This window comes from Cherax quadricarinatus, unplaced genomic scaffold, assembly GCF_038502225.1.
Source record: "Cherax quadricarinatus isolate ZL_2023a unplaced genomic scaffold, ASM3850222v1 Contig1550, whole genome shotgun sequence".
In the NCBI taxonomy this organism is placed as follows: Eukaryota; Metazoa; Arthropoda; class Malacostraca; order Decapoda; family Parastacidae; genus Cherax; species Cherax quadricarinatus.
The window spans coordinates 13,776-77,500 of record NW_027196576.1 but is presented as its reverse complement, the minus strand read 5'-3'; the positions used below and the strand labels follow the sequence as shown (position 1 = coordinate 77,500).

General features: G+C 39.4%; 1 protein-coding gene across 1 annotated transcript; it reads left to right on the top strand.

Annotated features, from left to right (window-relative positions):
• The first annotated feature begins 3,532 nt into the window (after positions 1–3,532).
• LOC138851677 (UV excision repair protein RAD23 homolog B-like) lies at positions 3,533–51,870 on the top strand. Its single transcript, XM_070081040.1, has 4 exons — positions 3,533–3,651; positions 37,586–37,764; positions 47,691–47,839; positions 51,713–51,870. The coding sequence occupies exons 2-4, from the start codon at positions 37,654–37,656 to the stop codon at positions 51,828–51,830; spliced, it is 378 nt and encodes a 125-aa protein (XP_069937141.1). The 5' UTR covers positions 3,533–3,651; positions 37,586–37,653; the 3' UTR covers positions 51,831–51,870.
• The last annotated feature ends 11,855 nt before the right edge of the window (positions 51,871–63,725 follow it).

Below are 63,725 nucleotides of genomic sequence, written 5' to 3'. Positions count from 1 at the left end.
TAGGAATATTTTGAACTTTGCATTAAATTAGCCAAATTACCAATTTCCGATCACTTTATTTTGTAGTTGAAACAGTTGACTTGGTGATTTCTTGTGCTCAGTCAATAGAATAGAAGTAATACTAGTGAAATAGCTAATAATTTGGTTGACTGGAATAATGTAATTGGCCTAAAATGGGAGTCAAATTCGGCAAAATCGCCAATGCATAAATATCGCTGACACATCAAAATTCAAGAGAGCATAATTTTGTCAGTTTTCCATCAAATTTCGTACTTTTTGTTTTATTACCTTCAGAAAAAGATTCTCTACCATTTCATTAGAAAAAATAAGAAAATTATTTTTTGAAGATTAGTAGTATGTTATTGATGTCAGCTAGGCCTGTATACCTTGTACAGTAGGGCCCCACTTATTCGGCAGGTTAGGTTCCAGGCTAATGCTGGAAAGCAGACATCACTGGTAAGCAGAATGCCATTTTTCCACTTATAAATGCATATAAATGCCAGGTAACAAGTTTACACTAACATATATTAAGCTAACAGTAGAATTAGGCATTAAAAAACACAATAAAAAGTCAAATACATACAAAGTACATTCATTACTTACCTTAAAACATTTGTAGTCTTAATGTAGGGCAAGAGAAGAGTAGTACTTATTTGTAGGAAGTCAGGTGTAGGTAGCCCTGGCTCCCCATCCCAGACTTAACATACGATATTTAAAGTAGTCCAGAGTGATAAAATACACATACAGTACACTCATTACTTACCTTAAAATGTGTGTAGTCTTAATGTAGGGTGAGAGGTGAGAAGTATTTATTGGTATGAAATCAGGTGTAGGTAGCCCAGTAGATGTAGCTATGTAGTCCGCCTGGGCTACACCTACCTACATAGCTGAACGATATTTAATGTGGCCCAGAGCCATATTATTACCATCGACATACCTTGTTCACTGAGTTTAATCGTTTCAAACAACTACCTTTAGATGCCATCATTAGAGAAGGGAGAAGCAATGAGAAGAAGTCATGCCGAGAATTGTAAACAAAGCGGAATGTGTTAAGGGGAATGACTGGGCCAAATGCAGATTTATACACGTTTTCTCTGGTGCTGGACCAGAGTAAACGTAATGTTTTCCCTCTGCCTGGCTACCACACCTCATTTATGTGAAATTGATTGTACTGTGGGTGTATGTATCATGTTTATATGCTATGTAATGTGTTTATATAATTTTGAAGAAAATATCATAGATGGATTAATGAATAAGTCTATATTATGTAAAATAAGACATTTAACCCTTTCAGGGTTGGCAGGCCCTCTCCTAAACTTGTTCTCAGGGTTGGAAATTTTTTGAAGAAAAAAAAAAATTTTTCTTGTGAAATGATAGAGAATATTTTCCCGATCATAATGACAACAAAAGTATGAAATTTGATGGAAAACTTACGGAATTATGCTCTTGTGAAGTTAGCAGTCTCAACGATGTTTACACGTCGGTGATTTCGTCCACTTGGAGCCATATTTTCTGCCAATTCCAGTGTACCAGTCGACAAAAATCATAACTATTTTGCTAGAACTCCATTTTTTCTATCGAATGAGTACAAGAAACCACCCATTTACCGATTTCAACTGTCCAATAAAGTGGTCAGAAATTGGCAATTTTGCCTATTTCACACAAATTTCAAAAGATGCCAATTTCCAAATAGGATCCAGAATGAACAAGACAGACATACCTGGCACTAAAATAACATTTTTTCTGTTCATTAGTCATGTCCCTAGGCCTCTCTTACATTTATTTTGCTCTCCACTTTGAATTTTTATTCTCTCAAAAAAATGGAAGATTTACTGTTATACAGACTACTGCATTAATGTAGAAATGGTATAAATATCAGCAAACTTGTGAAAGAATATTAGACTCACCAGTCGACGTGTATTGGGCGCTTGGCATGATTTGTTTACTTTTGAACTTTGGCAAAAATCTAACATTTCTGCTATTTTGAGCTCAATTTCAAGGTACTTTTCAATGTGAAACCAATCAAAATCATCTCAGTTTCTGTAATATGTCTTCCATTCTATAAAATGAGACCAGGAAAACTAGAATACAATCATAAATAGCATACGAAAATACACTGCAAATTCACTGTTTTAAAGCAAAAACACGGTCGGAGTTTTTTTTTTCTCGTTATGCACTGTGTGCTTCAGGATTTTTTTTATACTGTGCACACTGACCACATAGACCCATTCCTTCATATGTAGGCCTACCAGCTTTCTCTCGCTAGATTTGAAGGAGCTAGAAATTATGCTTGCTAGTACGGCACCAACCCTGGCGTGCAAACCGTACTAGTACGGCACCAACCCTGAAAGGGTTAATGTGGCCAAGAGTGATTATTATTACATATTAGTATTATTACTATGGCGTTAAGACTAGAGGGTCACTCTTAGTGATTTTAATGTGTACCTGCATGCCAGCACAGTGTAAATTTATTTAGGTACGGGTACACCTAAGTACACCTACCATCCGACTTACGACCTGCTCAATTTACGACCACTCGACTTACGACCGTGTTTTTTATGCAAAATTTCTGGGAAATAAACAACTATTTGTGTTGTACACAGTGTTTATCCTAATCCTTACAGTATAAAATACAGTAATAACAACATAAAAAGTAAAGTAAAACATGAAATACCAAAATAAAACAATAAAATAAAGTCATTACAAAAATGTTTTGTTGATATTCAGTAGTAAAGTTCGACTTATGACCATTTCGACTTATGACCGGTTTCTTGGAACCGAACTCGGTCGTAAGTCGGATGGTAGGTAATTACAGTGGACCCCCGCTTAACGATCACCTCCCAATGCGACCAATTATGTAAGTGTATTTATGTAAGTGCGTTTGTACGTGTATGTTTGGGGGTCTGAAATGGACTAATCTACTTCACAATATTCCTTATGGGAACAAATTCGGTCAGTACTGGCACCTGAACATACTTCTGGAATGAAAAAATATCGTTAACCAGGGGTCCAATGTATTAGAGTACATATACGCAATAACTTTCAAACCCTTAAAATTTTGGAAAGTTTCCAGACATAATGGAGATGTGCTCATTGAGAATATAAACAAACAGGGTGGGGTGTGATGACTGTATTAGGAGCCATATAGCGAGTTTTGGTTATAATTTGAAATGTCCATATTAGTGGAACGCCGTAAAGTGAAACACCATAAAGCGGGGCCCTATTGTACATGTACAGTAGTACTTGTAGAAATAAATATTTTTATTATTATTTTCTGTTGCATTCTTTGTATGGCTCAGAGAACTGAAATTTATTATTACTGTTATAGTTTACTATTATTAGTATATTAGTATTGTTGTTGAGATAGACTTATGGCTTCAAGTCTGATGTATAACTCTTCTAACCAGGCATGGCTCAGCTGATTTTTGGAATTTTTTTTGTTTGTTCATCCATAATTATAAAATGGTTGCCTTAGATTTTTTTTAGACTTCCATTGAGTTTATTAGTTGAGTATTTTATAATTTCTCTCGAAGTTTTAATTCTAAAATCTTAAGCATTCTTTTTATCCTCAGGTGAGAGCTTTAAAAGAAAAAGTTGAGAAAGAAAAGGGCACAGATTACCCAGCTGTTGGCCAAAAACTTATTTATGCAGGTATGTATATAATATTGGTTCGGCATCATGAATGAAGGATGATTAATTAATCTGTATATATGATTTTCTGCCTCTTTTGTTACATTTTAATTAAACATGCAAATTATGGCTGCTTAATGTTTTTATACCCAAACCAAAGCACTTTACACTTATGGTGATTCTATATTGGGCCATCACCTATGAGAGCAGATTCTTATAGAGAATACACAAATAACCCGCACATAAAAGAGAGAAGCTTATGACGACGTTTCGGTCCAACTTGGACCATTTACAAAGTGTGATTTTGTAAATGGTCCAAGTCGGATCGAAACGTCGTCGTAAGCTTCTCTCTTTTATGTGCGGGTTATTTGTGTATCGTTCCAGTCACGGTATTGTGCCTTTTTGTTATTTACTTATAGAGAATATTAAAAGCATAAGGAATAAATCTGTTTTTGTAATTTTGGGTTATTAATGTTGGGTAACTATTGTAATTCAGACAATTTTGCTTGGCATGAAAGCTTATACATGATTGACTCTGCAGTGCTTACATTATTTACTATGCACAACAAATACACCTACCATCCGACTTACGACCTGCTCGACTTTCGACCACTCGACTTACAACCGTGTTTTTTATGCCAAATTTCTGGGAAATAAACAACTATTTGTGTTGTACAAAGTGTTTATCCTAAACCTTACAGTATAAAATACAGTACTAACAGCATAAAAAGTAAAGTAAAACGTGAAATACCAAAATAAAACAAAATAAAGTCATTACAAAAATGTTTTGTTGATATTCAGTAGTAAAGTTCGACTTACGACCATTTCGACTCACGACCGGTTTCTCGGAACCGAACTCGATTGTAAGTCGGATGGTTGGTGTATTTTAATAATAACATTTATTTTTTTTTGTATTTTTCAAGTTGGTTGATAGGTAGTACAGTGGACCCCCGGTTAACGATATTTTTTCACTCCAGAAGTATGTTCAGGTGCCAGTACTGACCGAATTTGTTCCCATAAGGAATATTGTGAAGTAGATTAGTCCATTTCAGACCCCCAAACATACACGTACAAACGCACTTACATAAATACACTTACATAATTGGTCGCATTCGGAGGTAATCGTTATGCGGGGGTCCACTGTATACTGTTCTGGCATAATTCATAAAATGTAGTGACAGAATTGCTGTTTTTTCTTAACAGAATATATTTTCATTTTGGTTTTATGTCACTTAAACCATAACTTTAATTTCCAATTCCTGTCACCATGCTTATCATTGAAAGTGACTAAATTGCCAAGTGTAAAAGGCTAGTTGCCCCACTTTCCTGTAAGTTACTAATAAAATAAGAGCAAGAAGGAAATGCAGTATTGAAGGTATGTATTTTAACGCATGAGGATGTTCGGTAAACTTGATAAAAACCTGCACTCGTAAGATGTCTTAAGAAACTGGTTCTGTATTTTCAAGTCTTAAAGAGACTTATATTTAATGAAGTTGCAACTAACTAACTTTATCTAGCACCTTGGTGCATTTTTTAAAAAAGGCTTCTAGAGATTATCACACCCTGTTCAACTGCCTCCCAGCATACACAAGGGGAATTACAAATAGACCCCTGTCTGTCTTCAAGAAGGCGCTAGACAGGCACGTAAAGTCAGTACCTGATCAGCCGGGCTGTGGTTCGTACACCGGTTTACGTGCGACTAGTAACAGCCTGCTTGATCAAACCCTGATTAGCCACGAGGCCTGGTCTCAGACCGGGTTGCGAGGGCATTGACCCCTGAAACCCTCTCCAGGTAAACCCTGAATCAGTTGTAATATCACAAGGTTTCCTTGTACATAATGTCTTGAAGGTGCATACACAAAAAGTACATTACAAAGTACAGTATGTATGTACAGTGGTTTATTGAATTACAGTGGTCTGGAATTATAATTTTGAATTTTGGTTTACACTCTTAAAGAAATTCAGTTTTGAGCTGTGATGAAAAATTTGAGATACGATTTGTGTATGATGATTGGCGCATGTGGGTGGGTTTCAGCCAATCAGCCATGTGGTATCTTGCCTCTTGGGTAACATTTGAGCCAATAAGAATATCATTGGAGGTAGTTTAGTAGCCAGTCAGCAATGGGAGATGAATATCTCTGGGGTAGTATCTCAGCCAGTAGCAGAGTTTGTATTACAGCTTGTCTCTTCTTCAGTTTGAAGTTACCATGTGTGTTGTCTGCACCAACTATATAACCAGCCCTTTATAATTGCATTTGTCTTTCAGTTACACCATAATTTGTATTACCTTCATCATGGTCCCTAAAGTGCACAGTAAGCAGGCAGTTTCTTTGAAGATCAAGCAAGAAATAAAAAAAAAAGTTAAAATTACTGCATTGGGGTTTTCTACAATTAACTATCTGTACTATTATCCAGCAAAAAGAAATAATTAAGAAATCTAAGACAAATCTAAGCTAGTGATAAAGGGCAGAGAAATTATCAGAGATAGACTATTGTTACTGTAAGAGAAAAACAGATGAAGGGGGATACAGTGCCTGCAAGTTATATCTGTGAGGATGCAGGTTCAAGGTATAGTAAAAGTTGCACTTCAGTGGGTCTTGGAACAAATTACCACAAAACAGTGTATTTTGGGGATTGAGTTATAATAGTTTTAAGGTACAATACGCCTTCTGGAATGGATTAATATTGTAATTCAAGGGACCACTGTTAATTAAGTGGCAAAATTACGTGATTTTAAAAAAATTTAGTATCAAGTAATACAAATTTTGAATTTAGGATACTATTATGGTAATTTGCATACACAGTGTTTGAACAGTAGCAAAGCAATTACTATATGCATTGGTAAAAAAGAAACTAGAGCAAATGTAGAAATTAATAATAATACAGTGGACCCTCGGTTATCGGCCGTAATCCATTCCAGAAGGTCGGCTGAAAACCGAAATAATATTTCCCATAAGAATTAATGTAAATACATACAATTAATCCATTCCAGACAAAAATATTTCCAAAAAAAAAAAAAAATTTTTTAACAAATATATAAATATTACTTACCTTTATCGAAGGCTAATGCTGGCTTCTGGAAGACAGGGAGGAGAAAAGAGGGAGGAGTTAGTATTTGGAAGGGGAATCCCTTTCCATAAAGACTTTAGGTAGCAAAGCTTTCTCTGGGGTTACTTCCCTTCTTTGTCTTTTAATGCCACTGGACCCCTGTCTCGCAAAATAACTGTCCAGAGTGCTCTGTTTCTGGCATCTCTAAGATTTCCCTGAAGTGGGACAGGGTTTTGTCACTAAACATGATGCAGATATGGCTTGTTTCACCTTTGTCAAGGCGGTACTTCTCGACAAAACTTTACACATCATTCCACTTTGCATAAATGTTCTTAATCAATGAAGAAGGCACCTCTTTCACTCCCTCTTCCTCCTCTGAAGCAAGTTCCTCAGCTGCAGTCTGTTGCTGTTCAAGTTGAAGCTCTTGCAGCTCTTCAGTGGTTAGCTCTTCCCTGTGGTCCTCCACCAACTCTTTCACATCCCTTCCACTCGCCTTCAACCCCAGGAACTTCCCCAGTACTACAATAGAGTCCACAGGGTCGGCAGGGCCAGGGTCAGTCTCAAACCCTTCAAAATCCCTCTCTTGGATACAATCTGGCCATCGTTTTCTTGTCCTGGAAGTCACTCCCTCCCAAGCCTTACCTTTTATAAAATTGAAGTCCCTAAACACTTGGTCTTCCAGGTCTGGAGGATGTGCAGGAGCAATGTCCAGTACCAAGAGGCACTTGAGTGGCAATTTCTTTTCCAGGAGGTATTTTTTCACACTTTGGCCAAACACATCATTAGCCCACTCTTTGAAAATTTGCCTTGTGACCCATGCCTTATGATTAGCTTTCCACATCACACACAATATATTCTTCATGACATAGTTTTTGTTGAACACTGGGATTTTCTGAGTGATACACGAGTAAAGGCTTCACTTTGCAGTCCCCACTAGCATTACCACACAACAAAAGAGTAAGCCTGTCTTCATTAGGCTTGTGTCCTGGCAGTGCCTTTTCCTCCTGGGTAGTGTAGGTCTTGTTTGGCATTTTCTTCCAAAACAGGCCTGTTTTGTTACAATTGAACACTTGTTGGGGTTTGAGTCCTTCAGCCTCTTTGTACTCCTGGAATTCCTGCACGAATTTTTCAGCCGCACATTTGTCAACTTGCAGCCTCACCATGCCTTACAACACTGTGTATGCCACTATGCTTCTTAAATCTATCAAACCATCCTTTGCTGGCCCTAAATTCACAAACTGCAGCACTTGTTCCAGGCATTTTCTTTGCAAGATCCTCATGCAACTGCCTTGCCTTCTCACAAATAATCGACTCAACACCGTCTCCCACTAATTCTTTTTTCTTAACCCTTTCAGGGTCCCCAGGCCCTCTGAGACTTGTTCTCAGGGTCGGCAAAATTTAAAAAAAAAAAAAAAAATTTTCTTATGAAATGATTTTTTTTTTTTTAAATCTTATAGGCTAAAAAAAATTTTACCATCAATACTTACTGAGATATGGAGGCGTGAAGTTGACAGAAAATGCCCAGTATATGGTAACATCGCTGACTGCCGTCACCCGGTATTACTTTTATTTTTTTATGTACTATTTTCTATTATTTTTAATTTTTTTTTTCCAAGTAATTTTTATGGCTTGTGAGACCAATATGAGCACTATTTTGTAAGTTATTTCTTTTTCTATTCTACACAATAATGGCATAAACACTGTTGTCACTGTTTTGTTTACAGAAAATATTTACACAAACAAACGATATGAAATGTTGTTTATTACTATTTTTCTATATTTTATATACACATATACAGTCACAGGGAATGTTTCTAGAAGTTCTGCAGCCTGTGGAACTCTTTGAAACATGGTGTCATGCACAGTGGTGTTTTACACTCCTCACACATAAAACTAGTGTCTCTGCATTATTGTGGGCATTTTTTTTGTATGTGCACAGGCGTAACACCTCTTCTGAACCTTTTTCTTGAAAGCAGTAGCAGGCAGTTTTACTAGGAAGTAATCACCATGCTTCAGACGAGAAGGTAGTTGTTGATAATTTAGTGGGCAGTCTATTGCAGGTGTTGTTCCTTGGCACTTGAATACTATTTGTCTTATGACAGACAAACAGAATTCACCATATGGTGGTTTGTTTCTGGTCCTCATCTTATACATATAAGCATTGAGCTTGGAATTGTCCAGAAGATGGAAAAAGAGTTTTATGTACCACTTATAACTCTTGCGAACACAATCATCAAACCCAATCTGCATGTCACATTTGTCCACTAAGCGCATGTTGAGGGTGTAATCAATCACAGCTGCAGGTTTTAGAATGGATTCATTGCTTTCTCTATGCTGCCTACCAGTGTTCGTCATTTCGTTAGAGTGGACTGATGACAAGTGTGACATCTCATTTGTCATGCCACTGAAATGCCATGATGTCATTGGCAGCAAACGCCTGCACCTCACCTCTACGAGTGCCAGCGTCAAACCTGGGCATATGTTTACGATTTGCATGCACTGTGCCACACACATCTTTCATGTTCACTTGCAAAAAATCACTGAGTGAGGGGCTTGTGTACCAGTTATCAGTATATAATACACCTACCATCCGACTTACGACCAAGCTTGGTTCCGACCAACCGATCGTAAGTCAAAATGGACGTAAGTCGAACCTTTGAAAATTGCCGACATACTGGGTAGGGCATAATGTCAAACCTTTCCTATATAAACTACCTACATAGTACTGTAATGTATTGTACAATCATTATTTCATTCTTTTTACCATAATTTACTTCTATTGTTATATTTTAATTATTTATGTACTGTATATAATATATACATGGTAGTGAACTGTGTTGTAAATTTTACATCACATACAGTATCATATGTTACTGTTATCTTTATGTATTGTCGACACAGTGGAATGGGAGAGTACCACTGGTAGTGTCATCCTGCCAGAATGTAGTATAACCTATACCCTAAGTAAAGAGAGACAACTCTGGAACATGTGTAATACCTATCCGGCTGGCTGGCCGGGTGGGTAGTTGGTTGGTTGGCTGGTTGGCTGACTGGTTGACTGAATGTGGCTGTCTCTCTCTCTCTCTGTATCTCTCTCTCTCTCTGTCTCTGTCTCTTTTTTTTTTACATGGTTTGACAAGGTTAAGGATCCCTAGTGTTATTGATAAGCTATTTACAGGTTAAGGATTCCTAACTTTATTGGCAAGCTAAGAGCTGTTACCTACATCAGCTCATTTGAAAGCATTTTTATTGTTATGAGACATACAAGTAGGGAACAGGATGAAGTTGGAGCCATCTGTGGGCCAGCATTTTCATTTGATCAACTGATTTTATCTCATTGATATCATTATGCTGTATGAATATGTTCCATACATGAGTCATCCTGGGTATATATGATCTCAGATGGAGTGATGTTCTGGAGAAGGGTACAGCCAGAGTGAAGTTCAACAAACCGGCAGATTCCCACCAAGACTGGGTGACCCAAAAAGAAAGACCTAAGTTTATCATTCTAAATTTAATAATGAATACAGGAGAAAGGGTTACTAGCCCCTTGTTCCCGGCATTTTAGTCGCCTCTTACAACACGCATGGCTTACGGAGGAAGAATTCTGTTCCACTTCCCCATGGAGATAAGAGGAAATAAACAAGAACAAGAACTAGAAAGAAAATAGAAGAAAACCCAGAGGGATGTGTATATATACATATATATATATGCTTGTACATGCATGTGTAGTGTGACCTAAGTGTAAGTAGAAGTAGCAAGACGTACCTGAAATCTTGCATGTTTATGAGACAGAAAAAAGGACACCAGCAATCCTACCATCATGTAAAACAATTACAGGCTTTCGTTTTACACTCACTTGGCAGGACGGTAGTACCTCCCTGGGCGGTTGCTGTCTACCAACCTACTACCTACAATATATATACATATATATATATATATATATATATATATATATATATATATATATATATATATATATATATATATATATATATATATATATATATATTTTATTTATTATCACACTGGCCGATTCCCACCAAGGCAGGGTGGCCCGAAAAAGAAAAACTTTCACCATCATTCACTCCATCACTGTCTTGCCAGAAGGGTGCTTTACACTACAGTTTTTAAACTGCAACATTAACACCCCTCCTTCAGAGTGCAGGCACTGTACTTCCCATCTCCAGGACTCAAGTCCGGCCTGCCGGTTTCCCTGAATCCCTTCATAAATGTTACTTTGCTCACACTCCAACAGCACGTCAAGTATTAAAAACCATTTGTCTCCATTCACTCCTATCAAACACGCTCACGCATGCCTGCTGGAAGTCCAAGCCCCTCGCACACAAAACCTCCTTTACCCCCTCCCTCCAACCCTTCCTAGGCCGACCCCTACCCCGCCTTCCTTCCACTACAGACTGATACACTCTTGAAGTTATTCTGTTTCGCTCCATTCTCTCTACATGTCCGAACCACCTCAACAACCCTTCCTCAGCCCTCTGGACAACAGTTTTGGTAATCCCGCACCTCCTCCTAACTTCCAAACTACGAATTCTCTGCATTATATTCACACCACACATTGCCCTCAGACATGACATCTCCACTGCCTCCAGCCTTCTCCTCGCTGCAACATTCATCACCCATGCTTCACACCCATATAAGAGCGTTGGTAAAACTATACTCTCATACATTCCCCTCTTTGCCTCCAAGGACAAAGTTCTTTGTCTCCACAGACTCCTAAGTGCACCACTCACTCTTTTTCCCTCATCAATTCTATGATTCACCTCATCTTTCATAGACCCATCCGCTGACACGTCCACTCCCAAATATCTGAATACGTTCACCTCCTCCATACTCTCTCCCTCCAATCTGATATTCAATCTTTCATCACCTAATCTTTTTGTTATCCTCATAACCTTACTCTTTCCTGTATTCACCTTTAATTTTCTTCTTTTGCACACCCTACCAAATTCATCCACCAATCTCTGCAGCTTCTCTTCAGAATCTCCCAAGAGCACAGTGTCATCAGCAAAGAGCAGCTGTGACAACTCCCACCCTGTGTGTGATTCTTTATCTTTTAACTCCACGCCTCTTGCCAAGACCCTCGCATTTACTTCTCTTACAACCCCATCTATAAATATATTAAACAACCACGGTGACATCACACATCCTTGTCTAAGGCCTACTTTTACTGGGAAAAAATTTCCCTCTTTCCTACATACTCTAACTTGAGCCTCACTATCCTCGTAAAAACTCTTCACTGCTTTCAGTAACCTACCTCCTACACCATACACTTGCAACATCTGCCACATTGCCCCCCTATCCACCCTGTCATACGCCTTTTCCAAATCCATAAATGCCACAAAGACCTCTTTAGCCTTATCTAAATACTGTTCACTTATATGTTTCACTGTAAACACCTGGTCCACACACCCCCTACCTTTCCTAAAGCCTCCTTGTTCATCTGCTATCCTATTCTCCGTCTTACTCTTAATTCTTTCAATTATAACTCTACCATACACTTTACCAGGTACACTCAACAGACTTATCCCCCTATAATTTTTGCACTCTCTTTTATCCCCTTTGCCTTTATACAAAGGAACTATGCATGCTCTCTGCCAATCCCTAGGTACCTTACCCTCTTCCATACATTTATTAAATAATTGCACCAACCACTCCAAAACTATATCCCCACCTGCTTTTAACATTTCTATCTTTATCCCATCAATCCCGGCTGCCTTACCCCCTTTCATTTTACCTACTGCCTCACGAACTTCCCCCACACTCACAACTGGCTCTTCCTCACTCCTACAAGATGTTATTCCTCCTTGCCCTATACACGAAATCACAGCTTCCCTATCTTCATCAACATTTAACAATTCCTCAAAATATTCCCTCCATCTTCCCAATACCTCTAACTCTCCATTTAATAACTCTCCTCTCCTATTTTTAACTGACAAATCCATTTGTTCTCTAGGCTTCCTTAACTTGTTAATCTCACTCCAAAACTTTTTCTTATTTTCAACAAAATTTGTTGATAACAGCTCACCCACTCTCTCATTTGCTCTCTTTTTACATTGCTTCACCACTCTCTCAACCTCTCTCTTTTTCTCCATATACTCTTCCCTCCTTGCATCACTTCTACTTTGTAAAAACTTCTCATATGCTAACTTTTTCTCCCTTACTACTCTCTTTACATCATCATTCCACCAATCGCTCCTCTTCCCTCCTGCACCCACTTTCCTGTAACCACAAACTTCTGCTGAACACTCTAACCCTACATTTTTAAACCTACCCCATTCCTCTTCGACCCCATTGCCTATGCTCTCATTAGCCCATCTATCCTCCAATAGCTGTTTATATCTTACCCTAACTGCCTCCTCTTTTAGTTTATAAACCTTCACCTCTCTCTTCCCTGATGCTTCTATTCTCCTTGTATCCCATCTACCTTTTACTCTCAGTGTAGCTACAACTAGAAAGTGATCTGATATATCTGTGGCCCCTCGATAAACATGTATTAACCCTTTGACTGTTTCAGGCCCCTCTCTGAAACTGTCATTCTATGTCGCCAAATATTCAAAAAAAAAAAAAATTATTTTTTCTTATGAAAATGTTAAGATTATTTTTCTGAGTGTTTTAGTCCAAAAAAAAAAAATTTTTGCCATCGGTACTTACCGAGATATAGAGCCGTGAAGTTTGCAGAAAATGAGCCGCGTATGGCAACAGCGGCGACTGCCGCTCACCCGGTAAACTTTAGTTTACTTGTAATTGAAGGTTTTTTGTTTTTTTCACTATTTTATTTTTTCACATAACTTATGTGGCCTATGAGACCAAAGTAAGGTGCAATGTATATATATACACTCGTTGTATACAACACAATAAGCACACAAACATAATTATCAATATATTGTTTACAAAACTTGTTTACAAAAACAAACAAACAATCATCATCATCATCATCATCATCATCATCATCATCATCATCATCATCATCATCATCATCATCATCATCATCATCATCATCATCATCATCATCATCATCATCATCATCATCATCATCATCATCATCATCATCATCATCATCATCATCATCATCATCATCATCCTCATCATCATCATCCTCATCATCATCATCATCATCATCATCATCATCCTCCTCATCCTCCTCATCCTCCTCCTCCTCATCATCCTCCTCCTCCTCCTCCTCCTCCTCCTCCTCCTCCTCCTCCTCCTCCTCCTCCTCCTCCTCCTCCTCCTCCTCCTCCTCCTCCTCCTCCTCCTCCTCCTCCTCCTCCTCCTCCTCCTTCTCCTCCTCCTCCTCCTCCTCCTCCTCCTCCTCCTCCTCCTCCTCCACCCCCTCCTCCTCCTCCTCCTCCTCCTCCTCCTCCTCCTCCTCCTCCTCCTCCTCCTCCTCCTCCTCCTCCTCCTCCTCCTCCTCCTCCTCCTCCTCCTCCTCCTCCTCCTCCTCCTCCTCCTCCTCCTCCTCCTCCTCCTCCTCCTCCTCCTCCTCCTCCTCCTCCTCCTCCTCCTCCTCCTCCTCCTCCTCCTCCTCCTCCTCCTCCTCCTCCTCCTCCTCCTCCTCCTCCTCCTCCTCCTCCTCCTCCTCCTCCTCCTCCTCCTCCTCCTCCTCCTCCTCCTCCTCCTTCTCCTTCTTCTTCTTCTCCTCCTCCTCCTATTCCTCCTCCTTCTCCTCCTCCTCCTACTCCTCCTCCTCCTCCTCCTCCTCCTCCTCCTTGTCTTGTGTGCGAGTGTGTGGCTTATAATTGTTTTGAGTCAGAAGTCGGCAGCTGTCAAAGTGACATATTGTCTCATTAGTCACTACCCCTACCGCCTGTCAAAACAATGGGGTCGGATGCTGCTTCCCCTCCTCCATTCTATCTAATTATCTTTCTCCCTCATTCTATATCTTTCAATCTGTCTCTCTTTCTATCTGTCTGCCTATCTCTGTCTCACAGGTACACATAAATACAAGTATACATAGTGTAAATTACCTAGGATAACCCAAGAAATCCAGACAAAGTGCTATACTCTGCTTGAAGATGTGAGTAAACGTGATGACACAGTCTTGTGGCTCTCTCTGAGACAGAGAGCTAGATGGACAGACAGGGAGCTTGACAGACAGACAAATAGACAGACAGAAATGTTTGTGTACCAGCAAAAACAAAGGGAGGGCGATGGTCATGTAATATTACCCTCCTTTACGCTCATCAAAGTCAGCTCTTATCAGATGTTATCTCCCCTTATCTTGTCACTGTCATGGGGTGGACTTTTTTTTTTCTTGCTTCAAGGGAACAATATTATTACATCTTCTTCTTCCTCCTCCTCCTCCTCCTCCTCCTCCTCCTCCTCCTCCTCCTCCTCCTCCTCCTCCTCCTCCTCCTCCTCCTCCTCCTCCTCCTCCTCCTCCTCCTCCTCCTCCTCCTCCTCCATTGCTTTTGGTCTCAAACTCCTCCAAATCATGAAATTGATCTTCACTGACACTTCCATCTGTGTTAGAGCATCACTTGGGAAGAGAAGAGTCCCAGATTTGCTGGGGAATCACATATTTCTTACCGCTAGACATGCTGAAAAAGGACAACTGAAATGGCATTCCCACAATGCACCACTGGCTCCCCGATTTTTTTTATATGGTGCACACTGACCATGGAGACCCATTCTCTCACATGTGGGCCTACCAGCTTTCTCCTGCTTGATTTGAAGCTGCTAGAATTTATGCGTATAAATACGTCAGAAACATTGGCTCGTAAGACGTATTTATACGTCGGAAACAGTCAAAGGGTTAAATCTCTCAAACCAACCTTTGCTGGCTTTAAATTCACCAATATGAGCACTAGTTCCAGGCATTTTTCCCTGTTCACCTGGGTGTTAGTCGACTGGTGTGGGTTGCATCCTGGGAGACAAGATTAAGGACCCCAATGGAAATAAGTTAGACAGTCTTCGATGACACTGACTTTTTTGGGTTATCCTGGGTGGCAAATCCTCTGGGGTTAATTGTTTCTTGGTATTCTCAATAAGCCACACCAACAACGGTGCTACAGCAGCAGCAGCACGCTGACAGTGCAGCAGCAGCAGCAGCTGTACCAGCAGCAATAGTACAGCAGCATGGTTGCATTGGGGTTTATTATACAACAGCTGACCAGCTCGCAGCAGACATGCAGCAGCAGCTGTACCACCAATAGTAGCGATGGTTGATCAATGATCTTTTTCTTCATCTCTATTGTAATTCTCACCCTTATTGCTGTAGGGTTGGCACTAGAAGCTTTCTTGGGGCCCATGGTCACTTATTTTCCAGAAAAAGCACCGAAAACACTGTAATAATACGAAATATTCCGATTGTATGCTTGGATGTTACCGCGGAGGCTGGCTGGTAAACAATGCCACCGGCGGAACATGTGAGCGTGGCTCAGGCCGCACATTGGACGCGTCTCGGACGAAAATCGGTAAGCGGGTTTTTAAGCGGTATGTGAGGCAAAATTTTTGCAATTAAAGTAAGCGGTATGCGAAATAATCGCTATGTGATGCCATCGTTATGCGGGGGTCCACTGTATTATTAAACTATAACTGCTGGTGTAATTAAAGTGAGAGGTCTGATACAAATTAAACTCTCATATTTGTTAATTTATATGTTCTGTGTTATGTAGCATGTTTATTATATAATTTTGAAAATAAAAATTTATAGATATTAACCCTTAATGTTTTCCAACATTTAATGTGCCTCAGTGATTATTATTGTTATTATCATTATTAATCCTTTCAGGGTCCAAGGCCAAAATCTGAAGTGGTGCCCCAGTGTCTATGAATTTAAAAAAAAAAAAATTATTTTTTCTTATGAAATGCTAGAGAATCTTTTTCTGAAGGTAATAAAACAAAAAGTACAAAATTTGATGGAAAACTGACGAAATTATGTTCTCACGAATTTTGATGTGTCAGCGATATTTACATATCGGCGATTTTGCCGACTTTGACTCCCATTTTAGGCCAATTACATTATTCCAGTCGACCAAATTCTTAGCTATTTCACTAGTATTACTTCTATTCTATCGATTGAGCACAAGAAATCGCCAAGTCAACTGTTTCAACTACAAAATAAAGTGATTGGAAATTGGTAATTTGGCCAATTTAACACAAAGTTCAAAATATTCCAATTTCAAAATAGGGTCCAGAATAAACAATGTAGGTATTCCTGGCACTAAACTAACATTTCCTCTGTTCATTAGTTATGTTTTGAGGCTTTACAAATGAATTCCATTTTGATTTTTTATTCACATAATGAATTTTTATTCACACCAAAAAATAGAAGATTTACTGTTATGCAATATTGTAATAATTGTATAAATATCATCACCACATTTGTGAATGTATATTAGACCCACCAGCTGGCGTGTATTAGACGTGTGAGGTCGTTTGTTTACTCTTGAACATCGGCAAAAATTTAACATTTCCGCCACTTTGAGCTCAGTTTCAAGCCATTTCCAGTGCTAAAACCAATCAAAATTATCTCTATTTCTGTAATATATCTTCCATTCTATCAAATGAGACCAAGAAATCACAAATACAACTATAAAAAACATACGAAAAAACACTGCAAAGTCGCTGTTTTAATCGAAAATCACGGTCTCAGTTTTTTTCTCTCATTATACACAGTGTGCTGCAGGATTTGTTTTATGTGGTGCACACATACCACATAGATGTATTCTCTCATATCTAGGCCCAAATTTACCACTCACAGTTTATCAGAGTGAGCTGAGCTCATGACGTAGATCTACGGTTTGGACCCTGAACGTAAAGCCGTAGATCTACGGGACGGACCCTGAAAGGGTTAATAGTATGATGCTGCTGATAGGGCAGGGTTACTCAAACTGATGCTGCCTGCATGACGCATTTGCCGCCGCGAGTATTGTCAAATATTGTACAGCAGTGTGCATCAGCCGGCCCAGCCCAGCTGCCAGATGCACAGTCGTAAGTCGAGTGGACGTATGTCGAGCAGGTCGTAAGTCGGATGGTAGGTGTATATGCCCCTTACTAAGGTATGGTTCTATCATTGTTCTAGCCACATCACCAGAGATGCCCAATAACTTCCTGGTATTTTGCAATGTATAACTTCCAGTGTACACAATAATATCCAATGCCAGACCACTGTAACAATCACAAAGAACAAACAACTTTATACCAAAGCGTTTCTTCTTGCTTGGTATGTACTGCTTGAAAGAGAGTCTTCCTTTGAACAGAATCAAAGACTCATCAGTTACAAGCTTCTTGAAGGGATAAAAATACATATTGAATTTCTCTTTCAGATACACAAACACATTCCTAATCTTGTATAACCTGTTGTTTCTGTAAGGCCTGGTTTTGTCTGAGAAGTGAAGCATACATAATAGTAGCACAAATTGATTCACTCCCATTATATCACTGAAACCTTGGGTTGCAATCAGGCGGTCTGTTGACCAGTATGATTTCACACTGTGCTTATACACATGTGGCATAAGCATTATTGTGGCAAAGAAAAGATACATCTCAGCCACAGTTGTCTCCTTCCACTGGTGTAGCCGTGAGCTTGGTGAAAGTATTGTTTGCCATGGTATACTCGTAGTATCTGTTGCTTTCCCTGACAATAATTTCCATCGGGGGTTCGTCAAAGAATAGCTTGAAACATTACAGTTCACTGGTATTGTTCCCCAGTGTACAACATGGCTGTATTCCACTTTGGCTTTCATCAAACTGGTGGGGATTTGGAGCAAAATTGCCAGCTTCCTGCCAATCCCAGGTGCAGTCTGCTGGTGGGTACTGGACAATGATAGGTGACTGTGGTTGTGGAGGCTGGTGTGGTGGGTGGGTGGGGGATGGTGGCCTTTGTTGTAGATCAGCTGAGGCAGCGGCATGGGTGGCAGCGTGAGTGGCAGCATGGCCCACTGCTAGTGCCTCATGGCTGGCACCATCACTACCACCACCATGCACATTTTCCATCCCAATTGCAACACTATCATCTTCATTTTCACTGTCTGTTTCTGTTGTACAGCCACGGGATGTACTCCTTCCACTTGGAATAGCATATGGCACACTACCAGAGCGCATATATCATTGTATATACTGACGCTTCACTGGAAAATATTCCACTTCACGATCACTACTGGAACTGGTTTCAAGAGCTTGTAGTTCATATTCACTATTACTATCATCACCAATGCTTACATCTGAGTCCAGGATTTGGGAAAATAGGAGTTTCCTCTTTGATTCTGGTACAACTGACCGTGAACAAGAAGGCCCAGCAGCAGAGGTGGAAGGCTGAGGGTCGTCTGGGTTTTCCTCACTATTACCGATATTATGGTTATTAGTTTCGGTCACAACCTCGCCAGAACCTTGAAGCTCATATTCACTGGCACTCCCATCTGTATTGGAACTGTCACTGGGGAACAAAAGTGTCCCAATTCGCTGAGGAGTGAGGAGCTTCTTACTGCGAGGCATGGTGAACAAGGTCTACTAAAATGGCATTCTCACACTGCGCCACTGGGTCCCAGATTTTTTTCTACCGCGCACACCGACCCCCCACACCCATTCTCTGTCACCTAGGCATACCAGCCTTTTCCCGCGAGATTTGAAGGCGCTAGAATTTATGCGTACTAGTACTTCAAAAACCCTGGCGCGTAAGCCTTACAAGTACGGCCGAAACCCTGAAAGGGTTAATCCACAATAATAACTTTTCCATCTCTTCCATTATTGGTGGCCTTTGTTTAGTTAGAAAAGTTACTCCTTTTGCAACATTAGCCTTCTTGATTTGTTCTTTCTTTGCCAGGATGGATGTAATTGTTGATTTATTCTTGCTGTACATCCTGGCAAGTTCCACCACCCTCATACCACTCTCAAACTTTTCTATCACTTCACGCTTAAATTCCATGGTGTTTCTCACTTTTTTTTACCACAGGAACTTTCTTTGTAGCCATGGCTACTTATTTTACATTTGCACTGCAAAAATAACACAACCTACAATGAGAAATAAACAAAATGTTTGGATGTGTGAGCAGAAGCTTCCTCAGCCACCGAGTGACACGGCCAAACTGATGCGCAAGCGGCCCCAGCCGGTGGACAGACGCGTCCCAAATGGCCGATCACCGAATTAATTGCTGATAACCAGGTGCCGAAAAACCCGCCAATCACCAAGTTGGCTGATAACAGAACTGGCCGATAACTGGGGGTCCACTGTACTAGTGTATAATAATAATCTTAAAATGGTAGGAAAAATTCTTGGTTAAACAAGTACTAGCAATGATGTATGGTACATGTTACTGATATGTGGAGGTAAGCTGTGACTGGGATAACTGGTTCACTTAGGCCAGATTCTTTGAGGACATTTTTAAGGATGCCATGTGATTTCATGCCACATTATGTGGCTGTGTGACAGGGTAGTATGTGGTAGGAATAGTAAATCCTCAAATATATTAGTGTTAGAATGGTTTGTGTATTTGTTAGTGTACTGTATATGAAGTTAAAAGGGCTAAGGATTGTTAGAACATGCGTGGTTTCCTAATACAAAATAAAGGACTAAAGATTGTAAGAATTATAGGAGACACCTGGATAATTTCTAAACAGGCAATACAATCTCTAATACAAAACAGCTGTCTGGTCTAAAGCTGTGCTTCCCTGGTGAAGAGCTTGATGAAAATTGTTAAAAAAGGTCACCAACATCACCACAGATGGACCACCCTTCAACTCATTTATTGCAGTGTTTCTTGAAACTTAGCCGTGAAAAGGCCACTACTGACAAGCAGTGGGATTTCATGATCATATGGAATTTATCTAAGAGCACCTAGTTAATTTTGCCTCTTTACAATACAGTGGACCCCCGCATAACGATGGCATCACATAGCGATTAATCCGCATACCGCTTGCTTATTCGCAAAAATTTTGCCGCGCATACCGATTAAAAACCCGCTCACCGATTTTCGTCCGAGACGCGTCCAATGTGCGCCCTCAGCCAGCCTCACATGTGCCGCCCGTGCCATTGTTTACCAGCCAGCCTCCGCGGTAACATCCAAGCATACAATCGGAATATTTCGTATTATTACAGTGTTTTCGGTGCTGTTTCTGGAAAATAAGTGACCATGGGCCCCAAGAAAGCTTCTAGTGCCAACCCTACACCAATAAGGGTGAGAATTCCAATAGAAATGAAGAAAGAGATCATTGATAAGTATGAAAGTGGAGTGCGTATCGCCGACCTGGTCAAGTTGTACAAGAAACCCCAATCAACCATCGCTACTATTGTGGGCACCAGAAAGGCAATCAAGGAAGCTGTTCTTGCCAAAGGTTTAACTGTGTTTTCGAAACAAAGATCGCAAGTGATGGAAGATGTTGAGAGACTCTTATTGGTGTGGATAAATGAAAAACAGCTAGCAGGAGATAGCGTCTCTCAAGCGATCATATGTGAAAAGGCTAGGAAGTTGCATGAGGATTTAATTAAAAAAATGCCTGCAACTAGTGATGATGTGAGTGAATTTAAGGCCAGCAAAGGTTGGTTTGAGAGATTTAAGAAGCGTAGTGGCATCCATAGTGTGATAAGGCATGGTGAGGCTGCCAGTTCGGACCACAAAGCGGCTGAAAAATATGTGCAGGAATTCAAGGAGTACATAGACAGTGAAGGACTGAAACCTCAACAAGTGTTTAATTGTGATGAAACAGGCCTGTTTTGGAAGAAAATGCCAAGCAGGACCTACATTACTCAGGAGGAAAAGGCACTCCCAGGACATAAGCCTATGAAAGACAGGCTTACTTTGTTGATGTGTGCCAATGCTAGTGGTGATTGCAAAGTTAAGCCTTTATTAGTGTATCACTCTGAAACTCCCAGAGCGTTCAGGCAAAAGAATGTCCTCAAGGATAATTTGTGTGTGCTGTGGAGGGCAAACAGTAAGGCATGGGTCACTAGGGACTTTTTCTATAACTGGTTACACCATGCATTTGCCCCCAATGTGAAAGATTACCTAACTGAAAAGAAATTAGAACTTAAGTGCCTCCTGGTGTTAGACAATGCCCCTGGTCATCCTACAGACGTGGCAGAGCGACTTTATGGGGACATGAGCTTCATTAAGGTGAAGTTTTTGCCTCCTAATACCACTCCTCTCCTGCAGCCCATGGACCAGCAGGTTATTGCAAACTTCAAAAAACTGTACACAAAAGCTCTGTTTGAAAGGTGCTTTGTAGTGACCTCAGAAACTCAACTGACTCTAAGAGAGTTTTGGAGAGAGCACTTTAATATCCTCAATTGTGTAAACCTTATAGGTAAGGCTTGGGAGGGAGTGACTAAGAAGACCTTGAACTCTGCTTGGAAGAAACTGTGGCCAGAATGTGTAGACAAAAGGGATTTTGAAGGGTTTGAGGCTAACCCTGAGAGGATTATGCCAGTTGAGGAATCCATTGTGGCATTGGGAAAGTCCTTGGGGTTGGAGGTTAGTGGGGAGGATGTGGAAGAGTTGGTGGAGGAGGACAATGAAGAACTAACCACTGATGAGCTGATAGATCAACTTCAAGAGCAAGAGGCCAGACCTGAGGAAACTGGTTCAGAGGAGGGGAGAGAGAAATTGAAGAAGTTGCCTACTACAAAGATTAAGGAAATCTGTGCTAAGTGGCTTGAAGTGCAAACCTTCATGGATGAAAATCACCCTCACACAGCTATTGCAAGCCGTGCTGGTGATTATTACACTGACAATGTTGTGAAACACTTTAGGGAAGTCATAAAGGAACGAGAGGTACAGGCCACTATGGACAGATATGTTGTGCGAAAGAAGTCCAGTGACTCTGAAGCTGGTCCTAGTGGCATTAAAAGAAGAAGGGAAGTAACCCCAGAAAAGGACTTGACACCTCAAGTCTTAATGGAAGGGGATTCCCCTTCTAAACACTAACACTCTCTCTCCCCTCCTCCCATCCCATCAATCATCACCAGATCTTCAATAAAAGTAAGTGTCATGTAATTGTGCATGCCTTTTTCAGTTTGTGTGTATTAAAATTAACATTTCATGTGGTAAAAAAAATTTTTTTCATACTTTTGGGTGTCTTGCACGGATTAATTTTATTTCCATTATTTCTTATGGGGAAAATTAATTCGCATACCGATTATTTCGCATACCAATGACCCCTCTTGCACGGATTAAAATCGTTATGCGGGGGTCCACTGTACTTGGAAAGATGCTTCTTAATGTACACCAAAATTGAAAGAAATCTAAGCATAAATAATGGAGTTCATTTCTCAGCAATTAGCCACCCGTTAGTGGTAATTTAGAATGGTTATTATGGGTGTATTCTTGTTTTTTTGGTCTCATTTGATAGAATGGAAGATATATTACAGAAATGGATATGATTTTGATTGCTTTCATGACAAAAAGTGCCTTGAAATAGAGCTCAACCTAAGAGAAATGGTCCATTGCTGGGCTGTTTCAGTGTAAACAAATGACGTCACCTGTGTAAAACACACACAGTTGTTTATTTCCCAGAACATCTTCATACCAAACATGGTCGTAAGTCGAGTGGTTGTATGTCGAGCAGGTCTTAAGTCTGATGGTAGATGTAATAATAATAATACCTATAATATTTTTATTTTTTTTATTATCACACTGGCCGATTCCCACCAAGGCAGGGTGGCCCGAAAAAGAAAAACTTTCACCATCATTCACTCCATCACTGTCTTGCCAGAAGGGTGCTTTACACTACAGTTTTTAAACTGCAACATTAACACCCCTCCTTCAGAGTGCAGGCACTGTACTTCCCATCTCCAGGACTCAAGTCCGGCCTGCCGGTTTCCCTGAACCCCTTCATAAATGTTACTTTGCTCACACTCCAACAGCACGTCAAGTATTAAAAACCATTTGTCTCCATTCACTCCTATCAAACACGCTCACGCATGCCTGCTGGAAGTCCAAGCTCCTCGCACACAAAACCTCCTTTACCCCCTCTCCAACCTTTCCTAGGCCGACCCCTACCCCGCCTTCCTTCCATTACAGACTGATACACTCTTGAAGTCATTCTGTTTCGCTCCATTCTCTCTACATGTCCGAACCACCTCAACAACCCTTCCTCAGCCCTCTGGACAACAGTTTTGGTAATCCCGCACCTCCTCCTAACTTCCAAACTACGAATTCTCTGCATTATATTCACACCACACATTGCCCTCAGACATGACATCTCCACTGCCTCCAGCCTTCTCCTCGCTGCAACATTCATCACCCATGCTTCACACCCATATAAGAGCGTTGGTAAAACTATACTCTCATACATTCCCCTCTTTGCCTCCAAGGACAAAGTTCTTTGTCTCCACAGACTCCTAAGTGCACCACTCACTCTTTTCCCCTCATCAGTTCTATGATTCACCTCATCTTTCATAGACCCATCCGCTGACATGTCCACTCCCAAATATCTGAATACATTCACCTCCTCCATACTCTCTCCCTCCAATCTGATATTCAATCTTTCATCACCTAATCTTTTTGTTATCCTCATAATCTTACTCTTTCCTGTATTCACCTTTAATTTTCTTCTTTTGCACACCTTACCAAATTCATAGGTAGTAGATAGGTAGTAGGTTGGTAGACAGCAACCACCCAGGGAAGTACTACCGTCCTGCCAGATGACTGTGAAACAGAAACCTGTAACTGTTTTGCATGATGGTAGGATTGCTGTTTTCTTTTTCTGTCTCATAAGCATGCTAGATAACAGGGATATCTTGCTGCTCCTACTTACACTTTGGTTACACTTCACAGACACGAACATGCATATATATGTACATACATCTAGGTTTTCTCCTTTTTCTAAATAGCTCTTGTTCTTCTTTATTTCTTCTATTGTCCATGGGGAAGTGGAAAAGAATCTTTCCTCCGTAAGCCATGCGTGTCGTATGAGGCGACTAAAATGCCGGGAGCAATGGGCTAGTAACCCCTTCTCCTGTAGACATTTACTAAAAAAGAGAAGAAGAAATACCTATAGTATAATTATATAATATACATAATATAATAATATCGATTATTATACTGTGTACGTACTAATAATAAATAATAATTATAATACTGCGTGTGAGTGAGTTTGAGAACACCACCACGAGATGGCACTACGCGTTTGAAAACAACACTGTCTGCGTGTGCTTCAACTAGCGGTGGAGATAAATCTCGTGATTTGCTTATGTTTCGTGCAGTTATTTTGCAGAATTTCTTGTTTCTAACCATGGGTCCTAAGAAAGCAAGCGCAAAGGACAGTGATGAGTAAAAAAAGAGGATGATTTCCATTTAATTAAAGCAGGAAATCATTGTTAATCACAAACTAAGAGTGTAGCATTAAGAGTGTGGCATTAAGAGTGTAGCATTAACCCTTTCAGGGTCTGTGCCGTTGATCTACAGCTTTACGTTGAGGGTCCGAACCGTAGATCTACGCCATGAGTTCAGCTCACTCTGATAAGCTGTGATTGATAAATTTGGGCCTAGATATGAGAGAATGCATTTATGTGGTATGTGTGCACCACATAAAACAAATCCTGCAGCACACAGTGCATAATGAGAGGGAAAAACTGAGACCATAATTTTTTATTAAAACAGCGAATTTGCAGTGATTTTTCGTGTGTTTTTTATAGTTGTATATGCTATTTCTTGATCTCACTTGATAGAATGGAAGACATATTACAGAAATAGAGACTATTTTGATTGGTTTTAGTACTGGAAATGGCTTGAAACTGAGCTCAAAGTAGTGGAAATGTTAAATTTTTGCCGAGTTTCAAGACTAAACAAATGACCTCACATGTCTAATACATGCCAGCTGGTGAGTCTAATATACGTTCACAAATGTGATGATATTATTTATACAGTTATTATAATAATGCATAACAGTAAATCTTCTATTTTTTGGTTTGAATAAAAATTCATTATGTGAATAAAAAATAAAAATGGAATTCATTTGTAAAGCCTGAAAACATAACTAATGAGCAGAGGAAATGTTAGTTTAATGCTAGGAATGCCTGCATTGTTTACCTTGGACCCTATTTTGAAATTGGAATACTTCGAACTTTGCATTAAATTGGCCAAATTACCAATTTCCGATCACTTTATTTTGTAGTTGAAACAGTTGACTTAGTGATTTCTTATGCTTAATCGATGGAATAGAAGTAATACTTGTGAAATAGCTAATAATTTTGTCAACTGGAATAATGTAATTGGCCTAAAATGGGAGTCAAAGTTGGCAAAATCACTGATGCGTAAATATTGCTGACACATCAAAATTCGCCTGAGCATAATTTCGTCAGTTTTCCATCAAATTTCGTACTTTTTGTTTTATTATCTTCAGAAAAAGATTCTCTACCATTTCATAAGAAAAATTAACAAAATTATTTTTTGAAAATTCTTGGACACTGGTGCACACTTTGAAATTTGGCCTCTGGACCCTGAAAGGGTTAAGCGTGTAGCATTACGTGTTAAGCATGTAGCATTAAGTGTGTAGCACTAAGAGTAGCAATTAAGCGATAGAAAAAGGACGAAATGTACTTCTGACAGCATACGCCGCTGTGCCCAGCATCTCTTCTCCCTCAACCTTCGCCAGCATCTCTTCTACAAGGTTAATGCTGTAGTATTATAAATGTATTAATAATAATAATAATAATAATAATAATAATAATAATAATAATAATAATAATTAATAATTATGATTATTATTATTATTATTATTATTATTATTATTATTATTATTATTATATTATTATTATTTTCCTTATGAAACTACATAGTGACCTAATGGAGTTTGCCTTACAAACACACTGTTTTCTGTTATAAAAGCATGGGAAGGTATCTAGTCGTGACCCAAGAAGCTCGACACCAACGTTCAAACGCCACTGCTTTCCCTCGGGCAAAATCTAAATAAGTTTGTCCTGTTTGCCGTTTCATGGAACATAAAGCTATTTGGTAACTAATAGGGAGCATGTCATATTACAGTGGACCCCCGCATAACGATTTTAATCCGTGCAAGAGGGCTCATTGTTATGCGAAATAATCGTTATGCGAATGAATTTTCCCCATAAGAAATAATGGAAATAAAATTAATCCGTGCAAGACACCCAAAAGTATGAAAAAAAAAAAAAAATTTTTTACCACATGAAATGTTAATTTTAATACACACAAACTGAAAAAGGCATGCACAATTACATGACACTTACTTTTATTGAAGATCTGGTGATGATTGATGGGATGGGAGGAGGGGAGAGAGTGTGTTAGTGTTTAGAAGGGGAATCCCCTTCCATTAGGACTTGAGGTAGCAAGTCCTTTTCTGGGGTTACTTCCCTTCTTCTTTTAATGCCACTAGGACCAGCTTCAGAGTCACTGGACTTCTTTCGCACAACATATCTGTCCATAGTGGCCTGTACCTCTCGTTCCTTTATGACTTCCCTAAAGTGTTTCACAACATTGTCAGTGTAATAGTCACCAGCACGGCTTGCAATAGCTGTGTGAGGGTGATTTTCATCCATGAAGGTTTGCACTTCAAGCCACTTTGCACAGATTTCCTTAATCTTTGAAGTAGGCAACTTCTTCAATTTCTCTCTCCCCTCCTCTGAACCAGTTTCCTCAGGTCTGGCCTCTTGCTCTTGAAGTTGATCTATCAGCTCATCAGTGGTTAGTTCTTCATTGTCCTCCTCCACCAACTCTTCCACATCCTCCCCACTAACCTCCAACCCCAAGGACTTTCCCAATGCCACAATGGATTCCTCAACTGGCATAGGATCCTCTCAGGGTTAGCCTCAAACCCTTCAAAATCCCTTTTGTCTACACATTCTGGCCACAGTTTCTTCCAAGCAGAGTTCAAGGTCCTCTTAGTCACTCCCTCCCAAGCCTTACCTATAAGGTTTACACAATTGAGGATATTAAAGTGATCTCTCCAAAACTCTCTTAGAGTCAGTTGAGTTTCTGAGGTCACTACAAAGCACCTTTCAAACAGAGCTTTTGTGTACAGTTTTTTGAAGTTTGCAATAACCTGCTGGTCCATGGGCTGCAGGAGAGGAGTGGTATTAGGAGGCAAAAACTTCACCTTAATGAAGCTCATGTCCCCATAAAGTCGCTCTGCCACGTCTGTAGGATGACCAGGGGCATTGTCTAACACCAGGAGGCACTTAAGGTCTAATTTCTTTTCAGTTAGGTAATCTTTCACATTGGGGGCAAATGCATGGTGTAACCAGTTATAGAAAAAGTCCCTAGTGACCCATGCCTTACTGTTTGCCCTCCACAGCACACACAAATTATCCTTGAGGACATTCTTTTGCCTGAACGCTCTGGGAGTTTCAGAGTGATACACTAATAAAGGCTTCACTTTGCAATCACCACTAGCATTGCAACGGAGTAAGCCTGTCTTTCATAGGCTTATGTCCTGGGAGTGCCTTTTCCTCCTGAGTAATGTAGGTCCTGCTTGGCATTTTCTTCCAGAACAGGCCTGTTTCATCACAATTAAACACTTGTTCAGGTTTCAGTCCTTCACTGTCTATGTACTCCTTGAATTCCTGCACATATTTTTCAGCCGCTTTGTGGTCCGAACTGGCAGCCTCACCATGCCTTATCACACTATGGATGCCACTACGCTTCTTAAATCTCTCAAACCAACCTTTGCTGGCCTTAAATTCACTCACATCATCACTAGTTGCAGGCATTTTTTTAATTAAATCCTCATGCAACTTCCTAGCCTTTTCACATATGATCGCTTGAGAGATGCTATCTCCTGCTATCTGTTTTTCATTTATCCACACCAATAAGAGTCTCTCAACATCTTCCATCACTTGCGATCTTTGTTTCGAAAACACAGTTAAACCTTTGGCAAGAACAGCTTCCTTGATTGCCGTTTTGTTGCCCACAATAGTAGCGATGGTTGATTGGGGTTTCTTGTACAACCTGACCAGGTCGGAGATACGCACTCCACTTTCATACTTATCAATGATCTCTTTCTTCATTTCTATAGTAATTCTCACCCTTATTGGTGTAGGGTTGGCACTAGAAGCTTTCTTGGGGCCCATGGTCACTTATTTTCCAGAAACAGCACCGAAAACACTGTAATAATACGAAATATTCCGAGTGTATGCTTGGATGTTACCGCGGAGGCTGGCTGGTAAACAATGGCACATGGGGCGGCTGACATGTGAGGCTGGACTGAGGGCGCACATTGGAAATGCGTCTCGGACGAAAATCGGGGGTCCACTGTATATATATGGTATATTGCCATCGGTAGCGGGTTTTTAATCGGTATGCGCGGCAAAAATTTTGCGATTTTTTTATTTATTTATTTATTTAGTTTAATTTGAGCATACATACAGAGGTACAAAAAAATACAGGTAAGAGCAGCATGCCAAAGCCACTTATATGCATAGCATTACGGGCTGGCTTAAAATTAACTTAAGATTAACTAAGCAATGATGAAATCAGTGATAAAACATTATTGTAAACAGATAACTATAAAGCACAAATGAGTATTACAAAGACAGGTCATATGGTTGCATGCATTGCTGTACATTCAGTAGAATGGAGTATTCTGTTAGGTAGTGTATTTAAAAAATAATAAAGTTAGATTGGGTTTTAGGTTTAACATTTATGTGATATAATTGTGAGAAACATTTAAGATATACAATTTATAAGGTTCAGTTATTCAGTATTTATTTGGTTTTGGGTGAGTAAGTGATCTTTGAGAAGAGACTTGAATTTATAAACAGGTAGTGTTTCTTTTATATTTACAGGTAATGAATTCCAGATTTTAGGGCCTTTTATGTGCATTGAGTTTTTGCATAGCGTGAGATGGACACGAGGAACATCAAAGAGTGATCTGTGCCTTGTGTTATGGTCATGTGTTCTGTTGAGGTTGGCAAGGAGATGTTTGAGGGGAGGGTTAATATCAGAGTTAAGTGTTCTATGTATGTAATAGGTGCAGTAATAAGTATGGATGTTTTGTATGGTGAGTAGGTTTAGTGTTTTGAATATTGGTGGAGTGTGCTGCCTGTAGTGAGAATTTGTTATCATTCTAACTGCAGCCTTTTGTTGGGTAATTAGTGGTCTGAGATGGTTAATTGTTGTTGAGCCCCATGCACAAATTCCATAGGTGAGATAGGGGTAAATAAGAGAGTGATATAGGGCCAGGAGGGCTGACTGTGGAACATAGTACCGTATCTTCGATAGTATGCCTACAGTCTTGGAAATTTTCTTAGAAATTTGTTGTATATGTGTATGAAATTTGAGTCTATTATCAAGGTGGATTCCTAAGAATTTTCCCTCTGTTAGCTTTGTGATAGGTGATCCGTTTATCATTATGTTAAGAGGGACATCTGTAGCTCTGTTACCAAACTGAATGAAGTAGGTTTTGTCAATGTTTAGTGTAAGTTTGTTAGTCCTCATCCAGGTAGATATTTTCTGTAATTCGGTATTTACAGTATTGGCTAGCGTGACTGGGCTCGGGTGAGAGAAGACGTATGTAGTGTCATCTGCAAATAGTGTGGGTTTGAGTAATTGCGAAGCATTTGGTAGGTCATTTATGTATAGGAGAAAGAGAAGAGGGCCAAGGACACTTCCCTGTGGGACACCAACTGTAATTGGTTGTGCGGAAGAGTTTGCCCCATTTGCGTACACATATTGGCTTCTGTTGCTGAGGTATGACTTGAGGTAGTTGAGGGAGTGCCCTCTTATACCATAGTGTGACAATTTTACGTGGAGCAAGTCATGGTCAACTGTATCAAAAGCTTTACGTAAGTCAATGAAGATCCCCAGTGGGACTTCTTTTTTCTCTATTGCAGTGTATATATGTTCTAGCATGTGTATAATAGCATCATTAGTATTTTTATTAGGCCTGAATCCAAATTGGCAGGGGTTGAGTATGTTTTGGGAGATGAGGTAGGAGTAGATTCGTTTATGAATTAATTTTTCGAAGATTTTTGAGAGAGGGTGTAAGTTGGATATTGGCCTATAGTTATTCAACTCTGTTTGGTCTCCTCCTTTATGGATCGGGGTGACCCTTGCTATTTTGAGAACTGTAGGGAAGGTGGAGGATTCAATGGATTTGTTAAAGAGTGTTGCAATGATTGGTGATAGCACTTGTGACACTTTTTTGTATATAAAGGGTGGTAAGGTATTTAAATCTCCTGCCTTGTTTTTTAGTGCGTTGATAATAAGGGAGACTTCGTATGGGTTAGTCGGAGCTAGGAACAGTGTGTTCGGGTAGTTGCCAGTGAGGTAGTCATTTGGTGGGGTATCTGAGCTTGGGATTTTATTGGCAAGGTTTTGTCCTATAGTGGAGAAGAAATCATTGAGTCTGTTTGCTGTTTCTGTTGGTGGGAGTTGGGGTTCATCTGATTTTGCTAATTTTATTTCGCTATTTCGTGATATCTTTTTTGTTCCCAGAATTTCTGATAGGGTTTTCCAGGTCTTTTTTATATCACCTCGTAAGTTGGATAATCTGTTCTCATAATACAATTTTTTTGCCCTTCTTATCAGGCTGGTTAGGATTGACGAGTAACGTTTTGTTTGGTCTCTGGTTATGTGACCCATTCTGTACTGTTTTTCATATCGGTGTTTTGTATTTATGGATTTGAGAATGCTGGGTGTTAGCCAGGGACTGTTCAGTCTCTTAGCTGTCATCTGTTTAGTTTTTTTAGGGCAGTGCTTGTTATAGAGGTATTGGGTCTTTTTTAGAAAATTATTAATACATTCGTCAATATCTGTATAGATTTCTAGCTCAGTGTGCCAGTCAATGTTTGTTACTGCTGTTGTGAAGTTATTAATGGCTGCCTCATTGTGAAGTCTGAAGGTGACTTTAGTAGTGTCTTGGGGTAATTTACCAAGAGTTGTTATGAGGAAAGTAGGGTAGTGGTCTGTGGTATTATCTGTAATTATGCCTGATTTTAAAGGGGATATGGTGTTGGTCCAGATGTGGTCAAGTAGGGAAACACTAGTCTCTGTAACTCTTGTAGGTTTTGTTACTGTTGGTAGCAACATGCAGTTACTCATTGTGTTTGTGAATTCAGTAACGTGTGGGTCCTGGTCTTGCAGGAGATTTATATTGAAGTCACCTGAGAGTAGTAAGTGATCTTTGTTCATGCGTGCATCAGTTATCATACTTCCTAGGTTTTGACTAAATTGGCTAATGTTTGACTGTGGAACTCTGTAGATGTTTATCACTGTGAGAGGTTTTTGTAGGTATTTGGATTTGAATTTAGCTATTATATATTCCCCATGTTCATCCCTTGTGCAAGTATTAGTGATACATTCTAGTTGGTCTGAGTAGTATATAGCTGTGCCACCCCCTTGTTGGTCTGGCCTACAGTTGTGTATGGCTGTGTAACCAGGAATGGCATAGACATCTGTAGTATCAGGCTTTAGCCAGGTTTCAGTTAGTGTAATGATGGACATATTGGCATGCAAGGAATTTAGTAATGCTATGAGGTCATCGTAATGCTTGCTTAAAGATCTGATATTGTAGTTAAAGATAGTTATGTTGTTGTTGGCTCTGAGAAGTGCCTTTGATTGTTCTGCTGTGTAGTAATTACAGTAACTGTTTGATTCATTTAAGTCATTAAATAAGAGGTTGGTATCAGGATCAATGCTTGTAATCATAAGATTTGTAGTGAATCTATAGTTAGAATTAAGTATAAAACAAAGTAAATATTCTTAAGCTAAAAAATAGCACCTGAATTATTTAACAAATGTAAAATAATGAGGTAAGGTAGTTTTTTTTTTTTTTTTTTTTTTTTTTTTTTTTTTTTTTTTTTTTTTTAAAGCTAAAATAAAGGAGACTATATAAAAGGGACTAAAATAATTTGTGGTGAACAAATAAAGTGATGATCAAATAATGGAGCTTGGGAATATGATAGTAGGTAGTACTATAAAGGTAATTCTTTAAAGTTAGAATTATAGTATAAAATTATAATATAAAAGGGACTAATATAAGTTGTGGTGAACAATAAAGTGGTAATCAAATAAATGAGCTTTGGAATATAATGGCAAAATTGTGAATCAATAGCATAATTTTACGTTAGAAAGTTATTTAAGATGTCTCCCTAATTGGGGGCGATGATTTTCTCAGTATACATAGAAGGGTTCTGGTGGTATCCAATCTTCTTCATCAGGTAAGTTGCTCAAAATCATGGGTCGAGGGTAATCATCTTTATGAATAAAACGACAAACCCTCTGTGGGAGAGTCATTCTTTGAGTCCTGTGAGGCGGAGTATTGATGATGTAATCGGTGGTATTTATCGCTTGTATAGGATGTTCTCTATCTGGCATGTATAGTTCTTGCATTGTATAAAGTTGTTTCTTTTTTAGGGTGTCAAGGCGTACATTTATGGCAGTAATATCTTGTTGTGTGTGTAAATCTGCCATTTTAACTCTGTCTCTCCTCCTGGTATCGGTAATAAAGCGAAGAGCACTATTCTGGACCCTTTGTAACCGTAGCATGTTGGTCTTTGTTGTTAATGACATTGGGACACAAGGGTATTCGAGTAAAGGTCTTATTATCATTTTATACAGATGTTTTTTGACATGTTGAGGGGCTTGATTGAATCGAAAGAGTCTGCTAAGACCGACTTTGGCTGTGTTGATCTTTTTAGTTACATGAGATGTTGAGTGGAGCAGCCTGTCTATTTCATATCCCAAGATCTTGTTAGGGTTTCTAATGGCTACAGGTGTACCTCTGATGGAGATACCCCCTTTATCTTCGATGGTTGATGCAAAACATCCTATCGTGCTAACAAGGACCTTGTCAGGATTAGTCATAATTCTCCATTTCTTCTCCCAATTAGATGTTCGACGAAGTTCAATATTCATTTTTTCTGTGACTCTCTCATACTTGTATTTTCCTGTTACTGGAGTTGATGAGACGACATGAATAACATCATCTGCAAACTGTGTCACAATTGTGTCATTAAACTCTGGTTGAGGAAGGTCATTCACATAAATGTTAAACAGAAGTGGACTGAGACAAGAACCTTGTGGGACACCAGCCGTCGGTATAAAAGGTTCTGTCGACTTGCCATGAAAGGTGGGAATGATTTTTCTTTGAGTTAAGAAATTATAAATTACTCTGAGAAAAGTCCAGTTATGGTCTGGTAGGTCAATGAGTTTGTATATAAGGCCATCATTAACTTTAGCACCTGAGAATAGCACCTTGATTATTTTAACAATTGTGAATATATGAGCTAAGGTAGTTATATAAAGCTAAAATAAAGGAAAAAAAATATATAAGGGACTACAATTAAGTAATGGTAAACAAGTTAAATGGACAGATAGTCACTATGAAATAATATTGGTTTAGGAGTAAGATCTGATTTGTAATATTAAATAAGTTGAGCAGTTTATTGCACAATAAAAAGTAAAAAAAAAAATGAGGTAGTTGGTACTAGCTAGCAAAAGATAGTTTTGGTACTTGCAAAAAAGTAATTGGAATATACACTAATTGCACACACAATAAAAAGTGACTAAAAAAACAAGTAGTGGTAAACAAAATTAAATGGACAGGTAAGAACAATGAATAATATTAATTTGGAGTAAGATTTGACTTGTAACATAAAATTATGAGCAATTAATAGCAGTAAGAAAGAAGTAAAAAAGTATTGGAGGTAGTTAGCATTAGCTAGTGATGAAAAAAATAATAAAAATAATAATGCACAATATAATAAATAGTAAGGTACACTATATGCACCACACGTATATATGTATTAAGGGCACTTATCTAATCTGTTACAGAAATGACAGCTTTTCTAAGGAAGGTAGAGAAATCGTGTTCGTTTGAGATGGTATATTGTTGTCCTGTTGATGTTTTCCTTGCTAGTATTTTCCCATCTCGCGTGAAACACTGATGTATTTTGTTTTCCTGTTTAAGTTTTCTCAGCCTGAACAGAAGGTTTTGACGTTTTCTTGTTAGACACTCATTTATGTACACTCCATTTTTCATTGTAATTGCTGATTTAATTAGGTCCTTTCTTTTATCGTATGAATGAAGTCTGATCATTATACTGTGTTTACTTCCTGGTTTTCCTAACAAACGTGTTTCTTTGATTTCATTGTTTTGCATGATGACTTGTACGTGGTCCTGTACTATCCTGACAGCAGTTTCTTTGCACTGTGCTTGTGTTATGTCACTTGGAATGTGTGGACTGTTTATTATAACTGCATCAGACAACTTATCTTGTTCAGTTTTGTCATCTTGGAAATCAAGGTATTCATTTAGTCGAGTGGTTATGTTCTGATTCCAGTCCTTGATTGCTTCTTCAACCTTCATATTTATTGTAGTTATTTGTTCGGTGTGACTGGCTATAGCTGCTTTCAGAGTATTTTTTGTGTCAACACTTCCCGATGTAATCTTCTCTTCAAGGTTTTGGATCTTGTTCTCGAGGTTGGTTATCTTGGATTCTCGTCGCTCGAGTGTTGCTTTGATATCTTTGATTTCGTTTTCTAGAGCAATGATGTAGTCCTTGATATTGTCAGGAATAATCATACCTGAGTAATCATGGGTGAATCCTTTGAAGGGAGTGGAGTTGGAGGGGGAGTCAGCCATGTTTGTTGTTGTTGTTGTTCCCTGGGTGGCGGCGGTGAGGGGGGTTGATGATACACCGGCGTCCTGCTGGGTAGACAAGTTGAGTTCTAGGGTCCTTGCTGTTATTCTTTTATTACTGATGTTGTTTCTTCTGCGATATCCTTTCATAGTATCACTGAAGTAGATACTGTGTAGCAATGGAGAAGGCTTGTTTTCTCGGAGCTTGGGTTAAGTGGTTGTCTGGCAGCGGAGGCAGTGTTTGGGTTAGCAGGGCTGTCTTCCTTAGATCTTCTATTTTTGTCAAGATTTGGGTTACATTCTTAGTATTCTTGGGTCATTTTGTGGTCTACGTGGGTTCATGTAGTTGAACTTTCACTTAGGCAATCACAAGTTTTGATGAGCGATGTTTTAGCTTCTTTGGTATTTGGTTAGTGAATTAAAATAACCACAAGCAATTACAAATGAAATACTATACAGCAAGAAACCCAATCTTACGTTCAAATTCTCATTAACAGAGTATGATACAATAATTTCAATTAATAATCTACTATTCTCACCATTTAACTCTTTTTGAAAGGTCTGGGGTAACGAAATAGTTATCTTTCATAAGTGACATGAATTACCAGACTTCAGGAAACTAATGGCAAAGGCAAGACAATAGACTTGGTTTAAAGTTTTAGTTTAAGCTAGGAGCTTTAGGTTGAAGACCCGTACCGAGTCAGAGCTAGGAGCTGACTGACTCGCTCAACTACTCCATAGTATGACTTCAGCTCGGCCAGAAGGCGACGCGTGGCGTCAATTCTAGAACCACCAATTGGTCACTACAGTAATGGTTACACATTCGTAATATATAACTTAATAATAATATAATATAATACAATATAATACAGTGAGAGTACTTTTGATGATTCATACTGTACCCGATAATAATATATAGTCGAACCTGCTTTATCTAGCTGGTAATAAAGTGGTTCGCGATATATAACCATACCCCCGGCCGGGATTGAACCCGCGGTCATAGAGTCTCAAAACTCCAGCCCGTCGCGTTAGCCACTAGACCAGCTAGCCACAATAAGATTCATCCAACTAGGTATATTTCTACACCATAGGAAAGTTAGCACAGGCACCTCTGTGACCACAAATGCAAGTTTTTACAGACGAATCTCCAGCTAGCGTGGCCGTGACGAACTCTAGCTCAAGTCCCTTCACTGCCGTCAACATGACTCAAGAAATCGTAATGACACGATTTCTTGAGTCATGTTGACGGCAGTGAAGGGACTTGAGCTAGAGTTCGTCACGGCCACGCTAGCTGGAGATTCGTCTGTAAAAACTTGCATTTGTGGTCACAGAGGTGCCTGTGCTAACTTTCCTATGGTGTAGAAATATACCTAGTTGGATGAATCTTATTGTGGCTAGCTGGTCTAGTGGCTAACGCGACGGGCTGGAGTTTTGAGACTCTATGACCGCGGGTTCAATCCCGGCCGGGGGTATGGTTTATTTGCAATCGTGTCATTACTCATATTTTTGCTAACTTCAGCACATCATAAAATCATAAGTTTTTATGAAATTCCACTCATTTCAGCCTTATTCAGTTCATTAAAATACACTTTCTACAGGGTGTCCTAAAAATTGCCATACATAAGGAAATTTATCAATTTTAGCAAAAGTAACTTTATTTACAGAATATTTTCTACATGATTTCCTTTTCTTTGTAAACAAATGCAGATGCACCTCTCCCACTCAGTGAACTTGTGTTAGCACATTTGATCTGCAACACTTTTAATAAGTTAGGCAACAGTGTCATGTGTGATGTGCTTGGCATGTTCCCTGTTAAAGTTCATTGCAACCTGGCAGCAGCTTCCTGATCCAGCCATGAGAATGATTTCTGTACATTCTTCTTTTGACAAAGGCATTCTTAAAGGGTATATGAAAAAAAAAAATAGCTGTGTTTGGAGACTTTGACACCCTGTATCATTTTTTTTTCCCTCAAAATCTTGCCCCACACAAGAATTTTTCTTTTCATGGTATGCTTCTGCTAACGAGTTTAGAAAACTGTTTTTAATACATTTCCATTGAGACAACTTATTACAGTAAACCTCAAATTGATTGGAACAGTGTTCCAAAAATAGGAAAAAAAAAAAAAACTAAAGCACTCTACCTAATATAGTACTATGCATGCAGTTTACAGTTACCTTGCAACAAGCACTGAAAGTAAAGGAACCTAAAGTATAGTTTACCTAATGGAGTTTGTAATTTTAAAAGTATATTATATCAAGGTCTGTTAGGTCAAGGATTTACTTATAAAACTGTTGAAATCTTTATTTTATCTATACCTTAAGTATTTTGTTATTTTGTACAGGGTTCACATTACTGTAATTACTAAATTTAGTAATTTGTATCTTTGTAGGTAAAATCCTCCAAGATGATACGACACTCGATTCATATAACATTGATGATAAGAAATTTCTAGTGATAATGGTGACAAAACCCAAGGCGCCATTACCACCACCAGGTCCTGCTGACCCTACAATTATAGATGAACCAGAGGCCGCTTCTGCAGAGGAGCCTACAGAAACTTCATCACCGGTAAACTTTTATTTTGAGCATTATGAAGGCTAGGCAGGGTGATTGAGTTCTCATAGGATAATTTTTAACTGGTAGTGAATTCTACTCGATTCAAATGATTGTGGTGTTTGTAATCAACACTGTACTAATTTATAATAAAAATTAACTGCCTTGTATAATGTCTTGGAGTATTATTGTTTTGCATTATTTCTTATTTGCTTTGATTTATTTTAGTGTTGGAACTGCTCCTGTCTAAAAGCATATTTTAGTATTTTTTTTATGCACATTGCAGTATACATTATATTAAAAAAAAGAACAGGACAGGCTAGATATATTAAATATTAATCGAATTTAGGTTTGCGTAATACATGTATACAGTATTGACATAAGGATTAGGGTCAAGTGTATTAATCAGATGAAGAGTGATAATGGTGAGAGGGTAGAGCAGTACCTGCTATGCTCTACAGAGTACTGGTTGGTTTTTTATCACAGCTGTTTTTTTGTTAAGGTAGGGTGAGTTAAAGAAGGAAAGGTTCACAATTACTTACTTAACCCTTTCAGGGTTGGTTCCGTACAAGTACGGCTTGCACGCCAGGGTTGGTGCCGTACTAGTATGCATAAATTCTAGCGCCTTCAAATCTAGTGAGAGAAAGCTGGTAGGCCTACATATGAAAGAATAGGTCTATGTGGTTAGTGTGTGCAGTATAAAAAAAATCCTGCAGCACATAGTGCATAATTAGAAAAAAAATCTGATCGAATTTTTGGTTTAGAACAGCGAATTTGCAGTGTATTTTCATATGCTATTTATGGTTGTATTCTAGTTTTCCTGGTCTCATTTTATAGAATGGAAGACATATTACAGAAATTGAGATGATTTTGATTGGTTTCACAAAGAAAAGGTCCTTGAAATTGAGCTCAAAGTAGCAGAAATGTTCGATTTTTGCCAAAGTTCAAAAGTAAACAAATCATCCATGCGTCCAATACACATCAACTGGTGACTCTGATATTCTTTCACAAGTGCGCTGATATTATTTATACCATTTCTACACAATTTCTACACTAATGCTTTAGACTGCATAAGAGTAAATCTTCTATTTTTTGTGAGAATAAAAATTCAAAGTGGAAAGCAAAAAAAATGTAACAGAGGCCTGGGGATGTGACAAATGAACAGAAGAAATGTTATTTTAGTGCCAGGAATGTCTTTCTTATTTATTCTGGACCCTATTTGGAAATTGGCATCTTTTGAAATTTGTGTGAAATTGGCAAAATTGCCACTTTCTGACCTCTTTATTGGATAGTTGAAATCAGTAAATGGGTGGTTTCTTGTACTCATTCGATAGAAAAAATGGAGCTCTAGCGAAATAGCTATGATTTTTGTCGACAGGTACATTGGAATTGCCCGAAAATAGGGCTCAAAGTAGGCAAAAATCGCTGATGTGTAAACATCGCTGAGACCGCTAACTTTGCGAGAGCATAATTCTGTAAGTTTTCCATCAGATTTCTTACTTTTGGTGTCATTTTGATCGGGAAAAGATCCTCTATTATTTCACAAGAAAAAATAATTATTTTTTCCGAAAAATTTTCGACCCTGAGAACGAGTTTAGGAGAGGGCCTGCCGACCCTTAAAGGGTTAACAGCTGTCTTGCTAGAAGTGTGTGGATATCACTGTATACAAAACTGAAGAGGATCACCAAATAGAACGAAAGGCACACGTAAAAGATTTGGGAATAATTATGCCAGCTGACCTCTCTTTCAAAGAACATAAGACAAGGATCATGACACTTGGGAGGATGACAGGATAGGTATTGAGAACCTTAAAAACAAGGGAAATAATGCCAGTGGAGGAGAGATACATGATAATATACACCTTGAAGGTACTGGAGGGCCTAGTCCCAAATCTGCAAACTGCCATAACATATTGCTGGAGTGAGAGATGTGGGAAAAAGTGCAAAAGAAACCCAGTGAGGAGCAGGGGTGCAGTGGGCACAGTAAGGGAACACTGTCAACAGTTATGGCCCCAGACTTTTCAACATCTTACCAGAAGATATCAGAAACATGGCCGGTACAAATATAGAAGCCTTCAAGAGGAGATTGGACAAGTATCTTCACCAGGTGCCAGATAAGCCAGGCTGTGATGGATATGTGGGGCAGTGGGTCTCCAGCAGCAACAGCCTGGTTAACCAGGCAAGCACCAGATGAGCCTGGCCCATGGCCAGGCTCTTAGAGTAAAGAGATTCTTGAAACTCATCAGAGGTACATCAAAAATAATGACACTTCAAATTCTTCATTCCTTTGCCTATTTCCCCCTATTATTTTTTTTATCTATTCATGTTTGCCTTTTTTTTCTTATTCACTTTTTGCTCCCCGCTGAGATCCCTCCAGTGCAGTGGGCAACAGCTGCTATATAATCCTTCTTTGGCAAATGTTTTAGCAGTTCCTTTAAGTGTCTTGAATGTTAAAGTTTGGTAAAAGGAAACAAGTGCAACTAACGTGACATTTTATAGTGGCAACTTTTCGCTCTCCAGGAGCTTCGTCAGGCTGCTCCTGGAGAGCGAAACGTTGCCACAATAAAATGTCACATTAGTTGCACCTGTGTCCTTTTACTTTACATCTTTCTTTCAACACACCGGCCGTATCCCACCGAGGCGGGGTGGCCCAAAAGGAAAAACGAAAGTTTCTCCTTTTACATTTAGTAATATATACAGGAGAAGAGGTTACTAGCCCCTTGCTCCCGGCATTTTAGTTGCCTCCTACAACACGCATGACTTACGGAGTAAGAATTCTGTTCCACGTCCCCATGGAGGTAAGAGAAAATAAACAACATTATTACAGTGTTAAAGTTTCCGGTGGGAACACTGCAAATGGAATCGCACATTCAACACATTCCAGATGAATATCATTCTAAAAAATGTATACCTTCAGCCCTTCAGATTTGTACAAATCTTTTAATTTGCTTATTTCGACTGTTTTCAAACAAAAAATGGATTTTTAGAATGTTAATTTTTTTTGTCATTGTGAACAACCCCTAAATTGAAAACAAGCTATGGCATTTAGTTGAAACTTGCTTACTCGAATACCCCATGCCTAAATATCTTTATGGTCATTCTCTTTTTAAAAAAATTCAATAGCAAGGTTAAGGAAATCTTTAAAAAGGCAAATTTAAATTTAAAAAAATTATAAGGGTATATGGTGGTTTTGTGGTTTCTGGATTAGCTGGGAGCTTTACTTAGATAACCCCATAACATTTCTGACATCTCATTTTTCTGGATATTTTTAGCACCGGCCATTTCTCACCAAGACAGGGTCACCCCAAAGGTAGAAATCATATTACCTGTCTCTCATTTCCTGGCTGTTTTTTCATATTAAGAAACTTTTAGAAAACAAGTAGGAAATAAGTGATAGTATTTTGTTTTCCTCCTTTGGGTCATTATCTTTTAGTGGATAATGTCTTTAAAAATACATAGATCATTAACCAGTTTGAGGTCAGTGCTGTGGTACTGCTGCTTTGAACACTGGGTCAGTACAGTAGAACTACATGATGGGCTCATCTCACTCAGACGAGCTGTGAGCGGTAAATTTTTTGCTTGGATATGAGAGAATGGGTTTCTGAGGTAAATGTGTACGGTAGACCATCGTTTATCACGGTTTTGTTTGACACACTTTGATTATAGCACGATTGAAGAATTGCGGCATATTTTTGTATAATACTTCGTAAAATTAACAACACAATTCGTGGAAGAGGAAAAAATTTTGTGCGTCACCCATGGGATACATACCATATATCTTTTTCTTGCCATATCTTAAATCTGCCAAGCAGTCATGGCACCCAGTAGGCATACAAATGTTTCTGAAAGTGGTAAGAAAAGGTTTAAGCATTTAAATCTTAGAATTAATGAAGAAAATAGAGATATTAGACAAGAGATAGCCAGTGGCTGTAATGAAGTGTCACTTTGTGCACATAAAAAGAATGAGGTAAATATGAGTTTGTGTGATGACTGACTGATTTACTGACTTGACTGATTTACTAACTGGCTTACTGATTTACTGACTTGGCTAATTGACTGACTTGCTGACTGACTATATTACTAACTCACTGTATTACTGACTGACTTACTGACTTGACTGATTTATTGAATTGACTGATTTATTGACTTGACTGACTGACTTCCTGACTTGACTGATTTACTGACTGACTTAGACTTTTTCACTGAAGAAGACCCTGAAGCATCTGCTTGACAGTAGGGGTTGCAAGATCCTGTACGAGGCACAAGTACGCTCACACCTTGAGTATGCTCCACTTTCTTGGTTTGCCTGCCCCCCTCTCATCTGCGACTGCTTGACAGAGTAGAGAACAGAGCAAGACGTCTCATCTCTCGCCTGGACCCATCCTGGATAGATCTGTCATTTCAGCAGAGCCTTGGATCCACTTCGAGGACAGCGTGAAACAAGCTTTTATGCCACAAGACGGGCAGAAAGCAGCAACTTCACTCTGGCTGTACCCTTCTCCAGAACATCACTCCATCTGAGATCATACATACCCAGGATGACTTGAGTATGGAACACATTCGTACAGCATAATGATGTCAACGAGATAAAGTCAGTTGATCAAATGAAAATGCTGGCCCACAGATGGCTCCAACTTCATCCTGTTCCCTACTTGTATGTCTCATAACAATAAAAATGCTTTCAAATGAGCTGATGTAGGTAACAGCTCTTAGCTTGCCAATAAAGTTAGGAATCCTTAACCTGTAAATAGCTTGTCAATAAAGCTAGGGATCCTTAACCTTGTCAAACCCTGTGTGTAAAAAAAAAAAAAAGCAGTGTCTAGAGCAGCTGATGCCTTACCGTCAGTTGTATAATGTACTGCAGGGTAAAATAGAACAGAAATCCATTACAGAATTTATGCACACTCCAGTACAACCATCGACTTCAGTACCAGAACCTCTACCATCCACCTCAGCCCAGTAGGGCCACAGCATAACTCTCCACTCTCCACAATCATCCACAAACACCAGCACCCACAATTTAAAGTAAGAAATACTATTATTTCTGTTGCTTTTGTAATCTTAAGCAGTAAAAACAACATAATACATCAAGACAGTGAACTACAATTACATATTTTATTTTTGTAAGATCTGGAGGTCTAAACAAAAGTTGTTTGGCTTTTTTGGGGCTCCAAGGAACGTAACCCTATTTTTTCCCACAAGTTTTTCAGTTTGTCTAACACAATTTTAACTAAAAATGTAGTTTTCAGGAACGTAACTACCGTGTTAAATGACTGTCTACTGTACCATAAGAAAATCCTGCTTCACACAGTGCATAATGGGGAAAAACTAGCCGTATTTTTGGTTTAAAATAGTGATTTTTGCAGTGTATTTTTCATGGTTTTTATGCTTATATTAGGAGGTGTATGGATTCAGATATTTGGGCGTGGACGTGTCAGCGGATGGGTCTATGAAAGATGAGGTGAATCATAGAATTGATGAGGGAAAAAGAGTGAGTGGTGCACTTAGGAGTCTGTGGAGACAAAGAACTTTGTCCTTGGAGGCAAAGAGGGGAATGTATGAGAGTATAGTTTTACCAACGCTCTTATATGGGTGTGAAGCATGGGTGATGAATGTTGCAGCGAGGAGAAGGCTGGAGGCAGTGGAGATGTCATGTCTGAGGGCAATGTGTGGTGTGAATATAATGCAGAGAATTCGTAGTTTGGAAGTTAGGAGGAGGTGCGGGATTACCAAAACTGTTGTCCAGAGGGCTGAGGAAGGGTTGTTGAGGTGGTTTGGACATGTAGAGAGAATGGAGCGAAACAGAATGACTTCAAGAGTGTATCAGTCTGTAGTGGAAGGAAGGCGGGGTAGGGGTCGGCCTAGGAAAGGTTGGAGAGAGGGGGTAAAGGAGGTTTTGTGTGCGAGGGGCTTGGACTTCCAGCAGGTATGCATGAGCGTGTTTGATAGGAGTGAATGGAGACAAATGGTTTTTAATACTTGACGTGCTGTTGGAGTGTGAGCAAAGTAACATTTATGAAGGGGTTCAGGGAAACCGGCAGGCCGGACTTGAGTCCTGGAGATGGGAAGTACAGTGCCTGCACTCTGAAGGAGGGGTGTTAATGTTGTAGTTTAAAAACTGTAGTGTAAAGCACCCTTCTGGCAAGACAGTGATGGAGTGAATGATGGTGAAAGTTTTTCTTTTTCGGGCCACCCTGCCTTGGTGGGAATCGGCCGGTGTGATAATAAAAAAAAAAAAAATTAGTTTCTTGGTCTCGTTTCATAGAATAAATGCTATATTACTGAAATAAAGATGATTTGTATTGGTTTCAGGACTGAGAGTAGCTTGAAATTGAGCTCAAAGTAGTAGAAATGTTAAATTTCTGCCAACATTCCAGAGTATAAAAATTATCACTTGTCCAATACTCGACCATTTGGTTGATCTAATACTTGTTTAGGAATGCGCGGAAATTATTTATAAAATTATTACAATAATTCAATAGTCTGCATAACTGACTCACGAAATCGTAATGACATGATTGCAAACAAACCATACCACGGGTGGGATTTGAACCCGCGGTCAGAGGGTCTCAAAACTCCAGACCGTCACGTTAGCCACTGGACCAGCTAGCTACAATTGTGGCTAGCTGGTCCAGTGGCTAACGCGACGGTCTGGAGTTTTGAGACTATCTGACGGTGGGTTCAAATCCCGCCCGTGGTATGGTTTGTCTGCATAACTGTAATTTTTTTTTTTGTGAATAAATGTGAATAAATTATTTAATAAATGTATGGAAGAGGGTAAGGTACCTAGGGATTGGCAGAGAGCATGCATAGTTCCTTTGTATAAAGGCAAAGGGGACAAAAGAGAGTGCAAAAATTATAGGGGGATAAGTCTGTTGTGTATACCTGGTAAAGTGTATAGTAGAGTTATTATTGAAAGAATTAAGAGTAAGACTGAGAATAGGATAGCAGATGAGCAAGGAGGCTTTAGGAAAGGTAGGGGGTGTGTGGACCAGGTGTTTACAGTGAAACATATAAGTGAACAGTATTTAGATAAGGCTAAAAAGGTTTTTGTGGCATTTATGGATTTGGAAAAGGCGTATGACAGGGTGGATAGGGGGCAATGTGGCAGATGTTGCAGGTGTATGGTATAGGAGGTAGGTTACTAAAAGCAGTGAAGAGTTTTTACGAGGATAGTGAGGCTCAAGTTAGAGTATGTAGGAAAGAGGGAGATTATTTCCCAGTAAAAGTAGGCCTTAGACAAGGATGTGTGATGTCACCGTGGTTGTTTAATATATTTATAGATGGGGTTGTAAGAGAAGTAAATGCGAGGGTCTTGGCAAGAGGCGTGGAGTTAAAAGATAAAGAACCACACATAAAGTGGGAGTTGTCACAGTTGCTCTTTGCTGATGACACTGTGCTCTTGGGAGATTCTGAAGAGAAGTTGCAGAGGTTGGTGGATGAATTTGGTAGGGTATGCAAAAGAAGAAAATTAAAAGTGAATACAGGAAAGAGTAAGGTTATGAGGATAACAAAGATTAGGTGATGAAAGATTAGATATCAGATTGGAGGGAGAGACTATGGAGGAGGTGAATGTATTCAGATATTTGGGAGTGGACGTGTCAGCGGATGGGTCTATGAAAGATGAGGCGAATCATAGAATTGATGAGGGGAAAAGGGTGAGCGGTTCACTTAGGAGTCTGTGGAGACAAAGAACTTTGTCCTTGGAGGCAAAGAGGGGAATGTATGAGAGTATAGTTTTACCAATGCTCTTATATGGGTGTGAAGCATGGGTGATGAATGTTGCAGTGAGGAGAAGGCTGGAGGCAGTGGAGATGTCATGTCTGAGGGCAATGTGTGGTGTGAATATAATGCAGAGAATTCGTAGTTTGGAAGTTAGGAGGAGGTGCGGGATTACCAAAACTGTTGTCCAGAGGGCTGAGGAAGGGTTGTTGAGGTGGTTCGGACATGTAGAGAGAATGGAGCGAAACAGAATGACTTCAAGAGTGTATCAGTCTGTAGTGGAAGGAAGGCGGGGTAGGGGTCGGCCTAGGAAAGGCTGGAGGGAGGGGGTGAAGGAGGTTTTGTGTGCCAGGGGCTTGGACTTCCAGCAGGCATGCGTGAGCATGTTTGATAGGAGTGAATGGAGACAAATGGTTTTTAATACTTGACGTGCTGTTGGAGTGTGAGCAAAGAAACATTTATGAAGGGATTCAGGGAAACCAGCAGGCCGGACTTGAGTCCTGCAGGTGGGAAGTACAGTGTCTGCACTCTGAAGGAGGGGTGTTAATGTTGCAGTTTAAAAACTGTAGTGTAAAGCACCCTTCTGGCAAGACAGTGATGGAGTGAATGATGGTGAAAGTTTTTCTTTCTCGGGCCACCTTGTTTTGGTGGGAATCGGCCATTGTGTTAATAAAAAAAAAAAATTCAGAATTGAAAGCAAGCATAATATCGGAGAGGCCTGGGGCTGTAACTAATGAAGAGGAAATTTTTTTTTTTAGTGCTATGACTGTCTACTCTGGAAATTGGCCAAATTATTGATTCTGATCACTTTATTGGGTGATTGAAATAGGTAAATGGGTATTCTATTTTGTACTCAATTGATAGAATGGAAAGAATACTTGCAAAATACGTATGAGTTTGGTTAACTGGAACAATGGAATTGGCCTAAAATAGGACTCGGTGGGCGAAATTACCAATACGTAAATATCGCTGAGACCACTAACTTTGTGGGAGCATAATTCCATAAGTTTTCCATCCAATTCCACTTTTGGTTTAATTACCTTTGGAAAAAGATTCTGTCATTTCATTTTTTTTTTATATAATTCTTCGATCCTGAGAGCAATTCTCAGATCCGGGGATCTGACCCTGAAAGAGTTAAGGACTTGCATGAAGTACAACAATGTAATAATGATGTATAAGTAACACTGTACTCTTTTGTTTCCTTTTGTTTCATGTGATATACTGTGTAGTTTACTTTTTCTTTACCTAGTTTGGCAGAGAGAACATCAGTGGAGAATTACATGTGAAGGATTTAAAGATTGATGAACCTTCCTTAAAGAAAGTGTAAAAAAGTCAAATATGTTTTGTGTGTGATCTGGGCACCAGTTAATTTCTTGTAAATGCAAACATTGAAGCAGACACTCTTGCAGATTAAGACATCTAATAAGGAAACATTTTGCCAGGTGATTATCAAATGGTATACAATACCGACAGGTTGGTAGATAAGACACATTGGCAACATTTAGGCAACTTTATTACGAAACGTTTCGCCTACACAGGAGGCTTCTTCAGTCGAGTACAGAAAGTAGGCAGGAGCAGTAGAGATGTGAAGACGATGTAATCAGTTCATCATCCTTGAAGTCGTAGATTTGAGGTTGTCAGTCCCTCAGCCTGGAGAAGTTCTGTTCCAAAGTCTGTGTCTTATCTACCATTTTGCCAGGTGTTGCTTCTTTAGTTCTAATGAAGACCAAAGAAGACTTGTGGCAAAACGTTTCCTTTTTAAATGTCACTTTTGCAGATCCTTTACACTATTGCCCATCGTATAGTTTTTATTTTTAAATGATTACACTTCTCATGAAATGTGAGTGCACCTTGGGTTTTAGTTAATCTAATAAGATGAATACAAAGACATTGTCTTATATTTACTGGTCCATGAAGCAGTTGTTTGATAGGAAATGCCTTTTTCAAACATTTATTTGGCTAATAAGCTGGGAACCAGTCACTTGTTACAAAGCATGGCACACATTAATATGAATGATTTTCCTTAGGTGGAGTTGAGGAAGTTAGGGCAAAAAATGTATTTCTCTAATTTAAAGATGCTTTATGCAGGGAAAAACCGTTATTCTTCCCCACCGTGAGTGAAATATTAAGTAAGTTTTTCTGCTTAAAGTGCCTTTGAATTGCTACATGTTGCCTTGTGCCATCAACTGCCTGGTTGTTCTAGTGCAAATATTTCTTTAGGGTACAAGCACGCCTACCACAGATGCATCATCTGGGGCAGCATCTACTTCCACTACAACCACAACTACAACCACTACCACAACCACTTCCCAGCCTACTGAAACATCCACTACAGAGTCAGCACCAGCCACACAGACAACTTCAGGGGGGTAAGTTTTCTTGTTTTCTATATTTTGTAATATTGCTTATGATGGAAAAGCTCTGTTTATCAAAGACAAAAGGCTCAGTATCATTTTGTTATATCACATGGCTTCTTCAGCTGGTACAGATACTGGGTCATTAACCTTTTCACTGTCTCATGTAGGTATGTCATTTATGCCAGGGTCACTTATCTACGTTTTGAGCTTGGCTCCCTCAGATAAGCTGAGAGTGTAATTTTGGCCTAGAAATGAGACTGGGTTTGTGTGGCGAGTGTGTCCAGTAAAGAAAAAAAGCCTCACATGGTGCTTGATGGGAAATACACAACTCTGACTTTGTGTTTTGTTTAGTGAATTTGAGTTTTTTTTTTATTGGCAACATTAGATAGAATGGAAGATATACTACTGAAATAGAGATGGTTTCTAGACCAGAAGTAGCTTGAAATTGAGCTCACAGTAGCAGAAATGTTAGATTTTTGTCAATTTTCTTGAGGATGGATAAGGCCCCCATACACTCGGTGGTCTAATTCAGTTACTGGGATGCTGTAAACACCAATCATTCTCGGTTATATTATCCTAGAATAAATCTTTGAATTTTGGGATGAATTCAAAATGTAAGGAAATTGTAATATAGGAGAAGCCTGAGAATGTGATTAATGAAGAGAGGACATGTTGTTTTAGTGCCTGGAATGTCTCCAGTGTTTTTGGACTTGGCTTTTTTAAATTGAATTTTTTTTTAATTTTGTGTAAAATTAGTCAAATTACTGACTTCTGTGCACTTCACAGGATAGTTGTAATAGTTAAATGTGTAGTTTCTTGTGCTCGGTCGACAAGAGAATGCATACTAGTGAAATAGTCAATGCTTCAGTTATGCTTAGCCTAGACTGATAAACAAGACACATGCAACAGTTGGGTATCTTTATTCCAAAATGTTTTGCCCATGCAGAGGGCTTCTTCAGTAGAATACATACAAAGGAGCAGAAGCAATAGAGATGTGAAGACGATGTAATCAGTCCATCACTGATGGACTGATTACCTTGCAGGAGAGGTGTGGGATTAAAAGTTATAGAATTTAATACAAAGTGGGAGTTATTATGGTAGCCTTTTGCCAATGTCACTGTGCTTTTGGGAGATACTGATGAGAAGTTACAAAGGTTGATGGACAAATTTGGGAGGGTATGTAAAGGAATCGAATTAAAGGTGAATACAGTGGACCCTCACCTTACGAACGCATTGTGTTACATTAAATCCGCCGTACGAAGCATTTGAACGCAAAAATTTTGCCTCGCCTCACGATAAAAAACTCACCTTACGTGATTCGTCCGGGACGTGTCCCACGTGTGGCCTCAGTGCCAGTGTTCACAAGCCAGCCAGTGTGGTCGCATCTACGCATACATTCGGTACACTTCACATTATCCCAGTGTTTTTAGTGCTTGTAACTGCAAAATAAGTCACCACGGACCCCAAGAAAGCTAGTGCCATCCCTGTGGTAAAAAGGGCGAGAATTAGTATGGATTTGAAAAAAGAGATTAAGGAAATGTTTGTGCAGAGTGGGTTGAACTGCAAACCTTTACGGATGAAAATCACCCTGACACGGCTACTGCAAGCCATGTTGGCAACCTGTACAATGACAATGTTATTGCCCATTTTAGGAAAGTCTTAAAGGAATGGGAGGTACAGAGCTCTATGGACAGATTTGTTGTGCGACAGAGGTCCAGTGACACTCAAGCTGGTTCTAGTGGCATTAAAAGAAGAAGGGAAGCAACCCTGGAAAAGGACTTGCTACCTCAAGTCCTAATGGAAGGGGATTCCCCTTCTAAACAATAACTTCCACACACTCCCCTTCTCCCATCCCGTCAATCATCACCAGATCTTCAATAAAGGTAAGTGCCATGTATTCTATTTGTAGTAGAGTAGTAATTGTGCATGTCTTCTTCAGTTTGTGTATTAAAATTAATATTCCACGTGGTAAAAAATTTTTTTTTTCTTACCTTGGGGTGTCTGGAATGGATTAATTTGATTTCCATTATTTCTTATGGGGAAAATTAATTTGGCTAACGATAATTTCGGCTTACGGTGAGCTCTCAGGAACGGATTAATATCGTAAGGCGGGGGTCCACTGTATAGGGAAGATCAAGGTGATGAAGGTAACAAAAAATTCAGGTAATGAAAAATTGTCTTATCAGATTGGAAAGAGGGAATATGGAAGAAGTCAGTATGATTGGATACTTAGGAGTGGATTTGTCAGCTGACAGTTCTATGAAAGATGAGGTGTAAAATATAATTGATAAGGTGGGTGGTGCATTGAGGCATCAGTGGGAACACTTAATTTTTAAAGGGAAGGACTGGTAAGCCTGCAAGGCCTTGGTCAAATGACCTAAAGCTCCATTGGCGGGTTATCATGCGATTCAGATTCACGTCAGGAAACGCTTCCTGTTTCATGGCGAATCTTACTTAACCTAACTTAGTGGAGACAAAGACTGTTGTCCATGGAGGCAAAAAGGGAAATGTATCAGAGCATAGTGCTAGTAACGTTTGACAAATTTTGTTAGGATAGTCTTAATAAAAATAGTCAAGAAAATAAAAAAATAATCTATTGAGTCCAAGAAAGTTTATTTTTTATTTATTAACACACACCCATTCCTACCGAGGCAGGGTGGCCCGAGAAAGAAAAACTTTCATCATTCACTCCATCACTGTCTTGCCAGAGGTGTGCTTAAACTACATTGATAAAATTGCAACATTAACACTCCTCCTTCAGGGTGCAGGCACTACTTCCCATCACCAGGACTCGAGTACGGCCTGCCGGTTTCCCTGAATCCCTTCATAAATGTTACCTTGCTCACATTCCAACAGCACGTCAAGTCCTAAAAACCATTTGTCTCCATTCACTTGTGTCTAACGTGCTTATGCATACTTGCTGGAAGTCTACGCCCCTTTCACACTAAACCTCCTTTACCCCCTCCCTTCAACCTTACCTAGGCTGACCCCTGCCCTGCCTCCCCTCCACTACAGATACACTCGAAGTTATCCTATTTCGTTCCATCCTTGCTACATGTCCAAATCACCTCAGTAACCCGTCCTCAGCCCTCTGGATAATAGTTTGGTAATTCTGCACCTCCTCCTATTCTCCAAACAACGGATTCTCTGCATTATATTCATACCACACATTGCCCTCAGACATGACATTTCCACTGCCTCCAGCCTTCTCCTTGTTGCAACATTCACCACCCATGCTTCACACCCATAAAATCGCATTGTTATAACTATACTTTCATACATACCCCTCTTTGCTTCCATAGATAAAGTTCTTTGTTTCCACAGACTCCTCAGTGCACCACTCATCTTTTTCCCTCCGTCAGTTCTATGATTCACCTCATCTTTCATAGACCCATCTGCTAACAGTTCATATCCAACAAAAAGTTAAACAGTGCAAATAAACTGTGCCTTAGAACAGTGAATTTGCATAATTCCAAGGAGTATACTTGTATAATTAGTGTGTATTGATAGTTTGTGCTTCAGGCTTTCTACATTTTTATATTTTCCTACATATATAATGCACTTTCAGTGATACTAAAAATTTTTTTTATTGATTTATTAACTTGGTGATTTTGCTCTCTGAATGCAGATTGTAATTGACATTTTTGCAGCACTTTCTGAAAGGTAACTGTTTCAGTAACCAGTAATACTTCATGATAAACTTATATGTATCACCAGTGCCAATAGATTTTGCATTTGGGTGTGCTTTGATAATTTTTTCAACTTTTTTTATTTAGTTAATGGGTTGTAAACCAGGCTGAGTTAGTGTGTTCTTTTAACCTATGGTTTCTCTGAGTGCTTTTTGTGTAAGCCATTTGTATTACTCATTACAAAATATTTTTTTAGGTCCGTTGGCAGTGCAGAGTCCTTGTTGGTAATGGGTGAAGAATTTAACCGCATGGTAGAAAATATAATGGAAATGGGCTATGAGAGGTCGCAGGTCAGTGCTGTAATCATGTTATAGGATATTACTTTGTACAGGTTGGCTATCATTGATCCAGCAATTACTAATCCAGGTTCCATCACTAATCTGGCACTACTTTCGGCTAATGTCATTGGTAAAAGCTTACATCCCAGGGCTTTCAGAGGCATGACACAGTTTCCTGTGATAATTGTGCCAGGTCTGGCACCCTACAGGTCCCATTGATGCTGGATTAATGATGGGCAACCTATACTGTATTTTTCTGTGTAATGCAAGAAGTATGTTGATAATCATGTTTGCCTATGATGGGTATTGCTATAGTGACAGTTGGGTTAACCCTTTGACTGTTGCAAGCCCATTTCTGAAACTGTCATTCTATCTCGAAAAATATTTGAAAAATAAAAAAATTATTTTTTCTTACCAAATGTTAGGATTATTTTGCTGAGGGGTTTAGGCGTAAATTTTTTTTTTGTGATCCTTACTTACTGAGATATAGAGGCATAAAGTTGGCAGAAAATGAGCCGTGTATGGCAACAGCGGCGAATGCCGCTCACCTGGTAAACTTTTTTTACTCCCATTCAAAGGTTTCTTGCTTTTTCTACTATTATATTTTTTCAGGTAACCTATGTGGCCTGTGAGACCAAAGTAAGGTGTAATGTATATATGTGCACTCGTTGTATACAACACAATAAACGCACGAACATTATCAATATGTTCTTTGCAAAACTTGTTTATACAAACAGTGCAAAAAATTGTTTATTACTATTGTTCTATAATATATATACAAATGTACAGTCACTGGACATGTTCCTAGAAGTTCTGCAGCTTGTGGAACTCTTTGAAACATGGTTTCATACACAATGATGTTTTACACTCCTCACACATAAAACGAGTGTCTGCATTTTTGTAGGCTTTTTTTTGTATGTGCAGAGACAGAACACCTCTTTTGAGCAGTTTTCTTCAAATTAGTAGCAGACAGTTGTGTTAGTTAGTTCTCCTAGGTAAATGATCTTATCATCATTCCTTCCTACCTACCTACCTACCTTTCTTTTTCTTCATTCCTTCTTTCTTCATTCTTTCCTTCCTTCCTTCTGGACACTTTCATAGAACTGCTATTATCTTCAAGAAGTTTGTGTGTGTGTGTAGGGAGGGGGGGGGAACTTCTAAATGTGCTGAGTCAGGGTCTGGCAGCTGTCAAAATGACATATCATTACTCACTCCCCCTACCACCTGTCAACACAATGGGGTGCAATGTTAGTTTCCCCACTATCCTTCCTACATAACTATCTTTTTTCTTTCTTTCTCTTTCATTCTTCTGGTATCCTGGGCATTGATTTCGGTCACAAACTCCTCAAAACCATGAAATTCATTTTCACTGACACTTCCATCTGTGTTAGATCTATCACTTGGGAAGAGAAGAGTCCCAGATTTGCCAGGGAGTCAGATATTTCTTACTGCTAGGCATGCTGAACAAGGACTACTGAAATGGCATTTCCATAATGCACCACTGGCTCCCCTATTTTTTTTATAGTGAGCACACTGACCATGGAGACCCATTCTCTCAAATGGGCCTACCAGCTTTCTCCCACTTGATTTGAAGCCGCTAGAATTTACGCATATTAATGTGGTGGACCCTCGTTTTTCATAATCCATTCCAGAGATTGTGACTATTATCGAAATTGACTGATTTGCAAATCCATTTTCCCTATAAGAAATAATGTAAATCCAATTAATTCGTTCCAGACACCCAGAAGTATCAACAAAAAAAATTTTTTTTTTACCTTAAAGATAGATTTACATGCACAAAAGAATGAACATGCAACATGACCGTTACCTTTACTGAAGGCTGTTGTTGATGAATGGAAGAGAGGTTATTGTTGGGAAGGGGAATCCCCCTCCATAAGGACTCTAGGTCACTTCATGGGTCACTTACCTAGCCGCTTCCTTAGCTTAACCCTTTGACTGTCACAACCCCCAATCCTGAGGTGTCTCCTGGTGTCGCAGAATTTAAAAAAAAAAAAAAAAAAAATTTTCTTATGAAATGATAGAGAATCTTTTCCCGATTGTAATGACACCAAAAAAACGAAATTTGATGGAAAACTGACGGAATTACGCTCTTGCGAAGTTAGCGACCTCAGCGCTGTTTACAAATCAGCGATTTCGCCCACTTTGAGCCCTATTTTCAGCTAATTCCATTGTTCCAGTCGCCCAAACTCATAGCTATTTTTTAGAAATCCGTTTTTTCTATCGATTGAGTACAAGAAACTGCCCATTTACCGATTTCAACTACCTAATAATGTGGTCAGAAATTTGCAATTTGGCCAATTTCACTAAAACTAAAAAATATGACAATTTCAAAATAAGGTCCAGAATGAACAATGCAGACATTCCTGATTCTAAAATAACATTTTTTTTGTTCATCAGTCATGTCTCCAGGCCCCTCTGATATTACTCTTGCTTTCTATTTTGAATTTTTATTCAAACAAAAAATAGAAGATTTACTATTATGCAGACTACTGCAATACTGTAATAATTGTATAAATAACATCAACCCATTCATGACTGCATACTAGAATGGCTAGTTGGACATTTATTGGACAATGGCATCATTTGTTTACTTTTGAACATTGGCAAAAATCAAACATTTCCCCTACTTTGAGCTTCATTTCTAGGTTCTTTTTATAGCAAAATCAATCAAAATCACCTTTTTTTCTATAATATGTTTTCCATTCTATCAAATGAGACCAAGAAAATGAGAATACAACCATAAATACTATACGAAAATAGACCACAAAGTCGGCATTTTAATTCAAAAAAACGGTCAGAGTTTTTTTTTCCCCATTATGCACTGATTGCTCCAGGATTTTTTTTTATATGGTGCACACTGACCACACAGACCCATTCTCTCACATGTGGGCCTACCAGCTTTCTCCTGCTTGATTTGAAGCCGCTAGAATTTATGAGTATATATACGTCAAACACGGTACCTCGTAAGACGTATATATACGGCCGCGACAGTCAAAGGGTTAAATATAGATTTACATGCAGAAAAGAATGCCAAATAAATGTAAAGCACTAATAAAATGTATAAATGAACATCTAGCATCACACTTAACTTTATTGAAGACTTACGTTGGTGTATGGCATACGGGGCAGAGGGAGGGGAGGCGATTTTATTGTTGGAGAATATGACACTAATATTAACTCTGCTGCGGCTTATTTATCTATCACAATTCAACTAATATGACATAATAAACAATATCAATAACATAGAAACATGGAATATACTCTAGAATGAATAAAATAAGTCATTATGAATGTGTCAAAACCGCCCAGGGAGGTACTACCGTCCTGCCAGGCGAGTGTAAAATGGAAACCTGTAATTGTTTTACATGATGGTAGGATTGCTGGTGTCTTTTTTCTGTCTCATAAACGTGCAAGTTTTCAGGTATGTCTTGCTACTTCTACTTACGCTTAGGTCACACTACACATACATGTACAAGCATATGTATATACACACCCCTCTGGATTTTCTTCTGTTTTCTTTCTAGTTCTTGTTCTTGTTTATTTCCTCTTATCTCCATGGGGAAGTGGAACACAATTTTTCCTCTGTAAGCCATGCATGTTGTAAGAGGCGACTACAGTGTTGGGACCAAGGGCCTAGTAACCCCTTCTCCTGTATAAATTACTAAATTTAAAAAGAGAAACTTTATTTTTTTCTTTTTGGGCCACCCTGCCTTGGTGGGATACGGCCAGTTTGTTGAGGAAAAAAAAATGTCATGAGTGGTTTTCTGTTGGTGTTGTTGGGTGTATAAGGGCCACCGAGAGCATAAGCCGTCGATAGTGGTGGTGAAGCAGCAGCTGAGGCACCGGTGTTTTTTGTAGCCCTATATAACTCCAACAACATTGGAGGAGTTAGTAGAATCACTGAAGAAGGCACCCTCTACCACCATCACAACCACTACTACCGTAATATGGGTTCATTGGTGATTCTTGGTAGCAGAGAGTAATAATAAGGCTTCAGAGGCTTCTGTACTTTATTTGCAATGTTGTGGGGTACACAGGCAGTGTGGTAAGTGCCCATGGCCTGGAAGGGAGAGAGGGCTAGACCTGTTGTCTGAGTGAAGGCCACTGAGAGAGTGAGGCAGAGGCAGGTGTATGCATACTGAAGTGGTAGGCCTATAGGTGGCAGCATGAGCATGGCGCAAAATATGAACTCAGCTGGCAGACAGCATGGGCTCTCTATGCAGACAGTACAGGCTGTCTACATTTGCTCGGCCATGCACCACCTTGGTCGTCCCTGACCATGATTGGCTATAACACACCCTCTACCACTATCACAACTGCTACCACCCTCTACCACTATCAAAAATGCTACCACCCTCTACCACTATCACAAATGCTACCACCCTCTACCACTATCACAACTGCTACCACCCTCTACCACTATCACAACTGCTACCACCCTCTACCACTATCACAACTGCTACCACCCTCTACCACCATCACTGACACCCTCTACCACCATCACTGCCACCCTCTACCACCATCACTGCCACCCTCTACCACCATCACTGCCACCCTCTACCACCATCACTGCCACCCTCTACCACTATCACTGCCACCCTCTACCACCATCACTGCCACCCTCTACCACCATCACTGCCACCCTCTACCACCATCACTGCCACCCTCTACCACTATCACAACTGCTACCACCCTCTACCACTGTCACAACTGCTGCCACTCTACTACCACCACTTTCGTATTTTTCTACAAACTTTTCCCAGCCAGTGGCGCACTGGCTGGGAATGGAGTGTGAGGCGGCTCTGGGCCGTGCGTGCGTGTCCCAGATGAATGACTATTTGCGAGTCAAACGATGATTTGCAAGTCAGTGTTTTGATGAAAAAAGTTACGATTTCCGAAAATTACAACTTTTGAGCCTTAAGAAAAAAGAGGGTCCACTGTATGTCGGAAACATTGGCTCATAAGACGTACTATATATACGGCTGAAACAGTCAAAGGGTTAATGTGCTTGATATACATTATTCATAACAGTTTGCATCATCTATACCTGCTGTTTGTATTTCATTCTTTGACATGGATTGAAAGATGTACAGTGCAATATATTTCACTGTGCATATTCTTGTTTAAAATATATGTAATGAAGATGAAGCCAATTTGCTACAATGGCTGTTAATGCTAGAATGAATTTAGTATGGTAAGCTTTTTAGGTCATGTATGGCACACAAGTTCACCTACATTTCTTCAAAGTATGTTTAGCTGCATAGCAGAGTGTGTGAATATTCTTCCTCCCATGCACTTTCCAACAGAAATGTTAAAATTTTTTTTTTTTTTATTATCACACCGGCCGATTCCCACCAAGGCAGGGTGGCCCGAAAAAGAAAAACTTTCACCATCATTCACTCCATCACTGTCTTGCCAGAAGGGTGCTTTACACTACAGTTTTTAAACTGCAACATTAACACCCCTCCTTCAGAGTGCAGGCACTGTACTTCCCATCTCCAGGACTCAAGTCCGGCCTGCCGGTTTCCCTGAATCCCTTCATAAATGTTACTTTGCTCACACTCCAACAGCACGTCAAGTATTAAAAACCATTTGTCTCCATTCACTCCTATCAAACACGCTCACGCATGCCTGCTGGAAGTCCAAGCCCCTCGCACACAAAACCTCCTTTACCCCCTCCCTCCAACCCTTCCTAGGCCGACCCCTACCCCGCCTTCCTTCCACTACAGACTGATACACTCTTGAAGTCATTCTGTTTCGCTCCATTCTCTCTACATGTCCGAACCACCTCAACAACCCTTCCTCAGCCCTCTGGACAACAGTTTTGGTAATCCCGCACCTCCTCCTAACTTCCAAACTACGAATTCTCTGCATTATATTCACACCACACATTGCCCTCAGACATGACATCTCCACTGCCTCCAGCCTTCTCCTCGCTGCAACATTCATCACCCACGCTTCACACCCATATAAGAGCGTTGGTAAAACTATACTCTCATACATTCCCCTCTTTGCCTCCAAGGACAAAGTTCTTTGTCTCCACAGACTCCTAAGTGCACCACTCACTCTTTTTCCCTCATCAATTCTATGATTCACCTCATCTTTCATAGACCCATCCGCTGACACGTCCACTCCCAAATATCTGAATACGTTCACCTCCTCCATACTCTCTCCCTCCAATCTGATATTCAATCTTTCATCACCTAATCTTTTTGTTATCCTCATAACCTTACTCTTTCCTGTATTCACCTTTAATTTTCTTCTTTTGCACACCCTACCAAATTCATCCACCAATCTCTGCAACTTCTCTTCAGAATCTCCCAAGAGCACAGTGTCATCAGCAAAGAGCAGCTGTGACAACTCCCACTTTGTGTGTGATTCTTTATCTTTTAACTCCACGCCTCTTGCCAAGACCCTCGCATTTACTTCTCTTACAACCCCATCTATAAATATATTAAACAACCACGGTGACATCACACATCCTTGTCTAAGGCCTACTTTTACTGGGAAAAAATTTCCCTCTTTCCTACATACTCTAACTTGAGCCTCACTATCCTCGTAAAAACTCTTCACTGCTTTCAGTAACCTACCTCCTACACCATACACTTGCAACATCTGCCACATTGCCCCCCTATCCACCCTGTCATACGCCTTTTCCAAATCCATAAATGCCACAAAGACCTCTTTAGCCTTATCTAAATACTGTTCACTTATATGTTTCACTGTAAACACCTGGTCCACACACCCCCTACCTTTCCTAAAGCCTCCTTGTTCATCTGCTATCCTATTCTCCGTCTTACTCTTAATTCTTTCAATTATAACTCTACCATACACTTTACCAGGTACACTCAACAGACTTATCCCCCTATAATTTTTGCACTCTCTTTTATCCCCTTTGCCTTTATACAAAGGAACTATGCATGCTCTCTGCCAATCCCTAGGTACCTTACCCTCTTCCATACATTTATTAAATAATTGCACCAACCACTCCAAAACTATATCCCCACCTGCTTTTAACATTTCTATCTTTATCCCATCAATCCCGGCTGCCTTACCCCCTTTCATTTTACCTACTGCCTCACGAACTTCCCCCACACTCACAACTGGCTCTTCCTCACTCCTACAAGATGTTATTCCTCCTTGCCCTATACACGAAATCACAGCTTCCCTATCTTCATCAACATTTAACAATTCCTCAAAATATTCCTTCCATCTTCCCAATACCTCTAACTCTCCATTTAATAACTCTCCTCTCCTATTTTTAACTGACAAATCCATTTGTTCTCTAGGCTTTCTTAACTTGTTAATCTCACTCCAAAACTTTTTCTTATTTTCAACAAAATTTGTTGATAACATCTCACCCACTCTCTCATTTGCTCTCTTTTTACATTGCTTCACCACTCTCTTAACTTCTCTCTTTTTCTCCATATACTCTTCCCTCCTTGCATCACTTCTACTTTGTAAAAACTTCTCATATGCTAACTTTTTCTCCCTTACTACTCTCTTTACATCATCATTCCACCAATCGCTCCTCTTCCCTCCTGCACCCACTTTCCTGTAACCACAAACTTCTGCTGAACACTCTAACACTACATTTTTAAACCTACCCCATACCTCTTCGACCCCATTGCCTATGCTCTCATTAGCCCATCTATCCTCCAATAGCTGTTTATATCTTACCCTAACTGCCTCCTCTTTTAGTTTATAAACCTTCACCTCTCTCTTCCCTGATGCTTCTATTCTCCTTGTATCCCATCTACCTTTTACTCTCAGTGTAGCTACAACTAGAAAGTGATCTGATATATCTGTGGCCCCTCTATAAACATGTACATCCTGAAGTCTACTCAACAGTCTTTTATCTACCAATACATAATCCAACAAACTACTGTCATTTCGCCCTACATCATATCGTGTATACTTATTTATCCTCTTTTTCTTAAAATATGTATTACCTATAACTAAACCCCTTTCTATACAAAGTTCAATCAAAGGGCTCCCATTATCATTTACACCTGGCACCCCAAACTTACCTACCACACCCTCTCTAAAAGTTTCTCCTACTTTAGCATTCAAGTCCCCTACCACAATTACTCTCTCACTTGGTTCAAAGGCTCCTATACATTCACTTAACATCTCCCAAAATCTCTCTCTCTCCTCTGCATTCCTCTCTTCTCCAGGTGCATACACGCTTATTATGACCCACTTCTCGCATCCAACCTTTACTTTAATCCACATAATTCTTGAATTTACACATTCATATTCTCTTTTCTCCTTCCATAACTGATCATTTAACATTACTGCTACCCCTTCCTTTGCTCTAACTCTCTCAGATACTCCAGATTTAATCCCATTTATTTCCCCCCACTGAAACTCTCCTACCCCCTTCAGCTTTGTTTCGCTTAGGGCCAGGACATCCAACTTCTTTTCATTCATAACATCAGCAATCATCTGTTTCTTGTCATCCGCACTACATCCACGCACATTTAAGCAACCCAGTTTTATAAAGTTTTTCTTCTTCTCTTTTTTAGTAATTGTATACAGGAGAAGGGGTTACTAGCCCATTGCTCCCGGCATTTTAGTCGCCTCATACGACACGCATGGCTTACGGAGGAAAGATTCTTTTCCACTTCCCCATGGACAATAGAGTCTTGAAGCCTGGGTCCAAGCCGTAGTTCTATGCCATGAGCTCATCTCACTCAGATAAGCTGTGAGTGGAAAATTTGGGCCTAGATATGAGAGACTGCGTCTGTGGTAAGTGTGCACCACATAAGACAAATCCTGCAGCACACAGTGCATAATGAGAAAAAAAACTGCGACCATGTTTTTGGATTAAAATGGCAAAATTGTGGTGTATTTTTGTATGTTTTTTACAGTTGTATTTGTGGTTTCTTGGCCTCATTTGATAGAATTGAAGATGTATTACAGAGATAGAGATGATTTTCTTTGGTTTTAGTATTGAAAATGGCTTGAAACTGAGCTCAAAGTAGCAGAAACGTTTGATTTTTGTCGATGTTCAAGGGTAAACAAATCACATCACACGTCCAGTACACGTCAGCTGGTGGGTCTAATGGGTGTTCTCGAATGCACTGATATTATTTACAAAATTTTTACAATATTGCATATCAGTAAATCTTCTATTTTATGGAACCCTTTCAGGGTTTTCAACGTACTAGTACGGCTTACGCACCAGGGTTATTGACGTACTAGAACACCTAAATTCTAGCGCCTTCAAATCTAGTGAGAGAAAGCTGGTAGGCCTACATATGAAAGAATGGGTCTATGTGGTCAGTGTGCACAGTATAAAAAAAATCCTGCAGCACACAGTGCATAATGAGAAAAAAAAAAAAACTGACTTTTTGGTTTAAAACAGCAACATTGCATTGTATTTTTGTATGGTATTTATGGTTGTATTCTAGTTTTCCTGGTCTCATTTTATAGAATGGAAGACATATTACAGAAATTGAGATGATTTTGATTGGTTTCATAATGAAAAGTACCTTGAAATTGAGCTCAAAGTAGCAGAAATGTTCAATTTTTACCAAATTTCAAAAGTAAACAAATCATGCCAAGCATCCAATACACATCAATTGGTGAGTTTAATATTCTTTCACAAGTGCGCTGATATTATTTATACCATTTCTACACTAATGCAGTAGTCTGCATAACAGTAAATCTATTATTTTTTTTGAGAATAAAAATTCGAAGTGGAAAGCAAAAGAGATGTAAGAGGGGCCTGGGGACATGACTAATGAACAGAGAAAATGTTATTTTAGTGCCAGGAATGTCTGTCTTGTTTATTCTGGACCCTATTTGGAAATTGACATCTTCTGAATTTTGTGTGAAATTGGCAAAATTGCCAATTTCTGACCACTTTATTGGATAATTGAAATCGGTAAATGGGTGGTTTTCTGTACTCATTCGATAGAAAAAATGGAGTTCTAGCAAAATAGATATAATTTTTGTTCACTAGTACACAAATTGGCCGAAAATAGGGCTCAAAGTGGGCGAAATCGCCAATGCGTAACCATCATCGAGACTATTAACTTCATGAGAGCATAATTCCGTAAGTTTACCATCAAATTTCATATTTTTGGTGTCATTATGATTGGGAAAAGATTCTCTTATCATTTCATAAGAAGACATTTTTGTTTTTCCCTCGAAAAATTTTCGACCCTGAGAACGAGTTTAGGAGAGGGCCTCTCAACCCTGAAAGGGTTAAGGGTTAATCCAACTTGAAGCTGCTTGTGACGTGCCCCCATTCTGCCTCCACTACTTCCAGCCACTTCTTCGCTGCAGCATTTACAACCCGTGCTTCACTCCCATATAAGAGTTTTGGTACCACTATGCTCTCGTACATTCCCTTCTTTGCCTCCATGAATAACGTTTTTTGTCTCCACATACACCTCAACACACCACTCCCCTTTTACACAAATAACCTGCACATAAAAGAGAGAAGCTTACGACGACGTTTCGGTCCGACTTGGACCATTGACAAAATCACACCGAAACGTCGTCGTAAGCTTCTCTCTTTTATGTGCGGGTTATTTGTGTATCGTTCCAGTCACGGTATTGTGCCTTTTTTGTTATTCACTCCCCTTTTTTTCTTCATCAGTTCTATTGTTAACTTCATCATTCATAAACCCATCTGCTGACAGGTTAACTCCCAAATATCTGAAAACATTCACCTTTGCCATACTCCCTCCCTTCAATGTGATATCCAATTTTTCTTTATCTAAATCATTTGATACCCTCATCATCTTATTCTTATATATGTTCACTTTCAACTTTCTACCTTTGTACACCCTTCAAAACTTTTCCTCTAACCTTTGCAGTTTTTCTTTAGAATCTCCCAAAAGCACAATATCTTCAGCAAAAAGTAACTGTGTCAACTCCTATTTTGTACTTGATTCCCCATAATTTAATCCCACCCCTCTACTCAACACCCTAGCATTTACCTCTTTTACAACCCCATCATTAACTTTAAATATATGGCAGCTTGGTGTTGTAGTGGCTTTGTATTGGTTTGATACAGTTTGGTAAAAAATAGGAGTAAATATTTTTTTAATTGGCACAGTAAAATCTCATCTGTCCAGGTTTTTGTACAGCTTTCTTCTATACTCTTTAATTAGTAATCTTATTGTTTCAGCATTAGTTGCAAAGAAAATATATGACGTGATTCCATTTGAATATTGATATACATTAGGACCCATTAGGCCAGTCACTGACATATATATATATATATATATATATATATATATATATATATATATATATATATTTTTGGGAAATGTTGAGTGAATGCGTGGGGAGTTTTGAATCAAGTGTGAGAGTAATGGTGGTTGGGGATTTCAATGCTAAAGTGGGTAAAAATGTTATGGAGGGAGTAGTAGGTAAATTTGGGGTGCCAGGGGTAAATGTAAATGGGGAGCCTTTAATTGAGCTATGTGTAGAAAGAAATTTGGTAATAAGTAATACATATTTTATGAAAAAGAGGATAAATAAATATACAAGGTATGATGTAGCACGTAATGAAAGTAGTTTATTAGATTATGTATTGGTGGATAAAAGGTTGATGGGTAGGCTCCAGGATGTACATGTTTATAGAGGGGCAACTGATATATCGGATCATTATTTAGTTGTAGCTACAGTTAGAGTAAGAGGTAGATGGGAAAAGAGGAAGGTGGCAACAACAAGTAAGAGGGAGGTGAAAGTGTATAAACTAAGGGAGGAGGAAGTTCGGGTGAGATATAAGCGACTATTGGCAGAAAGGTGGGCTAGTGCAAAGATGAGTAGTGGGGGGGTTGAAGAGGGTTGGAATAGTTTTAAAAATGCAGTATTAGAATGTGGGGCAGAAGTTTGTGGTTATAGGAGGGTGGGGGCAGGAGGAAAGAGGAGTGATTGGTGGAATGA

Coding starts and splice junctions, on each gene's coding strand:
- LOC138851677 (XM_070081040.1), top strand. CDS start 37,654: ATGGTGACAAAACCCAAGGCGCCATTACCACCACCAGGTCCTGCTGAC. Junction 37,765..47,690: donor CTACAGAAACTTCATCACCG/GTAAACTTTTAT, acceptor ATATTTCTTTAG/GGTACAAGCACGCCTACCAC. Junction 47,840..51,712: donor ACACAGACAACTTCAGGGGG/GTAAGTTTTCTT, acceptor ATATTTTTTTAG/GTCCGTTGGCAGTGCAGAGT.